Source organism: Grampus griseus (genome assembly GCF_964374135.1).
Source record: "Grampus griseus genome assembly, chromosome: 14".
NCBI classification, from domain to species: domain Eukaryota; kingdom Metazoa; phylum Chordata; class Mammalia; order Artiodactyla; family Delphinidae; genus Grampus; species Grampus griseus.
In genome coordinates, this window is record NC_139008.1 from 35,750,195 (window position 1) to 35,820,241 (window position 70,047).

The 70,047-nt window shown below is 51.0% G+C and overlaps 1 protein-coding gene across 4 annotated transcripts; it reads left to right on the top strand.

Moving 5' to 3' along the window:
* The first annotated feature begins 247 nt into the window (after window positions 1-247).
* On the top strand, window positions 248-35,725 carry SRL (sarcalumenin). Of its 4 annotated transcripts, none has more exons than XM_082670184.1 (7): window positions 248-504; window positions 22,860-23,840; window positions 25,518-25,619; window positions 26,739-26,834; window positions 29,252-29,368; window positions 30,356-30,589; window positions 32,481-35,725. In XM_082670184.1, exons 1-7 carry the CDS (start codon window positions 444-446, stop codon window positions 33,290-33,292), a joined length of 2,403 nt encoding a protein of 800 aa, XP_082526310.1. In that variant the 5' UTR covers window positions 248-443; the 3' UTR covers window positions 33,293-35,725. The 4 variants fall into 4 exon arrangements, with proteins under 4 accessions (XP_082526310.1, XP_082526311.1, XP_082526312.1 ...); XM_082670185.1 differs by having other exon boundaries at window positions 25,521-25,619; XM_082670186.1 differs by lacking the exon at window positions 22,860-23,840 and having other exon boundaries at window positions 251-504.
* Window positions 35,726-70,047: the final 34,322 nt, after the last annotated feature.

Here is a 70,047-nt window from a genome sequence, read left to right on the forward strand (position 1 = left end):
CCCTCCTGACCTTCGGGGAGGGGCTAAAACCTGTGTCAGTGGCTGTCGAATAGGCCCTTCGTTCACAAAACTGAAGCATGTGAAGGTCACTGATTGCCCAGACTTCAGCTCAAGTTACTGCAGATGCTGGGAAGACTCGGTTCCTGAGTCCCAGACCTGACCCAAAGGACGCCCCACGTTTTCTCTGCTACCCCGCCCCGTGACCCCTGTCACGTGACCCCAGGCAGCTAGGGGAGAGAATCCAGATGGGACCTGCCTTCCGGGGTCGGCAGCTGGCGCAGCAGGGTCACAGCAGCCTCCTTGCAGCCTCTGGGGTCTGAGCTGCTTGCCCATCATGTCCGTCCAGTTGCCCTAGTGACTGTGTGACCCTTCTCCCCCGCCCCGCGCTGCCACCCACCCTATAAATAGAGGCGAGGAGCAGCTGGGCTCTCTTGGCAGTCACGATGAAGGCGCTGGTCCTGCTCTGCTGCTTCGTGGCCTCGCTTCTGCTCCCAGGACAAGCAGGTATGACCCCTGCCCTGTCAGCCAGGCCAGACTGCGACCCCCACGAGCCCCCGAGGTTTTATGTTTACCATGGGGTGGGAGGCTCGGGCGGGAGATGGAGGATGAGGCCTCCGTGATTCCTGGAGCTGATGGCAGACCTTTGCTCCCAGCCGGTCTCACCGAGAAGGCACAGGGTGTGGAGACCTGAGAGCACCTGGGGCTTGTGGGGAGGCCAGAGGGAGCGGAAGCCGTGACCCGAGAGGTGCAGGCAGGTGCAAGGCCTGGAGCAGGGGGCCAGGGCCAGAGACAAGGGCTGGCCAGTAGATGTTGTGGAAGAGAACCCCAAAAGTCAAGACTAGAGCCTCCTAGATGGACAGAGACCCCGATCTTGGAGGTGGAGGGGCCCCTGGATGTCGTTGAGTTGACCCTCCCACCTGGTGGAGATCGCAGAGGCCTGGCTTTGCATGAGTGAGGGTGGGGGGGGGGGCACAGCTTGGAAACAATGGGACAGAGTGGGGGTCAGTTTGGGACGGGATTGGAGATAAAAGTTGGGGATCAGGCTGGAAACCAAATTGGACACAGTTCAGAGGAGGAATGGAACCCACTCGAGTGAAGCTGGGCTAGGCTGGGGGCTTCATTGGAAGGGGGCTGGGGCCTGCGTGCCGTGGTTTTCCTTTGACATCTCAGCACTTTGTGTGGCAGAGGCAGTGGCTCTGGTTACGGCATGGGGGTTATTTATGGGCATGGAAGGGGTACTCGAGCATTTTGCCACCTTTGTTCCCAAGACTCCTGGGGCTGAGTTCCTCTCAGGGATGCTCCAGGGGTGCTCTGGGGACCCCCAGGAACCCGGAACTCCTGCTTTGCCTTTTCGCGACGCCTGGCTTCCTCTGCGCTGGGGATCGTGGGGCCTGGGAGCTTCTGTTTCTTGAGGTCCCAGACCCAGGCAGGAGAGCCTGTGGCAGGCAGGAGAAGCAGCCATTCCCTGGGGGGTTAGAGACCAAGGTGGGGGGCTCTGGCCTCGCGTGTGCCGCTGGGCCCTGCCCTTGTCTGTCCTTGAGTTAATTTGGGCTCCGTGGGGCTGCAGTGGCTGGGGTGGCGAGGATTCCAAGCGGCTGTCAGGCGGCTAAGTATGGAAACAGTCGTGTCATTTGATCCTGAGCCCGGGATCCACTGCCACCCTCTCCCCAGCTCCGCCCGGCCCCAGCTGCCACCTCGCTCTGCTTCCATGCCGCTGCCCCAGGAACTTTTAGCCTTTTAGGGACATCCTTTATCTTTCCTTCCACGAAGGGAACTGGACATCTGGAATGTTCCACAGGCCTCATTGGGGGATCTTGCTGTTGGGAAAGGAGGCGGGTGGGTGCTCTGTGCAAAAATCCTCTCTTTGCAGGCCCTTTCCTTCGCAAACTCTGCGGTGTGACCCTGACCTGGCTTCCGGGAAAGGGTTGTCCACCAGTGTGCGAGGTTCCCGCCCTCCTCACCCCAGCTCAGGACTTGGGCTGTGCGTTCTTCCCGGCGGTGGGCTTTCTCACCCCTCCAGATGCATATTGCACACCCCAAAGACTGCTTCCTCCTGCGATACCTGGGGGAGATTTCAGCCATAAGAGTGGCTTCCCCCCACCCGCATAATGACAGTCCTTCCTACTGGTTGACTTTCCCCTAAAATATGCCACCCGGTAAATGCCACCGTGCCCACAGGCAGCAGCTTTGGTCCTGAACTTCCCACCCCACTGCTGAATCCTCATTTCCATTCCCGTGTCACTCGCCTCTCACCTGTGGCAGGCAAACTTCTCTCTAACTCCCCTTCCTGCTTCCTGGGGGGACCGTACAGAGCTGCCCTTCCTTCTCTTGTGCCCATGTTGCTCCCGTGGCCCTCTGATCTGGGGTGATGGGCTCCACAGCCTCCCCCCCGAACCCTGATCCACCCTAGTCCTTGGTCTCGGGGTCCTCCTCTTTGTCTCAGGGACCTGGCCTGGGGACAAGCCTGCTCAAGGACAGAGGAGAACAGCCCCAAGAGGGTTTACTCAGTCTGCTCATTGTCCAGGTAAGGGAGCGAAAGCCAGAGGAAAGAGAGCCATGTTCAAGGTCAGACAGCAATTCAGTGGCAGGCACACCCAGCCAGGGCTAGTCTTAGCCCACCTGGGAGTTTCTGTCCTCCCTCAGCTGCTCTCTCTCTGACAGGCCTCCTTGGACGCCCCAGTCCCTCTGTCTGTGGGCGTGAGGCCACAGGAGGCTAGCTTCCCTCGGGATACAGGTCAAGACTGATGCCTTTGAACTTTGACTCCTCAGAGAGCATGTGGGGTGGGATGGGAGAGGGGCTGAGAAAACATTGCTTTGGGCTTAAGCTGCTGGCATTTGTTAGGCCGAATTTGGGACATCCTTGTTTCCCATTACCTGCTTGAGGCAGAGATGGGGGGATGGCAGGTGTCCTGAGTCTGCTCATCTGTTTCCTCCAGCCCAGCCCTGGTTTGCAGACTTGCCCACCTGTTCTGGCCCCACCCTGACATCCAATGGAGAGAGGTTGGTTCACACTGGGGCTCCCAAAGGCCCTCCATGAGCGATGGGGGTCTCTCAGGAACTCCTTCGTGACCCTTCCTCACCCACCTGGAAGGAGGCGGTTTTCATATACCCTCTGCACGGCAGCCCAGATACCACGATCCACCGTGGGGAGGGCTCTGAGAAAAGGTCATGTGCTCAGGGGTCCTGGGGAGATAGCAGACCCCAGAAGCCTCTCCAGCCCTCCTGCAAGTTGTGTCCCCAGCAAGGTCCCCGACTCCTGGCTCAGTGCAGCTGGATGAGCCATAGGGAGCACGTGGTCCACCGTGTGAGGCACTAGTCTGGATTTGCTCAATGGATGCAGCCCTCAGATGTGGGCACCTTGCCTGGTGGCCTGTGGAACCACAGTTTGGGAAATGCTGGCTTTGTCTCCCATCTGGGTGTGACAGTGAAGCTCAGACAGCTAGTTCAAGGGCCAGAGCTGGAATTCTGGACCAGAAGGAGGCCCTGACGAGGCCAGTTGCATCCACCTGGCCCTTTGGTGCTCGCTTAGGTGTGGTGGGCTGGGAAGGAGCCTAATCCCTTTGGACACAGGAGAAAGATGGCTGGTCCTCCTTCAACGTGGTCTGAGAGGCCAGTACAGGGCATAGATATGATGCCTTCTGGCCTGGAACAAGGGTGGTGACTGGGGCAGGGGGAACGGGTGGGGTCTGCCGCTGTGGGATGCCCCTCCCCTACTCCAAATCCAATCTAAAGCTGGACTCACAACCCCTTACATTTAAATATTGCTCGAGGATAGTGTAGGTCACAGCTGGTATGACCTTGCCAGAAAAAAAAAAAAGACCAGGATCATAAAAGAACCAATTTTAAAAGTTCATCTGGGGTCCTTATGAATTTTGGGTTCTGGGGGACATCTGGATGGAGATAGTTAGCTTAGGAGGAAAGTCAGGTCTGGGGATCCAGAGATGAGATTTGTTTGAGTAAAGATGAGGGTGAGGCTGTGAGATTGCCAAGGAAGCTGTCGCAGAGAAAGAGATTCAAGGACCGGACCCTGGGGAGTGGGAAGAGGAAGAAGATAAATGGATTTCAGGAAGATGGAATGAGATCCAGGCAGAGGTGTGACCTGACAGCGGAGCGGAAGGATGCTTCCTGGAGAGGCAGTGAGTCTCACGGAGAAGCCATGGAAGGTGAGGTGTTAGCTTGGACACCAGGAAGCCGAGAACTGTCAACGAACGGCTCATATTATTCAGTGAGGACAGGGAGGCAACACATTCACCCAGTGAGACTTTTAACATTAAGTCTGTGAAGGATAAATGACCCTAAGAGGAGGTGGCGGTGGGTGGGTTTGCCAGAGGAGGCTGTGTGTTTATGGGCTGGCAGGAGGGCTCAGAGGAGCAGGAAAGGCTGATGAACACAGTGGATGGAGTGGCCTGGACGTCAGAGCTTGAGTGGGATGCACAGGTCCTAGGTGGGTCTGAGGAGACATGTCGTGGAGACCCCAGAGGGACACCATACACTCGAGGTCCTCAGTAGCCCTAGTACCCGTCAGGGAGCTGCACTAGGAAGTGGGGATCCTGGTCTATACTGGGGATTGCTATGGAGTGGGGAGGGCCATGGAGGGGAAGGAACCAGCTGATCTGCCCAAGAACCCTGTGGGGTGGAAAGGGAGGCTGGTTGTCCCAAGATGTGTGGACTTGCACAGCAGGGCCCAGACCAGAGCCTGGTCTCCAGTCCCGTCCGAGATGAGGCCAGGAGATGGCCAGTGAATCAGCATTTTAGTCACAGTGGATGTTGGTCTCTTGCTGTTGGTTTACCAGCCCCAAAATCCGACCCCAGGCTCCACACCCGAGGTGTTCATTCCGCAGATGTGCACTGGGCCTGCACCCGAAAGCGCTGTGTTCAGACTCGGGTTAGATTACCTCAGTGGAAGCCGCTGGGGGGCACACAGCCCAGAGGCAGCTGGGCTCAGGTTTCCTCCAGGGTGTTTTCCCGGTGGCTGCAAGGCCTCCCTCTGTGGCTCCCTGGCCCATCGGCGGGACTCATTTTGGGCTGAGGGGACCCACGATCTGCTCTGGGAGGCCAGGCCCCTCTAAGACCACTCACCTGCCTCACCTGCCTTCTCAGGGGCCATCTGGACTCGGGAGGTAGAAGTCTGGCTTCAGAATCCTACCTCTGCCCTGTCGGGTTCCTTTTGTCCTTCTTGGTGGTTCCCTTCTCTCCCCCAACACCGGCCCTGCTCTGTCCCCCCATAATATATGCCCTGAAACTTGTTCCAACAAGGGTCAATGGCTCAACACTTAAACTGTCACTTTCCCAAACCACTTGTTTCGAAAGAGTCAGAAGATTTTACCTTAAGGAATGCATCTCTAACATGGAATTTCTCATTGCTCTGGTGGGCAAGGTCTTACCCAAAGTCCCTAATCACGGCATTGAGGCAATAGATAGTCCATCGATTCTGAGTGCCGAGGGGTGAGCTGTAGAGCGGGGCTTTCTCTACTGGACCCTGAAAGAGGGAGGCAGGGAGTGGACTGGAGCCACGGTGGCCACAGCTGCAGAACTTGCTCAGTCCTCAGGAGGCCCCATCCTCTCTGCTCACCCCCAGCCTTTGTGACCTCAGCTGGAGGTGAAGCGGGTAGCATAATTCGGCAAATGGGATGGGTCAGTTTTAGCTGAGTTTCTGGAGACATCCATTTCCTGGTCTGTGTCACCTGTGCTGTGTCTTTCTCTGGGTTCAGGGACATCCTGTTCCATTTGGTTTCAGCCGCATCCCTCTCCAGCCCCAAAGGAGGATTTGTTCAGAGTCAAGGTCCCAGGTACCCCTCTGCCCCGGGGACAAGCCTGCACTCTTTGCTTCCTTGTCCTCCCTCTCAGAGAGCTCCAGATTAGCCTGTCCTGAGCTGCCCATCCTCAGCATGAGGGGTTTGGTGGAATCTGCTTTTAAAATGCCTGAGCTGTTAGGTCAGCTGTTCACAGCCCCAGGCAGGGCCTACAGTAGCTACCTCTCTACCCTCCAGCTCTTCCCCGGCTGGGCTGGTGTGGAGGGGAGCCTGGTTGTGGGTGTGCCCAGAGGCCTGCTTCTGAAGACCAGGAGACCATGGGGCTGGCTGGCAGCCGCTGCCTGGCCCCATCCCAGGAGCCTGTCTTTCCTGGGATTGTGTCATCGGGACGACAGGAAGGCACAGTCGCTCTTGCTCTGTCCAGCTCTCAGTCCAGGACCCAGAAGGATTTCGGGTGGGAGGTTGGCCCAGCTGGGGCAGGCTCCCCAGGTTCATTTCAAGGCTGTTAAGTGATCAGAAGAGGCTTTTCTCCTCTGGCCCTTGGGTGGGCCCTTCCCCAGGGGTCCTTGTCTTTCACAACCTGGAGAGCACTTGACCTCTAGCCCTCTGTCAACTCAGAGAGAGTGCTCAAGGGCACAGAATGAGCACAGGCTGTGTGGCCAGTCCTGGGGAGAGGAGAGCTCCTCAGAAGCAGAGGGTCCTGAAGAAATGGGTGATGTGCCCATCCCTGGGGAGCCCACCCTGGGTTGGGAGCCAGGATGGACTTGTGACTTGGGGTGACAGGCAGTACGTGATCAGCAAGAGGCATGAGGGTGCAATGTGGATTTGGACGCAGCAGGAACAGAGGGGAGGAAGGGTGGGGCTGGTTAATCACACAAGGTGGGCACTTGATGGGAGAGGCCGGAAAGATGAGGCGGATGGGGGCCCTTCTCTGAAAGGCCCATCTCTCCAGCCCCAAGGCCAGGCTGTGCCCATTGTGAGGTCCCAGCTGGCCACGCTGTGCAGGCAGGAATGGGCTGTGGCCCTGCCCCCAGGAGCCACGTTCTATTTAAGGAGACGACGCGCACTGAAAAAAAGTGTAACTAACACCCCCGGCAGCTCTGGTTGGAGTTCAGAGGAGGGCTGGAAGGTTGGCCTCATGGAGGGGCAGGGTTTCAGCTACACTGGGAGGAAGGGGACCATTGCTGGACTGCCAGCTGCAAGAGGACAGGGCTGCGCATTTGTTTAATTTGCTCACCACTCCATTACCAACAGTTAGCACTGCACCTGGCTCACTGGAGGCACTCGACAATGTCTGATGAATGAGGATGCAGAGACAGTGGAGTATCTGAAGATGGTGATCAAAGCCAGGAGTGGGGGAGCTCGGAGCATTGCGCTGGCAGGGACGGGCTGACACCGGCTCTGGCTAGATTGTGGGGCTCCTGTTTGGGGAGATCAGACCACCCTGATGGGTTGGAGCCCATTTGGAAGGGCCTTGAATGCCAAGCCAAGTGGCTCTCTCCCTAGCCCTCAGCATACTCTAGCCTCCTCCCCTTCCAGTGAGCCCCTCCCCTTCTCCTCCCTCTCAGATATTTTTGGATACTTCTAGAGTGGGGACTGCATTTTGAGCTCAAACAGGTGCAGGCAAAGTCTGGCCTGGAGTTCTGGGCCTGCAGGAATTGGGTTGCACTGGGAGATCAGCCCACAACCAGGCCAGGGGAGAGCCCTGGGGTTTGGGAGCAAACCCTCCCTCCCGCACCTGGTCGCTGCCAAAACTGCTGCTCCTGGTTCTCCTCCAAGTGGCCATTCATCTGCCTCCCATAGAATTTCCCCTAGATGGCAATAGGTGAGGACAAAGCCATCGCCTTGATCACTAGGTCTCTGAAGTGCATCTGATTCCATAGCTGCCTGCCCTGTACACCTGCACTCACCAGAGAGGCTTTCAGCCACTGCTGGTTACTTGGTCTTTCCTTCTGCCCTTTGTTCCAAGGATCAGGTAATAGAAGATCGCTTATTTCTCTAGCTTATCCCAGGAGGCGAAGACACCAGGAATGCTCCCTGGGACCTGGGAAGGGGTCTGGACAAACTGGTGAGGGGTCACAGCCCTTGCTGTGGCCTGGGGGAGCCCATCCTGGCCTCAGGCTCCCAGCAGAAAGAGCCTGGGTCCCGGCTGTGACAGAAACAGAAGTCCTGTGGCGAATCCACCTCCTTCTCCTGTCTTTTCCTGCCTCAGTTTTGTTTTTGAGTGGATAGTTTAGGCCAGTGGCCTCTCCATCCAGACCCCCCTTCCCCAGGGCTGCCCACACGTGTGCCTGAGGTGGGGGTGGCATGCACTCTGGGACTTGAGGACAGAGCAAGCCCTGGCATTGTCATAATTCGCCACCAAGCCCCTTACCATCTCTGCACCTGTTTGCTTGCCCGTAAAACAGGATAATAATACTTGCCCTATTTACAGCCTGGGGTTGTTATTTGACTAAAATAAGAAAATGGTTATTGGATGCTTAGGATGTTTTTCGATCTTAGACACTTCTTAAGGTTAAAAGGACTGTGACAATGAGTACAGGGTCTCGCTGCGGACAGTATTCCTGTAGCTTGACATCTGCCTCTGGTTTCCTCAAATATCATGAAACTTGGACACCTCGGGGAGTAGTCAGAGCTTGCCGGGAGAGGGGGAGCAGGGGATGGGGCCGGGGCCCTGGGGCTGGTGAGCGTGACCAAGTTAGCAAGAGAGGGACCGGGAAGCTTTTGTAGGGCTGAGTTAGGTGTTGGTTCCTATATTATTTTCCTGGGGCTGCCATAACAAATGACTCCAAACTGGGTGGCTTCAAACAACAGAAATGTATTCTCTCCCAGTCTGGAGGCCAGAAGTCTGAAATCAAGGTGTGGGCAGGGCCGCGCTCCCTCTGGAGGCTCCTGGGGAGGATCCTTCCTGCCAGCTTCTGGTGGGTCCGCAGGCCTAGGCCTTCCTTGGCTGGTGGCTGCATCTCTCCAATCTGTGCCTCTGTCCTCACATGGCCTCTTCTCTGTGTGCCTCCTCCTCTTTTTTTTTTTTTAATATATATATATATTTTAAATTAATTTTATTTATTTATTTATTTTTGGCTGCGTTGGGTCTTCGTTGCTGCACACTGGCTTTCTCTAGTTGCAGCGAGCAGGGGCTACTCTTCGTTGAGGTGCGCGGGCTTCTCATTGCAGTGGCTTCTCTTGTTGCGAAGTACGGGCTCTAGGAGCGCAGGCTCAGTAGTTGTGGCACATGGGCTCAGTTGCTCCTCAGCATGTGAGATCTTCCCAGACCAGGGCTTGAACCCGTGTCCCCTGCATTGGCAGGCGGATTGTTAACCACTGCGCCACCAGGGAAGCCCTCTCCTCCTCTTATAAGAGCACCAGTCATTGGATTCAGGGCCCACCCTAATCCAGTATGACCTCATCTTGACTAATTACCTCCGCACAGACCCTATTTCCAAATCATATCACATCCTGAGGTTCCAGATGGGACGCTCTTCAACCACTATGGTTCCTTAGCTCTGGACCCAGGCTGCTGAGCAGTTGCTGGCTGTGAACAGATTGTTCTCGTCTCTCTCCCAGGTGGTCGCACCTGTTTCCTTGGTCCTCTCTCGGGCCCCACTGCCTACGCGATTGCACTAGCGGCTAACCTGGAGCTCTGCTGACATTCCCTGGACAAGTGTGTTGAATGAATGGATGGACAGCTGGCCAGGGGCAGGGGATTCCAGGAGCAGCACCTAGCCTAGCGGTGGTGCTGGGGAGGACAGTGGGGAGAATTTTCCAGGAATAGACATGTGCTGAGGGCAGGGGGTCTGGTTTCCGGCTGCTCGTGTGATGGGGAGAGTGGTGAGCTGAGAACCCAGAAACTCTCCTGGGGAGTGAGCACCAGCACCCACCCCTGCACTGTCTCCTACGTGCTTGGCAGGGGAGGAGGAGGATGCAGGCCCCTCCTACTACTCTGCAGACGCCACTTGGAGAAAGAACTTCCCGGTGACCCTCTGCCGCCATCCACGAGGGGTCCACCTCTCAGCTTCTGCCTTCCTACGCTCTCCTTGCCGGCAGGAGCCCCTAGCTGGAAGGTGTCTGGGTCTCCTCACAGCGGAGTTAGGGGTCCCCAACCCAGAGACTGGGGTGTCGGCCAGCTCTGGGAGCTGGTGACTGTGGCTCTGTGGCGCTCTCTGTGGTTTGTCCTGGCTCTGGAGGAGCGCAGGGGTGGGGGCAGTTCTCCAGGGGCCCCTCGTCTTTCCAGAAATGCTCACCAGCATTTTGCTGGTCATTTTGCACCCAAAATACCCTATCCCTCCTACCCCAGGAGCTCCTACGATGAGCCCCCGGGGTCCACATCCCTGCCTGGCACTGAAACTCTGCAGCCAGGAAGCAAGTTCTCTCTTCCTGTCTGCCCGCCGCCGCTCCAATTAGCTGCTATTTCTTTAAGGGGAGGATCTTTATATTTAGGAATCCAGATCGTGGTTATCACAGCAACCTCCTGAGCTGGTAAGGCAGATACTCCTAGGACCCTTGATCACAGAATAATAGGACTGCGCAGGTAAAGTGACCTCGCCCGTGGGTACTTCTCTGGCTCTGAATCCTGGTCCTGAATCTCCTGTCTTCTGGAACTTTGAACTTTCTGAGTTAAGGGAAGGCCTCATGTTTTGCCACCATCCATCCATCCATCCAATGGCTGTTCAGGTGCTGGGATACAAAAATCTCTGATAGACAGGAAACCAGATAAGTAAGTTATCTAGTTCATTAGATATTTATAGGTGCAACTGAGAAAGAGACTAGGATGGAAAGAGGGGAAGGTGGGTTGGGAGGTAGCCTCACCAGGGTGGCCGGGAGGCCTGGCAGAGAAGCTGACCAGAAGCCAAGACTCAGGGAAGGAGCGGAGAGAACTAGGCAGTTATGTGGGGAGCATTCCCAGCAGAAAGCACAGCACAGGGAGGAAGGGGGGCCTCACGCTCCCCGGAAGAGCGAAGCAAAGAGACAGAGACGGGTGGGGGTGGGCAGCGTTGGAGGGTGAGTGCAGAGGGGGGCAAGGGGCTCAGGAAGGGGCTGTTCCACAGTCCAGGTGAGAGACAACAGCACCTGGGGCCAGGGCTGGTGGGGGCGGGGGAGAAACAGTTAAATTGAGGATAGATTTTGAAGGTAGACAACAGGTTCAACTAAGGTTTTGGAGAAAGAAAAGAAGTGTAGATGCTTTATGTGCTTTTTTTTTTTTTGGCCAAGCCCTGGGATCTTAGTTTCCCGCAGTGAAAGTGCCACATCTTAACCACTGGACCTCCAGGGATGTCCTAATGCTTTTTTTTTTTTAATTTATTTATTTTTATTAATTTATTATTCTTGGCTTTGTTGGGTCTTCGTTGCTGCGTGCGGGCTTTCTCTAGTTGCAGTGAGCGGGGGCTACTCTTCGTTGTGGTGCACGGGCTTATTGCGGTGGCCTCTCTTGTTGCGGAGCACGGGCTCTAGAGAGTGAGGGCTTCAGTATATGCAGCACATGGGCTCAGTAGTTGTGGCTCGCAGGCTTTAGAGCGCAGGCACAGTAGTTGTGGCGCACAGGTTTAGTTGCTCGCGGCATGTGGGATCTTCCTGGACCAGGGCTCGAACCCGTGTCCCCTGCATTGGCAGGTGGATTCTTAACCACTGCGCCACCAGGGAAGCCCCATTTTTGGAACAGCTTTATTGAGATATAATTAATATACTCTACAATTTGCCCATTTAAAGTGTACAATTCAATAGTTTTTAGTATATTCACAGAAATGTGTAACTATCAGCACAGTCAATTCTAGAATATTTTTCTTCACCTCAAAGAGAAACCCCCGTGTCCATCAGCAGTCACCCCACCCCCTGCCCTGTTCCACCCCTGCCCAGCCTCCCATCCCCTGGCTGCCACTAATCTGCTTTCTGCCTCTCTGGGTTTCCCTGTTCTGGACATTTCATGTAAATGGAATCATGCAATATATGGTGTTTTGTGTCTGGCTTCATTCACCGAGCATCATGTCTTCAAGCTTCATCCACCGTGTAGCCTGTGTCAGTGCTTCATTTCTTTTTATGGCTGATAATATTCCACTGTATGGATGGACCACATTTTGTTTATCCATTCATCCATTGATGAACATTTGGGTTGTTTCCACTTTTTGGTTATTGTGAATAATGCTGCTGTGAACATCGGCGTATATGTTCTTGTGTGGAGATGTGTTTGGGTGAGAGTTTATCCTACCAGTAGAAGTTCCGTATACTTTTCTAGTAGTATCGGCTTTCAGAATTCCATCACATGTCATTTAAGCCTCCCACCCTCTGACACGCAACAGGTGCTCCATCAGTAGCAGTGGAATGAAGGTAGAACGAATCTGGAGGTGGGGAGGGTGCATATTTTTCTCTTCTGTCTTATTACTGATGAAACGGGGACAGAAAACTAAAATACTTGTTCGAGGCCCACCTGCTGATTAGGGGAGCAAATTCGAGTCCTGACTCTGTCCTTCTCTTTTCTTCTTCCTCCCCAGAGTCACAGAGTTTCCAGGGCTTCCCCCCCGAACCTGCAGCTCTGCCTGGCCACTGGGGTTCCATCCCAGGGGTAAGGACTTCCCACCCTTTTGTGCTCTCCTTCCAGAAATATCCCCTGGAAGGGTAGCAAGGCCAGTTAGACCCCAGACCCACGATGTTCTTGGAGCTCATGGGCATCAGCCCTGCTGGCCGCCTGTGGCCTTGGAGATGGGCCGTTGCCTGGGATGGCGAGCCAGGGTCAAGCCTGCTACAGCCTCCTGCAGGGAGGCTCCACTGCGCCACCAGGGAAGTCCTGAACATGATTTCTTAAAGAATGCCGCAGGCGTCTGTTGTGTGAGTCTTGGTGCTCAGAGCTTTCTCAGGCTCTTCTGTGGGGTGTAAAGAGATAATGGGCCTACCTTCTGCGCTGGAGGGGATGACAAACTAGAAGGGAAGGAATGACACCCTCCTCTGCCCCGCCAACACACACAGGTCACAGCCACACAGGGCAGGGGCTGCGTCACCTGGCTCAGTGTGGACAGTCGTGGACACTGAGTCAGCTGAGGTCAGGGGGCCCCGTGTAGCCTGGGGTAGTGAGGCCCGGGAGGTGTCGTGGGGCGGTGGAACATAGCTGGTTTGAGGGACTGGGTGCGGCTGGATCCACAGGAAGAAGAGGGCGACCCAGGCATGTGGTGATGTGGCCGTCAGCAGACCTGTTACAGGTTGGATTGTGTCTCCCGAGAACATATGCTGAAGTCCTAACTTCAGCATCTCAGAATGTGACCTGTTTTGGAAATAGGGTTGTTGCAGATGTAGTTAGTTAGTCTGACTGGTGTCCTTAGAGGAAAAGGATAAGAGACACAGAATAGAGGTACAGGGAGAAGGCCACGTGTGATGGAGGCAGAGACTGGAGACACCCGTTAACAAGCCAAGGGTTGCTGGGAGCCACCAGAGCTGGAGGAGACAGGAAGGCACCTCCCCTAGAGCCTTTGGGGGAAACAGCGCCCTGTGACACATTGATATTGGACTTCTGGCCCCAGAACCAGGAGAAAATACATTTCTATTGCTTTAAGCCACCAGGTTGTGGCACTTTGTTATAGCAGCTTTGGGAAAGGAATACAAGACCAGGCTCAGGCTTCAGTGCAGGGATTTGGGACTCCTATCCGGCAAGGGTGGGAGGCCCTTTGGGCAGGCAGCCTGCTGGATCCTCAGGTGCGACCTGGCAGAGCCTGCATGGGGCCCATGGTAATGACCAGGAAGGGTCACCCTGGGGACAGCATGTGCGGAATGTCCACTCGCTCTTGCCCCGCTCTCCATCCTGCCCTTCGCTTTAACCTTCCTCTCTCCAGAGGAGCCACAAGAACTAAGGCGTAGATGGCCCGTCTGCATGGCCACCAGGTGCCGGAGGAAGAGAAGGCTCATGCGTGGTGAGAGCCTTGTCTGGTTTCAGTATTTGAAGAGACAAGATGGAGAACCCAGGGCCTTGGTGACGCTGAGCCCACCCGAGAAGGAAGCTGCTCTCGGGTTTAACTGCTTTAATGATTCCTCCCCCGATGGGATGTCCCGAGAGGGAGCCCCCCTGGAGGGCTGAGAGTCCTGGCCTGCGGGAGAGATGGAGCCCGGGCTCTCCAGGAAAGTGGGGCCCACATGTCTGGGGTTCAGGTGTATTGGGGATACAAACCGGAAACCAGTCTGCTTCCAGTGGAGATGTGAGCTCTCTAGGACATTCCACCAGAGAGCAGCCTGGGTGTTCTAGCCATCTTTGTCTGTGGTGTCCAAGCTCTGGAGCCATAACTGAGGGTAACGGATGGATTTGCTCCGGAGGCTTTGGAAGTTTGTACTGCTCAAGGAGCAGCATGTGGGAGGTGGTCTTCTGCCCTTTCTCTGTGACCTGGACGCTGGAAGACTCCTCTGGTCCAGTCTTGTGACCTCTGCTGTCCTGAACTCAGAGAACTAAAAGCTGGTCTCACGCAGCTTCGCAACAAGAGAAGTCACTGCAATGAGAAGCTCGCGCACCACAACGAAGAGTAGCCCCTGCTCGCTGCAACTAGAGAAAACCCGCGTGCAGCAATGAAGATCCAATGCTGCCAAAAATAAATAAATTTATATTTAAAAAAAAAGCATAAAAAAAAAGATGAGGATTTCCCTGGTGGCACAGTGGTTAAGAATCCGCCTGCCAATGCAGGGGACACAGGTTTGAGCCCTGCATTGGGAAGATCCCACGTGCCGCGGAGCAACTAAGCCCATGTGCCACAACTACTGAGCCTGCGCGCCTAGACTCTGTGCTCCACAACAAGAGAAGCCACTGCAATGAGAAGCCCGAGCACCACAATGAAGAGTAGCCCCCGCTCGCCACAACTAGAGAAAGCCTGTGCACAGCGATGAAGACCCAACGCAGCCAAATAAATAAATACTTTTTTTTTTTAAAAAAGATGAGGTTTGGGGAGCCTGTCTGTCTCAAATTTGGGGAAGCCCTTTGTGAGAGAAGGTGGAAAGATCTGGCATCTTGGCGTCTCGGTGGCAGTTTTTCTGGAAGGCTCTGTGGGCCAGGCACACAGGGCGGAATATTCATGTGTTATTGCTGCCCTACCCTCTCCCCTTGGCTTGAACTTCCTGCCTAAACTCCTCTGAGCGGACCTGGTGGCGGGGGCTCCTGGGGGTGAGATTTGCTAAGGATGACGCCTCACCCCTGAGCTGGCATGGTGGGGGGAGAGCTGTGGAGGTGGGCAGAGCTGCTGGCGGTGCCAAGGTGAAGGGGCTGCGGTAGTCGGGGCATGCAGGCTGGTGTGTGAGGCCCTTCCAAGCCATGGAAACATTAGCTCTGATTGCTGGACAAGCAAAGTGCCGCTGAGGGGGAGATGGAGCTGCTCTCCCTTGTCTCTGGGATGGCCATAGCAGTGTCCTGGAAGCCTGAGTCGCTCCTGAAGGGCGTACTGTTTTGCTCCTTGCGCTCACTGGTCTTAAGGACGGCGGTGAGGCCACGTGGGCAACTCGAGTGGCCCATCTCCTATCGTGCTGCCAGTTCCCAGAGCGGGGAAGGGCCCTCACCCGTTCTCACACAGATGTGGCCCTGATATGCCTTTGCATTGGGGCAAAGTGCAGGGTCACCTCACTTCAACAGCTGGATGGGAGGGGCCTGGGAGGCAGAAAACAGAGGGGGAGGCAAGTGTGGTCGCGGAAGTTTCTGGGTGAGTCAGGGCTGCCTGGAAGTGGGAGTCAGTGGCCGCAGGAATTAGCCTGGGGCTGAGGAGGCCGAGGACTGGGCCCGGGAGTGTTGGTAGCTCAGGTCTGTTCCCGACCCAGGCCAGCGGGAACCATGGAGAGCTGGGTCACCCCCAGGCGCCCACAGCTCCTTGTCTGAGCTGCTTCCAGTTGGAAGAAGGGGAGAAGGACCCCGGGCAGAAAGACCTCTCCTGGCCCACTGACTGACCCCCAGAAACAGGGGGTTGAGTGGAGTAGGGTGCAGGTGAGCCAGCTTGGTTTCTGTCCAAAGCTCGTTCTGTTTTTGTCCTGGCATCTTTGCTCTTCTAGGAAATTATTATTATCATACCTGACATTCATAGAATGCTTTTTTTTTTTTTTTTTTGGCCATACGACTTGCAGAATCTTAGTTCCCCGACCAGGGATTGAACCCAGATCCCGGCACTGAAAGTGCTGAGTCCTAACCACTGGACCACTGGGAAATTCCCCATAGAATGTTTTTAAACATCATCTGATGTTTAAAATACTCCAAAGGGGTTGGCAAAGCAGGTATCATTCTCTGCGTTTTATGGGTGAATGGAGCTGGGTGTGGGCAGCCCATATACTAACCTGCATGGCAGTGAGGAAGGCTCCAGGGAGCAGAGCCCAGCTCTCCTGGCTTCTAACGGTGTCCAGAGAGACCAGTCTGGCTCTGGGTCTCGTGGCAAAGGAAAGCCCTGAGATGTGGGCCTGGCCCAGGAAGGTGTCAGATCTGGTTCCTGAGCTCGAGAACCAAGCTAGCTTCCTCCCACTTCCCTGGCTCGGGGAGTAGGTGGGTCTGTGTCATTGCTCCCCCACACCCGCCAAGCCCATGACGGCTCCGACCTGAACCCAAGGCGTTTATCTGACGGCGACCTTGGGGAGCCACACTCCTTTAGCCCCCAGTGGGTTGCTCCCTACCTGGTACCCCAAAGTTAGACCATCAGCCCTCCCAGAGGTGGTCTTCGAGCTCTTGGGTGAGGAGGTGGAGGTGGGGGAAACCACCCGCCTGCCTCAGAATCCAACTTGCACCCCTCCCTCCTTCCTTTTCCTTCCCACCCACCTCGGCCCCTCTGAATGGAGGAAGTATTGCCAATGACTCCTGCAAGGATCTGTGCTCACTTCAGGCAGGGAAAGCTGAGCATCCCTTTAATGATCAAGTCACACCCAGGGCTTAGGGCTTAATGTTTTGCTTCTTCCAAAGGTACTTGCCTTTCGAAAGTGAGTACTCACCCATATTCATGAATCCTCCGGGCGTCAGTGCTGAGCACGTGTGTACACCATGGCTGTGGGGTCCCGGGCGATTTCTCTGTGTACCTCCCAAACCAAGAATTCCCAGGAATTAGGGGTGGGGAAGAGGGATGGAGTTATTCTGTCAATCTCTGGACTTTATGGGTTAAAAACAATTGTCTTGAAGTCTTGAACATCCTTTTCAAAGGGAGGAAGAAGAGGGTAGGCAGAGAAGTCGCTGTCCGTCTGAGGCTGACTCACCCCCTCTCATTTCGGGGTGGGCGGGGGAGTGGCCAGATGCTGGGACAACTCAAGAGACCTGGAATTGGTGGAGAGCTGGGTTCCAGAACCAGCCCACTGCTAACTAGCCTAACTAGCCCTGTGGTCTTGGGAAAATCACTTATCAGAGTTTTAGGATCCTGATCAGTGAAATCAAACCAGTTCGTCTGTGAGGAGGTCCCTTTTGACCCCCATCCCATGGTTCCCACTGACTGCTGCCACATCATTGTGTCCTATCCCTTGGGTGAATTATTTTGGGGTTAGAGTCCAGCCCGGGACAAGCTGTCCTGGTGGGATTAGCCTTGACTTTAGGAACTTGGCCAGGAAGTCAAAGAACCTTCCGTGAATGGCTGCCTGGTCTCCTTGTCTGGGGGGAGGAGAGAGGGGCCCACAGGATGGTGAGGGAGAGGGTCTCAGGGTCCCAGGAGGTCCCACTTCCCTCCTAAGTTCCTTTTCAGCATCAGCGTCTGTAAAGCCATCTGAAGACTCATCCAAGAGGTGAAGAAACAAGGGGCCCTGAGCAGTGAACATTCACTCTATAAATAAGGCCAAGAAAGGGCTTCCCTGGTGGTGCAGTGGTTGAGAGTCCGCCTGCCGATGCAGGGGACGCAGGTTCATACCCCGGTCCGGGAGGATCCCACATGCCGCCGAGAGGCTGGGCCCGTGAGCCATGGCCGCTGAGCCTGCGCCTCCGGAGCCTGTGCTCCGCAACGGGAGAGGCCACAACAGTGAGAGGCCCACGTACCGCAAAAAAAAAAAAAAAAAAAAAGGCCAAGAAAAAATGTGATGCCAGAGGGGTCGCTGCCATTGGCTCAGTCCAGGAGTGCTCAGGGACAGGATCTAGAACACGGAAGGATTGGGCTGCCGCTCTGGCCTCGTGAACTTTGATTCTGAAGTGCCCTCCGCTGCCCCTCAGGCACCGCAGATGAGACGTCCAAGTGTCTGGGCAGAGGACAGCCTGGTGAAAGACGGGGGACTCCCTGGACGACCAGACCACTATTCCTGACTCCCAGGGACAGGTGTGTCCAGAGGTAGAAGAGGAAAGTGATTGTACCACCAGGACTCTTTTTTTTTTTTTTTTTTACTGATGACGCATCTGCATAATCATGTATGAGTAATGGTGTATTCTACCTGTGTGTGACTTTGCACTCAATGGTTTCACTTCAAACGGATGAGAAGTCACGTCGACAGATGCTTGGAAACATGTGCTAAGGAGACTTGGAAGGTTGGAACTGAGCCTACATTCTGGTCCGTGAAGAGGTCGGCCAAAGCAGGTCAACCAAACAAAAGATCTTGGGCGTTGACCTCCCTTTTCCCGAGGTCCAGTTCCAAACTCGAGACAGACTCCCTGACACTTGGTACTGAGGGTGACCCAGAGCAGGGATTCTCAAACTTTGGTGTTCATTAAAATCACCTTGTGAAACACCCAGATTCACACTGACCCAACCCTGGAGATGGGGCATCTGTGCCGAGAAAGCCCTTGGAAAGGGCTTGGATGCCACTCGCTGTGGTCCAGAGAGCTCAGCTTTGTTTCTTGGCCCGAGTGCTAGCCCAGCCCTGGATGGCCTGTTGAGCCAACACTTGACTTTGCTGTGTCTGCTTTCTCATTTCAAGAGAAGTTAATAATCCTTGCTTTCCCTGCTTCAGAGGACTGCTGGGGGGGATGAAGAACATGAAGTTACTTGGGGAAGTATGAAGTTCTGTGTGAAGGTCAGATGTCATCTAGCTCTGTGCCGGGTGCATGTTGATCAGCAAAGTGAAAAGATGCTGTGACAGGGGGCTTCTTGGGCTGCTGGAGAAAATGATCAAGAGGAGGAATTTTTAGGGAGAAGGCAGGGGAGGCAGGAGAGTGGTTGTCAACCACCCCACCCCACCTGACTTAGGCAGTGGGACAGACAGACCCAAGGAGAGCTGCTGGGCAGGAAGTACCAAGGCAGTGGCTGAACCCCAGCTCCTTCATCTCCCCTCACCCACTAGGCCCTTCCATGGAACCCAAGCATCTCATGCGACATGGTTTGCAAACCATGTGGGAGCAGAAAGAACTCTAGACTGAGGGCCATGAACTTGGGCTCTGTCCCAACTTTACCCCTGATCTTGGGCAAGTCTCTAAAGCTCTCCAGCCAGAGCTTCCTCCTCTGCAGTGGACTCACCAAGTCCCCTGGCAACTCCACAGTAACCTGAGTCTGCACAAAAGTGTTTGGGAAGAGTTAGGAGCTGGAAAAAAGTCCAGTGTTTGGTGGTGGAGAGAGGAGAGAGGAACTGAGCCTGGGGTTCCCACTAAGGCTGTGGGGGGGGGAGCAGCTGAATGGTTGCCCCCCCCATCCCCCAGAGAACGGCTGACGGCAGAGGGGGCGTCAGGAGAGAAAGCAGAGCCAGTTTATGCTGTGTTTTGCCTGGGGCACCAGCCTGTCAGGCTCAGGGGCCTTCCCATGATCGCCCAGGCTGAGCTGGGGACTTGCTATTCACGTACGCTGTCCAGGGCCCGGGCGGCTGCCTTGACATTAGCACATACAGTGCGGTACCACGTGTCCTGGGGTAGACTGAGACTCATCTTACCAGGCTCTCACACTGGCCAGCATGTCCTGGGTCCTCTGCGTCCCCCACCCCTCCTCCAGGGCCGCTAGGGGGCTTCAGCAAGACCCTAGGGAGGCCAGGGTGGGTGGTAAGACACTGGGTTTGATTTCACAGAATTGAACTGAGTTTAACTGGAGGCTCTTGAAGCCTCTGACTGCCTCCTGGAGGAGAGATTGGGCCCAATGGCACAGCTGCTTCCTGGGGATTGAGCTCTGGGGACCCAATGGCATGGCTTGTTCCATTGAGAGACTTTCTGTCAGAGAAGTTATTTTTAGCCTGGGAAGGAAGGTCACAGGGCATGAAACCATCACCCTGGGTTTTTTTTTCACTCCAAATTGCTTAGCAAAAGGGCAAGGGCAGCTTGGCACTAAGTCATAAAAACCAGGGAAGAGTATGGATGTGAATGTGTATACACACATGTACCCACTTGACTTCCTGTCCAGGGTCCAGTCGTGGAAATACACAACAGTGAGAAGGTCACGTATACCTCCAAAGTCTGGGGTCCTTATCTCCCTACAGAGGATGCAGCTCTCTCACCCCCACCAGGACAGATGGTGTTTTGACAATATTAGAAATGCCACAGGCATTCGGACCCACAGTCTCTTCAGCCCGGTATCATCACCATCAACACCACCATCAAAATCACTATCACCACCATCATCATCACCATCATCATCAACAACATTAATAGTAGAGGGTGACAAGGCCTGTTGGAAAGGGCTGGATTCCCTAGAGGAGAATCCTTGACCACTGCTATTTCAAGGTCAAATGCAAAGGCCTGTTGACCCATCTAATTTGGGAGCCTCCAGTGGGCACGCGAGCAGGGAGGGGCCAAGAGCAGAAGCCTTGAGGTCAGGATGATTTGACTGAGCAGAGGTTTGCAGCTTTGGCTGCATGTTAGAATTGCTCCCCAATTATTTTTTTGGGGGGTGGTAAATTCTGATGCTGGGGCTACACCCTGGACTAATTCAATCAGAGCCTCTGAGGAGGGGGAGAGGAGTGGGATCAATACACAGCCAGTGTCAAGAACCACTGGTTCAGAGGCAGTTTTCTGAGCTCATGTAGACTGTGCTTCTCAAACTGTAATATGCAACAAATGAATTGTTAAAATGCAGATTCTGATTCAGTGGTTCTAGGCTGGGGCCTGAGAGTCTGCGTCTCTACCAGGTTCCCAGGTGATGCTGATGCTGCAGGGGCCTGGACCACACGCTGAGTAGCACGGGGGAGGGGGGGGTAGGATGGGGTAGGGGGCAGGGTAGAACCCTTCTGTAGGGTCAGGCAATCTCCTCGGCAGCTCTGGAGTTAAATGGCCTCAGCCAGTTGCTAGCTGTGTGATGTTGGGCAAGGCATTCAGTGCCTCTAATTCCAGTCCTCTCATCTGTAAAATGGGGATGAGTAAGACTTGTTTTACAGAAGTAAGCAAGTTGAGTAAGATCAAGTAAGTTCATGTTTTATACATAAAGTGCTCAAGCATTGCCTGGCACACTGAATAATTGTACAAATGTATCTCACATATATCTTGCTGCTCAGAGGCCTGTCAATCTCTTGGATTAAACCAAATTCCTGCCATAAGATTTTTTTCCAGAGGTTCTCGGGGGTGGGAGGGTGGGGGTGGGGGGGAGATAGAGATGCAAGCAAAGGAATCAGGACTTAGAGGTATTCAGGTGGTAATGAAAGAAAATTTTAATGAGTAACCTCCAGCTCCCCCCACTAAGAGACCAGGAATTCCTATTGTACCCAAATCTCCCCATGGACCTCTTCATAGCACTTTCTGGGGGTCAGGCAGTGTCCCAGCTCTGGGAACAGAGGGAGGATTAAGCCTTGGTTCCTGCAGTCCAGGGGTCAGAGAGGGCGCATGCAGGGAGGGGCGAGGTACCAGCGGGAAGGGGTTCCTCTATGCTCCCCTCAACACAGTGTAGCATGGAAGGCCTGGACAAGGAGCAGGCAGTTCTGGGTTCCACTTGCCCTCTAGCCACCTGGTGTCTTGGGCAAATCAAAGACTTTCTCTAGACCTTCACTTCTGAAACCTGGCTGACAGTAATAAGGGAGGTGAATGTGGTCACAAATGTGAAGGTTGTTGGGGGAAGTGTTATATCAATATGTAGGCTCCTTTATAATAAAAGGCACCCAAACTTCCCATCCTTCTGAATTTGACAGCAGGTTGTATCTGTGAGGGTTAATGAGAAAATATTTGTTCCTGGCCTCTGGAGGCTTCCCCAGCTTTCAGGGAACAAGGGGGTGGGTACCCCGAGGCAGAAGGGGTAGGTACCTCCAAGAAGTGGCTTTTCTTTGTGGGAGGCAGAGCTGGGCCTGAGAGAGGAGGCGCTGTACCTAGCAGGGAGGAGGGATGCTGCTTCCTCAGAAAGAGTCCTGTGAATCAAGGGAGACCTGGGGATGTCTCAGCTACCCTGAGGCAGGGCACCCACGGTCCCGTCCCCTCATCCCCATGTGTCGGCAGTGTTCCCCCTCTGTGGGTCTCCTCCTTAAACAGGTCCCAACCTGGGTGGGAGGGGGCAGAAGGGTTAGGCCCCACCCTCTCTTTTGACCCCATTGTCCAAATAAATCACACTTGTCCCTTGACAGAGGCATCTGACACAGATTGGGCCCCTTCCTGCCTTCTGCTTTGCTCTCCCAGTGCCCTTGGCTCTCCCCGTAAAGCTCTGGGCCCTTAGAAGGGGATCCCCTCAGGAGGGGTTTGCTAAGGCCACCAGGAAGCCCAGGCCTGCCCGTTTTGTGTATCTCTTCCTCCTCAGGCCATGTCCCCTCTAATCTTAGGTAGAGAGGCCAGCAAATGCCTGCCCTTAAGGGGACAGAATTGGATGTGTGACTTAAGGTTGAGAGCCACAAGTAATCCCCTAAGTGCTCTGCTCCTTAAGCTAAGAGGATCTGGCCAGCACACACCTGTTTTCACTACTTTGCTGGTAGCAATATAAAAAGCACGCTGGTTAATGACTCTAGGAACTGATAAGGGGTGGGGTGGACATGCATCTGTCCTATCCTGGAAAGATCTCCGGGTAAGCCAGGCTGCACGTGTCTGCCCGCAAGGCTGAGGAAGGGCTGGAAGGGCTCGCCCAACTTCCATCCCCACGGGGAGGCTGGAGAGGCAGGGTCAGGGGCGGGGCTCGGGGTGGGTCAGCTGTTCGCTCTGAGCCACGGCTCCCATCAAGAGGGAGGCTCTGCCGGCCACGCAGGGCGGTAATGAAGACCAGGGAGGGAGGAGCCCCACAGTCCCGCTGGTCCGCACCGCTCTCCTGGAGACAGGAGCTAGGCTGAGTTAGACTTTTGAGAAGCAAAGCGTGTGCCAACCCCTTGACATTTACCAATCGTGTTCTAATCATCTAGAACTGCAAGTTTCCGCTTCGGGTGGCACAGAAGATGTTGGCAGTTTGTTGGAGAATCATTTCTCTGCTGGAGACCCAAGTCTAGAGGAGAAGGAAAGGGCGCTTCAGGCAGAAGCGTCCCCTGGAGAGACGAACCCGCTCCTTCACCCCACAGATGGCAGGGAGGCTGGGGGCTCGGAGAAGACAGCCGCCGGGGCCCCCGCCACCAACCGCCTGGGCTCTGATCCTGAAGCCAGCCTCTCCAAAGCCTCAGCCTCCGAGTCAGCTCCCCCCGGGGAACCTGCGGGGTCTGGGGAGGAAGATACGGGCCCACCTGGAGCAAGCGCCCTTCCCCCAGGAGGGGAGGGGGCGCCCGGGGAGGAGGGGGCGCCAGAGCTCAGCTCAGGAGAGGGCCCAGGACTGGAGGCGGAGGGACAAGCTGGGAGTGGCGAGGTCTCCGAGGAAGCCGCGGAGGCGCTAGGGGACGACCCCGCGCAGGAAGCAGCAGCAGGGCCCCCAGAGCCTGAAGACTCAGGGGACTCTCCCAGCAAGGAGGTCGAGACAGGAAGGGAGGGCAGCCCAGGGCCCGGTCAGGAGTCAGAATTGCCAGATGGAGTCGCGGACTTGGACGCAGAAGCCGCGGAGGGGGCGGAGGACCAGGGGGAGCCCAGCCCCAGCCCAGCGTCGGACACGCGCGCAGAGGTGGGGGGTGCGCAGGAGGACCGCCCCGCAGAGGGGATGCCCGAGGACCATGAGGACGCGGCCTCCTACGAAGAAGAGGGGGGCGAAGAATCCGAAGAGGACAGCGGCGACGGGGCTAGTTCGGAAGAAGCAGGGGGCTCCTCGGAAGAGGAAGAAGCCGGGGAGGAAGTCGTGGAAGGAGCCCAGGAAGCGGCGGGAAGCGCGAGCAGCGGGGAGGAGGGGGCCCGACCGAGCGCTGAGGAGTTGCACGCGGGGCCCGAGGGGGCCGAGGCGCAGGAGCCCAAGGAGGAGGGGCCTCAGGGTAGGGGATCCCAGGGCTGCTCCGGGCACCTCCGCGGGGGAGGAGGGCTGGCGGGGGCGTGGCGGCTGCTCTGGGAATTGGGACGGCTGCGGTCTTCCCGGAGGTCTTGTGTTTAGGGGCAGGCAGGGTCCCACAGGGCGGGAGAGCCCCCAGCCAGCCCCGGGTTCGTGGGGTGGAGGCCCCATGGGGGTTGCCCGGCCCTTGGGGTGCCTTCGGGCTGTTCATTAGCCACTTATCCCCACTTCGGAGGGACCCTGGAGAGCCCAGAGGAACCTGATCACGTTATAGGCCATCAGAAACTTACCGGTTAAGGTCCCTCAATGCACTTTAACACAGACCGGTGCCTTAACCCAAAGGACGGGGTGGCGGTGGGGGGCATAGTGGCAGGATTTCAGGCCCAGAGGCAGGCTGGTGGGTGTGAGGGGGCACTGCGGGACCATGTTGGTGGGCTAGCTCCTGGGATCTCCCCTTGAAGACTAGGCCATGTCAGGATGGTGATAAGAAACCTCGGGCTGTCTGTGACACTGATGTCCCACAGATGTCCGTCCACCTGCTTGCTCTCAGTGCTGGGGAACGGGGTGGGGAGGGTGGGGGGGCAGGGCCAAAGCTGCTGGGCAACATTGGAGGCTGTAGCATCCTAGGGAGGTGTGGCCTCATCCACCAAGTACACTGACCGGGACCAAGAACTGGCTTGTAGGATGGAGGCACTGGGGTCAATCTTCACTTTCCAACACAGGTTTTCTTGCAGAGTTTAGTTTCCACACCTGTCAGGTACTCGCGCTGGGGGAGCAAGCCCCTCCCCTTTCCCTGGCCTCCCAGTTCTGGATCTAATCTCAGAAAGAATCACTCTTTTGAGGTGCTGCATGAGGCACATTGATTCTTCTCTTCTCACCTCCCTCCTGGAACTGGTCTCCCTCTGCCCCACAGGCCAAGTCTATCCTCCTTCTATCACCTAAAATCCTTTGTGCAATCAGCCCCCGTAGAAACAGCTGTGATGTTAGAGGCCCAGGAATGTGAGCACCCCTCCCTGGAGCCTCAGGTGGTCAGGGACATCTCTTGCTGGGTCAGAAGCAGCAGTGGTCCCGCCTCTCCCTCCCCCCTCCCCACCCCGCTCCCCAAGACTCCCTGTAGCAGCTCTTCCTGATAAAATGCACACCTGACCAGGCCAATGGTTCTCTTAGAACCCCAAATGCAGACTCCTATAAACCACTCCTCTCAGGAAGTTTTCTAACTCCCCCTGCTAAGACTTCGTAGGCACACTTCTTAGGCCCTCCTAGCTTCTGGAATCTTTCCTTCCGTACGTACACACATCGCTGTCTGTAATTATATTACTTTCCAGGTTATTTCACCCCCTCTCCCCTCCAGACTGTAGAAAACTCCACAAGGGCAGAGCTGGGTTGGTTTTGGGCACCACGGCATTCACAACGCCGTGCTCCGTGCTTGGTGTATGTAGTAGGTGCTCAATCAACAGTTGTTGAATACCTAAAATGGATCGAGGAGCTTAACAAGTTGAGTTTGAATTTTAAAACTCCCTCCTAGAAACAGGGCTCCTTGCAGTTGAAGCTGGCAAGCCTTGGTCAGCACTTGCTCACAGCCCCACCCTTGCCTGACTGGAGGGAACCTAGAGCCACTGGCTCCTAGTTCTGCCCTAACCCTGCTCTCTGCTTCTCTCCCCAGAAGAGGCGGAAGATGTGAGTGAGGAAACCCCGCTGAGGGACCGCTCCCACATTGAGAAAACTCTGATGCTGAATGAGGACAAGCCAACTGATGATTACTCTGGTAACCAGGGGCAGGAGCTGGGAGGTGGGGGGGCTGGGGTGGTAGGGGTGGGGCGGGGGGTGGGCTGTGTGGTGTGTTGGTGAGGACCTGGGCTGGGCTGGGAGAGCCCTGTGGCCAGCGGCCACAGAGCACCTGGCGGGGCATGGCTGCAGCTCTGAGACCAGCAGGCACCCCAGGGAGGAGGAGTGCCCTGGAGATGGGGGGCTTCATGGAGAAGGCTCTGTGCGCAGCATCCAAGGCTGGGGGGCTCTGGGTTGGTGGGGAGGAGGAAAGGCGATCCAAGCAGAGGGACCAGCGAAAGGGTGGGAGGCAAATCCCAGTGCTGCTGCCTGGGGACGGTGCAGCCTCCAAGTCATGGCCAGGGAGGGTTGTTCATCACTTTGGCTTTGATTTTTTCAGTTGATAAAGCCCTTTGGTGTCCAGTATTTCATTTCATTCTTGTAATAACCCAAGGCTTTCAGCAGGGCTTACTGTCTCCTCTTAATCGATGAGCTGGTGAAAGCTCAGAGCAGGGCAGGGCTTTGCTCTGGCACACAGCTGGAGACGGGCAGCTCACGGGCAGGGGCTGGAAAGACTGACCCTCGGTGGCCCCATGTTCTTCCCTCCCTGTGCCTCACGCCACGAGTCCCTTCTCCCTGGGGCCACACTCTTCTCAAGAAGATACTTGGGATGTTTGAATCCTCCCAGGGGCACCGAGGATGCGGTGAAGGGTGCAGGGCTGGGGCGGCCATGCCTCCTTGCCCTCTAAACCTAAGGCAAGCATGAGTACAGTTTGCGGGGGCAGAGAGAAGGAGATGGGGTTCCCATCTGCCATAGAAAGGGCCTTCAGGTAGCTGCAGGCTGAAGTGGTGCTTCTGGACACACTGTTGAGGGGAAGGAGAAGAGGGTTAGGTTAAAAAAAAGCTCTGGAGACTTTCAGGGGTTGGGGGGATGCCTTTCGGTTTAAAGATTTCTGAGGGTTGGAATGTGCACCAGCTCCCCCCAGGAACACTGATGTACTGCACGGCCCCTGCTCCCCACCAGGCGGGGCCAGAGCCGCCCTGGGGAGTGAGACGGATCCACAGCGGTGAAGCCGCCCGGTGAGGCCCCTGCCTGACCCTTGCCCTTCTCTGCCCCCAGTGGTGCTGCAGCGGCTTCGAAAGATCTACCACTCATCCATCAAGCCCCTGGAGCAGTCTTACAAATACAATGAGCTTCGGCAGCACGAGATCACAGGTACCTCTAGTGTCCGGAGGTCGGAGGTCGGGCCTATACCTCTGACTGTCCACACTTCCCTGAGCCCTCAAGGGGAGTTCTCCTGAGTTATCAGGGAGGGGCAGAGACCTCAATGGCACGAACCATCCTTTCCCAGCAGGTGTGCCCCTTAATTTGCACAGGGCTTTATGGGAGAGCAAGTGTTTCATCTGTGAGCATTCATGCAGGCAGTTTTGGTTTCCAAGGATGGAGATGCCAACTTCCATCCCTCCTGTGCTCAAGAGCCACGAAGGGCTCCCCATTCACATACAGGTGGTGTCTTCAGTTCCCTGATTGGCCTAGAATCCTTCCCTCCTCCTAATGGCTTCTCAACTCAACTTCCCTTGGGTCTGGATTCTTTCAGAAATTGATTTTCAAAATCATAAATATAAGATATACTTGTTGCCAAAAAAGTTCTGTGCAAAATAGTATAGATTGAAAAATAAAAATCTCTTTCTTGATTTCCAGCCTCTCTAATTCCACTCCCAGAGACAGCTGCTGCTATGGTTTCTCATGAATACTTCCAGATAGCGCTCTGCTTACATGAGCATATCCAAGGGTGTCTTTTCGTTTGTTTTACAAAGATGGGATGACACCACAGAGCTGCTCTTTCTGGTCCTTGTGAACCCACCACCCTAAATAACATACCCTGCTTATGGAACACGGGGTGTTTGCCATGTTTTGTTTTTAAAGCGTTACAAACACTGCTATAAGTGTTATGTATTTCATGGAAGTATATTTGAGGGATACATTTTTTAAAGAAATGCTGGAATTCAGTATTTTGATAGTTGTTGCTCAGTTGCCTTAGGTTGTCCTCTGTGTACCCACAACAACAGGATAGTGTTCTTGTTGCCCCACAGCAAGGCCATTTTTAAGTGTCGCTTGTATTGGAAACCTGTTAACAATGGCATCTAATTGCCATTTAATGGCTAGTGGTTTGCACGTCTCTTCCTGGGTTAGTTGGCTGTTTCTGTATCATCTCCGTGATGTTCCCAATGGCTCTACAGCGGATGCGGTGTTGTAGGGCCTACATTATTCCTGCTTTACAGAAGGTGGACCGGAGGCCCTGAGAGATGCTGGGCTACTCAGACCACACAGCTGGAATTAGGAGTGGTAACTTTCTCCTTCTTCCTTTTTCACAATTCCCTTGCAATCTTCTTCGACAGGCGACCCAGGGGGATGGTTTCTCTGTAGGGAGAGCATCCCAGTGTCCTGATCTCACTTTCCAGGCTCCCTCCTCTCCCTTCGTCTCTCGCCAGTGCCAGGGCTCCTCTGTGCCCCTGGGCAGCCTCCTGTGTGACCTCCCTGCTGGGTCCCTCACTTGCAGCCTCCTGCGTGTGCCAGTGCCGCCCCCTGCTGCAGAGAGCGGGAACAGCAGCCAGCAAAGCCTGCTGGAGTGGTCTCGGGGGAGAGCTGGAAGGCCCAGTTCCCCTTGGCGTGGCCTGGGCCTGGGGAAAAAGGCTTCTTGTAGGAACTCTGTGGCTGTAACTGGGGACTCCTGCCACCCCCAACCCCCAGCCCGCCAGTCCCTTCCTGTCCCCGAGCCAGGGGTTGACACCCAGCAGTGCGAAGGACTCACTGAGTGTCTTTACCAGCAGGGAGGAAGGGGCATGGCCTGGTACCAATTTCAGGTAATAAATATGTGCTCTCCCCTCACAAGACACCATCTTGGTCTCAGGGCTCAAGGAGGGGCTGTAAGTCAGCAGGAAGAAGCCTCTCACTGCCCCTTCCCTGAGCCCTGGAGAATTCTGCTTTTCCTGCTCAGGGACCCCAACTGGGGAAGCCCAGGCAGGGTGTTCTCCCCAACATGGGACAAGAACCCGAGAATTGCCGAGTCAGCGCTTGGTCTCGGAGACGGGCAAATGTGCTGTGGACTTTGGAGACTAATATTTGAGACCGGCCCTGGAGCCTGGCTTGGGCTGAGCCTGAGGAGGGGTGTCGAGAGGTGCAGTTAAGGGGAGGCAGGCAGGGGACAGGCAGCGCCCGAGTCCAGACCATCCAAGGGTGTATAAGCCTCTTCTGTGTCCTTTGTTTGGTTACCAATCCAGATAGCGGCATTTCAGCCTCTCCCTGCATGGCTGCTCTCTCCTGCCCCTTTTATGAACCGTTCGCCCCCAGATCTGAACCAGGAGGAGTTGACTTCAATTGATCCCTTCCACTCTGGGGCCGGTGTGCTGCGGATCTGTGCATGGCCCAAATGCTGTCTTCCCATGTCCTCTAACTGGGTCATTGCACTAACATAGCATGAGATGTGCCCCTGATGGTGACACGCTCTCTGGTCCAGGGTAGAATCCCACAACTCAAGATGGACTGTCTGGGACGCAGAGTGAAGAACCCTGTCCCTCCTCAGTAAGGAGCTTTGTGAGTTCACCTCCATGTCTCATCCCTGCTGCCCACAGATGGGGAAATCACATCCAAGCCAATGGTGCTGTTCCTGGGACCGTGGAGTGTTGGCAAATCCACCATGATAAACTATCTCCTTGGGCTGGAAAACACTCGCTACCAGCTCTATACAGGTAACAGTGAGACTTTCTTGTGTGATTGTTGGTATTTTAGTGTCATATGTAAAAAGCATTTTGAAGAATGAAAACATTCAGGGGACGTAATGTACAGCACAGGGAATATAGGCAACAACAGTGTAATAACTTTGTGTGGTGACTGATGGTAACTAGACTTATTGTGGAGATAATTTCGTAATGTATGAAACTATTGAATCACTCTGTCATATACCTGAATCTAACATAATATTGTAAGTCAATTATACTTCAATTAAAAAAATAAAATATGACATTAAAAAAAGAAAAAAGAAAAATTAAAATATTCATACGTGTCTTCAATATAATAATGAAGATTACATGCAAGACACCAGCAGTTACGCCCATGTTCACAGAGCATTATTCACAAGGCCAAGAGCTATAAACAACCCAAACATCCATCAATGGATGGTGGATAAAAAAACGTGTTCCATCCATGCAGTGGAATATTATTCAGCCTTGAAAAGGAATGAATTTCTAATACATGCCACAGCATGGATAAACCTTGAAGACATTATGCTAAGTGAAATAAGCTAGACACAAAAGGACAAATATTGTATGAGTTCACTTATATGAGGTCCCAGAGTAGTCAAATTCATAGAGACAGAAAGTGCAGGAGAGATTCTAGGGGCAGGGGGTGGGGGAATGGGAGTTAGTGTTTGATGGGGACAGAGTTTCAGTTTGTCAAGATGAAAATATTCTGGAGATGGATGGTGGTGATGGTTGCACAACAATGTGAATGTTCTTAATCCCACTGAACTGTATACTTAAAAATGGTTAAAATGGTACATTTTATGTTATGTATATTTTATCACAATTAAAATAAAAGAAGCCACTAGGTTAGCAAACATAGTATCCAACGCCTGTGGCAAGCCCTCCGTGAAACATCTTGCTTGTCCATGTCCTTGGTGGTGGATTGCTTCCCCAGAGATGACTGTGTTCCCTTTAACCCCATGCCTGTGTGTGCAGGCGCCGAGCCCACCACCTCCGAGTTCACGGTCCTCATGCACGGGCCCAAGTTGAAGACCATCGAGGGTATCGTCATGGCTGCTGACAGTGCCCGGTCATTCTCGCCCCTTGAGAAGTTTGGCCAGAATTTCCTGGAGAAGCTGATCGGCATTGAGGTTCCCCACAAACTTCTGGAGCGGGTCACATTTGTGGATACGCCAGGCATCATCGAGAACCGCAAGCAACAAGAAAGAGGTAATTTAACAATCATTTCTGAACAGCATGAGCGCTGTCTTAGAAAACTGTTAATATTTTAGACAGTGGATGGTAGGCAGACATGGGAGAGGCTAGTGTTGTCCAAGACCAGGGGATGCATTCTTTGCTTCCAGCCCCTTGTTGTCACTGTGGTGCCTCTTAGGTGTGGGGTACCTCATCCTTTTCCCTTCCCAAGGACTGATCAGGTTTGGAGGCCATCAGCATTTTCCCAAGGGGAAGCCTGGTCTTCTCTGTCAGGAGCTCCTTGAGGTCTGTGCTGGGGCTGAGCTGTCTTTGGGAGGCCCATGGTGTCCGGGTGATCGAGAGCCTGGACTCGTTGGATCCCAGTCCACATGTACTTGACCTCTGGCTAACTTGGATCTGAGTTAAACCTGACTTTCAACTCTCCCTAGTCCCAGTACCTGCTTTACCAGGCCTGCTTCAATAGAAGCCTGTCTCAGACTTTCCAAAGCTCTGCTTGCCTTCAGGTGGCAGGGGAGTGCCACTTAGTGTCACTATGATGCAGGGCCGTCTGCAGAGATGAGTCATAACGGGGCATTTGTAGGAATATATGACCAGATGGTGGATCTCAGTTTATGGTTATAACTCTCATTTTGGTTATAACCAGAACCCTGTTTTATGGCTAGTAATAATATTATCACTAATAATTATAATAATAAATTAATCTTTATTGCACTCCTATAATGCATAGGATAATTTTATGCATTACTGATTGATCATTGTAGAAACATTTCAAGACAGGTATTCCTAGTCCTCTCATTGTGGAAGTAAATTAAAGGATGTATTGAGCTGGCTGTGTGACAGGCTGGCAGTTTTAGTTTGGTGCTTTGCTAAATTTATAGCAACATCGTAATCTTTATATCATCTTAGGTGTTATTGTTCTTCTTGTCATTTTGCAGCTAAAATGCTAAGGCTTAGAAGCATTTAATATTCAGCTGGCCAGTGGCAGGGCCCAAGTTCTAGTCCAGGTCTTGATGGCAGGTCCATGTTTCTTTCCCCTAAGTAAGGCACCTTCTCTTTTATTCCTTCTAATTCCCTGACATTTTTCCTTCAGCATCTTTGCCACTGCCCAGATCTTTGCAGACAGTGGGAAAATCTCCATTTGGAAAAAGTGTTTTGCTTTCCTGGAGTCTTGGATTCCATTGTGGATTAAAACAAGGATCAGGCCGTTCTTTTTTTTTTCCCCTGCCTTGCCATGCGGCTTGTGGGATCTTATTTCCCCATCCAGGGATTGAACCCTCAGCCTCAGCAGTGAAAGCACGGAGTACTAACCACTGGACTGCCAGGGAATTCCCCAGGCCATCCTTTTTTTTAATAAAAATAAATTTATTTATTTATTTATTTATTTTTGGCTGCGTTGGGTCTTCATTGCTGCCAGCAGGCTTTCTCCAATTGCAGTGAGCGGGGGCTACTCTTCCTTGTGGTGCACTGGCTTCTCATTGAGGTGGCTCCTTTTTGTTGCGGAGCACAGGCTCTAGGCGCATGGGCTTCAGTAGTTGTGGCACGTGGGCTCAGTAGTTGTGGCTCACGGGCTCTAGAGCGCAGGATCAGTAGTTGTGGTGCACAGGCATTGTTGCTCTGTGGCATGTGGGATCTTCTTAGACCAGGGCTCAAACCTGTGTCCTCTGCATTGGCAGGCAGATTCTTAACCACTGCGTCACCAGGAAAGTCCCCCCACCAGGCCATTCTTGATTGAGGGTTGACAAGGGACAGGAGATATGTAATTAATTCTTTAAAAGTCTTTAGAAACCCAGAAACTCCCTGATGCCGTTACTCCCTTTGAGCCATGGAGTGGTCTGGTTCTGGAAAGAGGGGCGAGGGGCTTGAGGTGGTGCCTGCCCAGCCTGACTTCTCGCTTCCTCTCCCCAAGGTTACCCGTTCAACGACGTGTGCCAGTGGTTCATCGACAGAGCGGACCTCATCTTTGTTGTCTTTGACCCAACCAAGCTGGACGTGGGTCTGGAGCTGGAGATGCTCTTCCGCCAGCTGAAGGGGCGCGAGTCCCAAATAAGGATCATCCTGAACAAAGCTGACAACCTGGCCATGCAGATGCTCATGAGGGTCTATGGGGCCCTCTTCTGGAGCCTGGCCCCGCTCATCAACGTCACGGAGCCCCCAAGGGTGTACGTCAGCTCCTTCTGGCCATATGACTACAAGCCTGACACCCACTGGGACCTGTTTCTCAGGGAAGAGATCTCCCTCCTGGAAGACCTGAATCAGGTGATTGAGAACAGGCTGGAGAACAAGATTGCCTTCATCCGCCAGCATGCCATCCGGGTCCGCATTCACGCCCTCCTGGTCGACCGCTACCTGCAGACATACAAGGACAAAATGACCTTCTTCAGTGATGGGGAACTGGTCTTTAAGGACATCGTGGAAGACCCTGATAAATTCTACATCTTCAAGACCATCCTGGCAAAGACCAACGTCAGCAAATTTGACCTTCCCAACCGCGAGGCCTATAAGGACTTCTTTGGCATCAACCCTATCTCCAGTTTCAAGCTCCTGTCCCAGCAGTGTTCCTACATGGGAGGTTGCTTTCTGGATAAGATTGAGCGGGCCATCACCCAGGAGCTCCCCAGCCTCCTGGGAAGCCTTGGGCTGGGGAAGAATCCAGGTGCTCTCAACTGTGACAAAACAGGGTGTGGTGAAACCCCAAAGAATCGCTATAGGAAACCCTAGGTTGCTGTGTCACCATTCTCGGGCTCCTGTTGGTGAATGAGCTTGTGTCCTAACTGTCTGAGAAGTCCTGGTTTATTAACCCTTTGAGCCACACTGGCAGGAACCGTTACGCGTTGGAGATTTGGGAGTTAATTGAGGCCAGTTGGTGGGGTAAGGGGTGGGTCGAGGTGGGAGAGTGGAAACTGTGAATTGTGGCATGCTTGTCTTGTTGCTTCAATTAGGGGCCTGACTGAGGCACGTCAGGCCACACCTGCTTTTCCTGGATCCCCTCTTGGAGGGACAGAGAGCAGCTAAATTCTAGTGTAAACTGGATTAACAAGCATCACATGAGCTAAAAGCAGCTGAAATTCCTTTTTCCCCCTGGTAAGCTGGGAAACTAGAGGAGATTTGAGTTCCGTAGGGCTGTCTGCTCTGTCCACGTGGCTGCCTTCCACCCAGTCTTCTGTTTGTCCCCAGCCCTCGGCTGCCTCTTGAGCTTGGGTTGGCTTCAACAGGAGACAGTCTCTCAGGGTCTGAATCAACCTGGGTGTTGAGCCTACCCCCAGGCCTCTCCCCTCTCCCCAAGGGGTGTGGAACGATTCAGGATACCAGAATGCTAAGAGAGAACAAGAGTTCCCGGCTAGAAGGATCTGCCTCCCCCAGGCCATTTCTCTGGCATTGTTTTCTAAGCCAGCCAGGAAGCTCAGTCCCTTCCTTGGCCCCAAGAGGAGGGTGACTGTTCCATGCATTCAGGTAATTTACTTGTTGGAAGTGACTTCAGTGAAAGTCCCGGCAGGGCTCAGAGGGTTAATTGGTTTGCAGTGTGTCTGTGTCTATTGCATGTCTTGGAAAACTCAGACCCCAGAGGCTTTGGGTTTCAGAGGGGACAGTGGAGAGCTTCTTGCTGTTGCCACAGCTTCTCCGTGGAGACACTTGGCAGAAGATTCGTTCCTTCCTGGTTTTCATCACATGGCTTTTCCTTTCCCTTCTTCTCCATTCCCTGATGCGCTGACACTCAAAACTCGGAGCAATTTCCCAGGAGTCAGAACCAGCACCAGCCGCTTGGTGCTGGTGGCAACCTAGGCCTGACCTTCAGTTTCCCACCTGAACTTGATGCCGATACCCACCGAGCGCACATGGTAGGGGAGCCTGGCCTTCAAATACCAATGAGTGTGAATGTGTGTGTATTATGTTGTCCAAGAGAGATTAGGGAGATAACAGATGCCTGAGGGCACAGAGGAGGAGCTAGCTATGAGAGTCATGCCTGCCTGACGGAGGGCAATGGGGATGGGGGACGGAAGGAAGAGCCTGGAGGGGACAAGCCTCTTGATGGGAAGTGGGTGGGTGAAGAGTCTAAGTCCAGGAGACCCGGCCCGGCCCGGCTGCCCCGAGGGCCTCCTCCTGCCGAGTGACAACTGAGCCGGCCCCTCCTGGGAGTGACCTGTCTTCACCAGGAGGACCCACCAGCACCAGGGGGTCACCAGGACCAGAAGGACAGTGAAGACGAAGCAGAGGGAGAGGCGCCCTGAGGATTAGGCAGTGGAGGCAAATTGGCAAATTGGTGATCAGATTAGGCCCACATGGAGAACTGCAATCCCGGAATTCCTGTTTCTCAGAATGATTAGCACTCCAGCGAGTGCTGCATCAGAGGCTGCCTCTTTTGGCTTTTTGGAGGACCCGGGACCTCCCACAAGAAGACCAGAGGCCCCACCGCCATCAGGATGTTGTCTCTAAGGACAGAGGCAACCAGAGAAGCAAAGTCTGCCAGGGGCATCCAAGGAGCCTGGTGACCAGCACCTGGGGAGCTGCTTCCTTCTCATTAACAAACAGCCCTGGCTTCATCTCCCATCCTTTGCACTCTCAAGGGGCTGCCCTCCCACTTTGCTCCTTAATGCCCCTTCCTGCCCTCGGCTACTCTTGGCATATCTGTTTTTCCCAGTGAAGAAGGGGAAGAAAAAGTGGAGAACTGGGCATTGTCATAGCTGCTGCGGTCACCACTGCTTTGGGGGAAGCAGCTGAAATGAGACGAACACATTCATACAATATTTATATTTTCTGGGGGGGAGGGCGACATCATCAGCGATCTTTCCCCCCTTTTCTTTTCTCCATCCAGCTAACTTTTCTTACTCCTTCTGTTCCTCTGTTCACCCCTTGACTTCCCTTCTTTCTGACTTCCCGCAGGCTTGTCAACCAGCTGGGGCTTTAAGTGCTGTTTTGTGCCCTGCTCTGTGGAGGTGGATGTCGAGCAGAATTCTGACTCTTTGGGTGAGGGTGGGGGGTAGTGGGGAACTGGGGGGGATTCGGAATCCAGAGATTCCCCCAGGAGGAGTATCTATGAACGTTTGTGCCTGAACAGTTGCTGTTTCTCTCCGAAGCAGAACCTTTCCAGTGCTCTTTCCGTTCTGAGTTCATCAGGGAGAAAGTTTCAATAATAAAGTTCCAATCTCTCTTTAATGCCTCGTGCTTTCTCGTTGCCTCCAACCAGTGTAATCTCTTTTTATTCCTTTTATCTAGTGGAGTGTACTGATTTTTATTGACTTTAAGTTTTTTAAAGAGCAGTTTTAGATTCACGGCAAAATTGAGAGGAAGGCAGAGATTTCCTACATACCCCCTCCCCACACAGCCTCCCCCAATATCAACGCCCCACCAGAGGGTACATTTGTTACAACTGATGAACCTACATTGACACGTCATAGTGACCCCGAGTCCAGAGTTGACATTAGGGTCCCTCTTGGTGTTGTACCTTCTATGGGTTTGGACAAATGTACAATATGTGTCCATCTCTGTAGCATCCTACGGAGTAGTTTCACTGCCCTAGAAATCCTCTGTGCTCCACCTATTCGTTCCTCCCGTCGCCTCTCACCCCTTGTACTAATTTCGTTTTTTTAAAAAATTTAATTTAATTTTTGGCTACATTGGGTCTTCATTACTGCACGTGCGCTTTCTCTAGTTGTGGCGAGTGGGGGCTACTCTTCGTTGCGGTGCGCGGGCTTCTTATTGCGGTGGCTTCTCTTGTAGCGGAGCGTGGGCTCTAGCACACAGGCTTCAGTAGTTGCGGCACGTGGGCCCTAGAGCATGCCAGGTTCAGTAGTTGCGTTGCGTGGGCTTAGTTGCTCCGCGGCATGTGGGATCTTCCCAGACCAGGGCTCAAACCCATGTCACCTGCGTTGGCAGGCGGATTCTTAACCACTGAGCCACCAGGGAAGTCCCCTGTATACTAATTTCTAAGTTTCTTGGGGATAGACTGAAAATGTATAAGTTGCCCACCCTTGATTGGGACGCCCTCCCAGCATTTTCTGGAACCTCCCTCCTGCTTCTAGCCTCCTGGTGTCAAAGGTGACTCGTTCCTTCAGCCGGCTCTGAAACTAAGGCTGTTGTACAATTGGAAACTTGAAGTAATACTCTCTCCTCATCACCTTGAATTTGTCATTTTCCCTGGCCTCTGTAGCAGTAGCCCATTAATAGGAGTTATTGAAGCTTCTGTCCCACAGAGCTGGCCCAGGTGGTCACAGCATTTGGTCCATGCCCTCAACCACGTGGCTGCCCACCTGGCACCTGAGGCTCAGGTGGAGATGCTAGAGGTCAGGCCTGAACGTAAGGATGGTGCCTCCCCCACAGCGTGTCACACTCCTGCTGGTACCTGCCTTTACGGAAACCCAAGCCGGTCCTTGCCTCCCCGGGCTGTGCCCTTCCCGCCACACCTTACTGTCCTGGCGTGAGCATGTTCCCAAAAGGAAAAGAACCGGGCCCTGGGGTGTTGGTGGGAGGTTGGGGATAAGCAAAAGGGGAGTGTGAGAGCTAACCCACGCCAGCACTGATGGGCTCACACCGGAGAGGATGCTGGACTCAGCGAATTCAGCGCGAGGCCGTCTGCTCTGGCTTCTCCTGAGGTGGGGGCTGATCTTAAGGCAATGCCCTCCTCCCCTTGGCCTCCTTCCGATTAGGGGGCCCACATTCCACAGACTGATCAGCTGAGCAAGCTGCTCTAACTAAGGCTGCTGCTGCCACCCACCCCACAAAGTCACTGGCCCTGCCCGTAACTGCAACCATCGTTTTCCCACGAATGGAAGAACATGGAGCTTTTCCCAGGAAAAGGCAAGGTAGGTGAGGTCTGTTCTGAAGATAAATAAAACACAACAGACCCTGCTGACATGTTCAAAATTGTGCCTCATCCTACTACATTTATGTTAAGTCTGTCATTAGGATGATAGAGAAACAGAAGGGCAAAATGCAGAAAGCAAAATCAAAGACCATTCTAAACATAGCCTGATGATATGAGGGATGTCGTGGATGGAGAGTCTACAGCTATGTGTATGTGTCCCCTGAAGATCTGGGGGTTACAGGGGGATCTGTAAGGAGCATGCAAACGCATGCGTGTAAAGTCTGTGTGTGGGTGTGTGTCGGGCAGCAGATGCAGATGTCGAGAGCGTGTGCATTGTGTGTTGTGTAGAGAAGGTCCATGGGCAATGGGGACGTCTGAGGTGGGGAGGTGGGCATGGCTGTGAAGTAACTGTATGAACAGTGTGTGGATTTCAGATCATGGGAGCATGTGTGCAGGCAGATGTGTGTAGGGGGTGCCCAGCCCAGGGTGGAGACCCAGGAAGATTTCACCCGAGGAGGACATCCCAATGGTCCCTGGGCTTTTCATGTGTCCCCCAAAGTCTGAGCCTTCAGACAACATTACAAGCCAATTCCACTTTCTGTGACATTCGGCTCAATCTTTTCCCAATCCAGGGAAACTTGAATTTTTCCTTAGAAGACCATAAAGGCAATAAAAAAGAACCATAAGAAAGACAAAAAAATGAGAGTAGAGCAATGCAGCGAAGGTGGATTCAACAGGTTCTGAGGTATCCCCGGCGCCAACCTCTTATCCAAAGCATACAAAAATGACATGCATAAATGAGCATATTCTGTGTGTGCTTGCACTTTGGAAACTGTTCTCTGTTTTCCCATAAAGTCAGTGGGGAAGGGAAACAACTTCTAGAGCACTCCTTTGCGCCAGGAACTGGTCTATAGACCTATAGACATTACCACTCTTATACCTTAAGATAATGCAGTAATTCTAACAGCTGTGTGCCAGGCCACACTGAGTGCTGTATGTACTTCATTTGTTTCCTTTTTTTTTTTTTTTGGCCAGCTCTTCGGCTTGCGGGATCTTAGTTCCCCAACCCAGGCCACGGCAGTGACAGTGCCAAGTTCTAACCACTGGACTGCCAGGGAACTCCCTGCCTTATTTCATTTAATCCTCAAAATAACCCCACAGGGAAGGAGCCGTCCAGCACAGACACGAGCACAGGCTCTGGAGTCAGAGTGCTTGGGATTCGTCTTGGGCTCCACCACTTAGTAGCTGGGCAGCCCTAGGCAAATGACTTAACTTCTCTGTGCTTCAGTTTCCTCACCCACAAAATGGAGATATTAATAGTCCCTCTCTCATGGGGCTGTTGAGGGGATTAAATGACTTAATAATGCAACATGTTTGAAATAGTACAGAGCCCACAGAAAGCATTCAGTAAATGTTATTACTATTATTAATCATACTTTACTAATGAGGAGACTGATGGTCAGAGCGGTTGGGATGATGGCCCTGTGTATTTGGGAGGGCCAGAATTCTATCTGAAGTCTGACTTACCCTACAGGTCATGTTAGGTTACTTGCCCAGGGTCACATTTGGTGACACTGTTCTTTCTGATCCCTTTCCCTCCTCTTTACAAACTGGCAAAAACTGAGCATTGTCTGATTTTTTTAATGTTCGGTCAGTACCTTGAAGCTTGTTAATAACAACAACAAAAAAATTATCATTTAAAAGTAATTTTCATTAAAAAGATTATTGAGGATTATTTCCTGAGCAACAACAAAAAAATATTAAAAGAAAAAAACCAAACCCTTAATTCCATTTCAATTTGATCTCTACCATGATCATCTTGTAAAGTAGATGGGGCAGGTATATTTTTTATCCTTAAATCCAAATCCAGCATGGGGAAACTGCATATCCAGAGAAGTTAAGTCCAAGTTCACCCTGTTAAAACATGACAAACCAAACTAAAAGGCCAGTTTTCTGTCCGTCCCATTATTCTTTCTACTATATTCTATCACACTGACTTGTGCTAATCTGGAGCATAGGCCAAGTTATGATAGTACATTTTTTTGACACGTTAAAAAGAGTGATTTTGTCTTTGTGAAGAGTGCAAAAAATTTTATTTGTTCTACTTCCATTTTCTCCAGACTTCTGGATTTTTTTCCACCGCAACTTCAAAAGCCTAGGAATTCTTACATATTTATTCAGGCATAGTCTCTGCCCTGGGGAGCTAACAATCCAATTAGGGATACAGTCATGGAACCCAAGTGACCAGGGAAGACCTCTGGGATGAAGTGACCACAATTTCTAAATCATACATGGGGATACATGGTCTGGCAGAGGATTTTTTTTTTTCATTTGCAAATGTAATTATTTGAAAAGTCTGACCAATACATATAGACTGTGTAATTTACTTAAGCATTTAATAGATTTCCTTTGTTGAGAATTCATCTCCTGAGAATACTGAGACAGCCAGTGGGTTACGGAGCTTGGGAAGGGAGTAGAACGCTAGTTACACTTTTTTTTTTTTTCCTGGTACGCTGGCCTCTCACTGTTGTGGCCTCTCCCATTGCGGAACACAGGCTCCGGACGCGCAGGCTCAGCGGCCATGGCTCACGGGCCCAGCCGCTCCGCGGCATGTGGGATCTTCCCGGACCGGGGCACGAACCCGTGTCCCCTGCATCGGCAGGCGGACTCTCAACCACTGCGCCACCAGGGAAGCCCCTAGCTACACTTTGAGGGATGGGTGGGTTTGGAAGGTCAGAGGCCAGCGGGGTGGATTCTGGGGGAACATCAAGGGCCCAAACCCACAAAAAGGAAGACATCTGTGTGGCCAGTGAGGAATCAAGGTGAAATGAGGTGAATTAGGGAAAACTAGCACTTAAATGGAAGCCCAAGGAACCTGGGTTCGAGGCCACTCCATTTCTGAACAGAGAAGGCCAAAAGAAGCAGGGAAGTCTCTGCAGGCAGCAGCACTGGGGCTGACTGGAGAGGTGAGAGAGCTTAGCACCAAGGAGCCTGTTTCAGCTACTCAGATAGTGTCCCACGGGCAATGCTCCTCTGACAGTGATCCATGGCCTGATGGGTGGGGGGTACCAGGTTTCTGTCCTCCCTCGACGCTGACCCACTCCTAGGATCTGGGAACTAGGAGCTGGAGCCTGGTAAGGAGGCGGCGGGAAGGAGCCCACCCCAACATTCTGGCCCTACTTAGGAGCCCCTGTTGGGCCCTGGGCCCCTACCAGCCCCGGGGCAGAAGCAAATCTGTGTTCCTTCTCTGGACCTCGTGACGTTTCGGTCACTCCAGCCCAGGTGACCAGGGCCAGCAGACAAGAGGACACGCAGGTCTGTGTGACCCGGGCCAGACGAGGACATGGGTGCTCCTGGCCCGCGGCCTCTGGTCTCAGATCATCCAGCGAGACGGGCTCCTGAGGGGGTCGGGGGCGGCTTCCTGCGCGGGGACGGGTCTCCCCGACCAGCGACCAACGCGTTTGGGGGCCTCGGGCGCTGTGGTCCGAATCCTCACCGCGGCCCGGTCCAGTCCGAGGTGAACGCCGCGGCCGCAGGGCCTCAACCTTCGTCGGTGCACGACCCCCACCCCCGCCTTCCAGGGGAAACCGAGGCCCAGAGCAGGGCATTTCTGGACCAGGGTCGTGAGGGTGGGGGAATCCGTTTCCCGGAGCCGGAACTTGGCCTCGCCCCTCAAGCCCGGCTCTTGACTCGCAAATTGTTATCCCCGAAAGGCTCCTCACCGCGACCCTACGGAAGTACTACCCCCGGCCACGAAGCCCGGCTCCGGCTGAACCTCGCTCCGGCTGAGCCTCGCTCACGGGAGCGCGCCCTGCGCACGCGCCTCCGCTCGTGCCCGCGGTCGGGCCCCGCCTCCTCCAGGGCTGCGAGCTCCCGATAACGCTCCCGGGATCACGCATGCGCAGGCGCTCGGCGGCGCTTCCTGGGGACGCGGGCTCGGCTGAGTCGGGGCGGGCGGTGACTCAGCGCCGGTGGCGGAGCGGGGTGGGCAGCGGGGTCTCCTCCCCGCGGGGCGCAGGAGCTTCGCTCTGTCGGCCTTTACTGTCTTTTGAGCGGAGGCCGACCTTGGGCCTGGCTGCGGTGTAGGCTCGTCCACCCAGCCGTCTCTGCGCGGTCCGACCGCTGGAAGCCCAGAGGGGCTCAGAAGTTTTCATTTGGGGTCGGGAAAGGCCTTGAACTTGCTCAGAGTTATGGGGTGAAGCCACAGATTTCTGGAGGCATTTGGGGGACGTGAAGAACGTCAAAGGCAAATTGGTGCTGGCAGTTACTATGTTGTGGTTTTCACCTGCGGTCAAACCTCAGGTAAAACAGGAACTGATAATTTTAGGAGGTTATTCCACTTCCCTCCCCCCGCCAGAAATTCAGAGAAGCTTGTAAAGCTAGAATCCACATTGCCCTCTCTTCCTGTCCTTTAGGACAGAAACCCAGCCTTACCTTGCTCACTTTCTTCTATTTCTGGGTGACCGCAGGTGGGAAAGCACTTAGGGCAAATGAAACTTCAGTTTAGGGGGCCATGGAGGGTGATATTATTAGAATGTCTTTCTTGTGGCTCCTGGGTTTTCCTGAGTCACTAATTTCAGGAGCTAAAAAGGACTTCAGAGATTCTGTAATACCTCATCAAGTGGTCATTAGCCTTTACTTGATGCATGCCCAGCGACAGGGATCTCTATCTAGGGTCTTCAGACAGGATGCTGGTTTAGGTCCCTCTGCCCCAGATGCCCCTTCTTTTGCAGCCCTGTAGGCATCAAGTGTTTACTGGCTTCTGTGCTTGGACCCCTGTGCACACTAGAAATTGGGAAGGGACCTCTGTGGCTAAACCAGGGTTGGCCAGCTGCTTACTGAAAGTAAAGGGAATTTCTTTTAATTCCCTGAGTTTTCTTTGCTGTTGCTTTGGAGCGGAGATCATCTGGGTATCTGGTACCCTGGTGGCCTGAGAGGAAAAGGAAAGTCCTTGGAAAGGGGTTAGGTGATTCCTGGGGAAGAATGCGTTGGTGTGTGGCTTAGCTGCCTCACCTGCCCTCTGCCCAAGGCAGCTCTACTTCCTTATATGCATCCCTTTCCTGGGTTTAACTTCACAGAATGCCCAGTGGTGGTGGGGAACTGTAGGACAAAAGAGCTATTCTTTTTACAAATAAGGAAGCTGAGGCCTAGGGAAGGAGAAACTGGCTTAGGGTCACAGAGCCAGTGAGGAGGAGAGATGGGACTCAAATCCAGGTCTCCTGATCCCCAGGCCTTTTCCCACACTCCTTCACCCTGTATGTCAGGGGCCAGTAGGAAACAGACGGCATATTTCAATTGCATAATTTGAGGCAGAGTGTAGGGAAACAACTATGGAGAGTGAAATATTCTGGGGCTAGTCACAGTGGGATCTTACCACCTGTATGCCTGGAGGCAGGGAGGCTGTGTGGAAGGTCATTTTCCTAGAGCTGGGACTTTGGGTCAAGGGGCTCAGGAAGGGAGTTGGGGGAATAAAAGCCTTGTCTTCAATTTCTCCCTCCCTCTAATCTCGCTCCCCATGCACCAAACCCAATGGGAAGTCAGGGGCAAGGGAGTCTTGATTAGTCCATACAGAGCAATTCTAGGGCACTGCACAGGGTGGAAAAAGATGTAGAATGTACAGGGCTGAGGTGGGGGGAAACAAATGAAAGATAACCAGCATAACATGCAATCTTGCTTCTACCAGTATAACAATAGTTTACATTTCTTGAGCACTTACTCTATGCCAGGTATGTTCATTATCTCATTGCATCTTGCCATAAATCCATTTTCTCCATTTGACAGATAAAGAAACTGACTAGAGAAACAACTCGAGGGATGGAGATGTGGACAACTAAGCTGACATCTGCCTCTCCAGGATCTTATCTTGTGTATAGTAGTCCCTCTGTGGATGTTGGTGGGATGAATAGATGAAAGAGGAGCACATAGAGACTGGATTCTATGGAGAATCACCCTGAAGATCCTTAGCTGTGCCTCTCCTCTCTGGGGCTGGGGTGCAGCTGGAGGGACTGGAGGCTGTCTGCAGAGGTGAGTCCCGAGCCTGTTGGTGTCTCTCCTGCCGCTTTGTGATAAGCCAGGTTATTCAAGTTAAAAGAGTAGGTATATAGATCTGAAAAAAAAACCACCCCAAAACCTTGGACATTTTGCCTTTCCTAGTAGAGGATATCTTTGGAGTTAAAAACATTTCTCTTTCTGCAGCCAGCCTTCCCCACCTCCTGATTTCTGGTCCCCCCACCATCTGGGCAGGGGCCCAGGTGCTGCCTCTCTTCCCTGCTCAACTCCTGCGCTCCACCCACAAGCTCCGTTCTGCTCACTGCATCGCTGTGCTGTTCCTGGAACACAGGGTTCTTTGGGGATGAACCAAAGACCAGTGTGGCCGGGAGCATTTTACCGCACCCCTAAAATGGCCTGCTATGGAGCAGAAACCTCAGCTCAGAGGCACTGGGCTCTTTCCTCCCTGCTTCCTCTTCCTTCAGCACCCCCTTCCTTCAGAATCCTCTTTTATTGGCCTCTTCCTTCCTCAAGGGTCCCCCAGAGTCTTTCATTTGCTGTTCATCTTCCCAACACCTCAAGCATGGAGACGGAACCTGACCTATATTGAGCACCTGCTGTGTGCCTGACGCTGCCAGGTGCTTCCTAGCCATGATCTCATTTCATTTCACCGTGATCTACTCGGTAGGAAGTATTAGGGAGGGACCTTGCACAAAAGCAAGACTTTGGTTAGGTAACGTGTCCAAGAACACACAGCTCTTAAGGGTAGAGCTGGCATTTGAACTGTGGTCTAATTCCCAGGCTCATCCTGGCCCACTCCTCAGCCAGGATAAACCCTGCTGCTGCAGTATTTGCGTTCCTCTTGCACTTTGGCTGTCCAGAGCCTTCTCTGGGTGCCATAGCCTGCGACCCTGGGGCTTGGGCATGTTGAATGCACTGTTTCAGCCCACCCTTGTGGGTTTCCGCGTGGATCTGCCTCACATTTGATTCCATCCATAGTCCGTGGATCCCCCTCCAGTCCTTTGCTGATGATACCTCCTCCGTCTGGAGGGCCGTTCTACCTATTTCTGAATGGCACATCCAACCTGTTCTCTAAAGCCCAGCTCATATGCCACTCCTTCAAACTCATTCACCTCCAGATTCCCAAACTCACCTTGGTGAGCCTCCCCTAGAGGATTTATCGCATTGTTTCCTGTATGTGCCCTAATTTGGATATGCAATTTATTTTCTTTGCTGGGGGCAGAGATTATCCTTATATGCAGTAAGCCACCAGTGAACGAATGCATCTGAGGAGCTTTTTGTGGTGAAAAGAGTTAAGTGAAGGTTTATCTCACTACTTTACATGCTAAGTTTGCTTGACGCAAGATTCAGCTATAAAATAAATGAGTCTGGGGGATGGGTGGTGGAGGATGCCTTGTGTTTTCCTCGGGGAGCCTTGAATTTGGGGAAATGAAGACACACCAATGAGGGCAGGCAGTGGAGGACAAGCTGCTTAGGTGGAAAGCCCTACACATCTGTCTCTCCAGATGGGGCCCAAAGAGTGGTGAACTGAGTCCCTTGACCTTTATCACGGGTTGCAGCTTTTCTGAGGCCATTCCCTGTGCTCCCTGAGTCCCTTTATGTTTGCTCCGATAGGTAGAGGCCATCACTCCCGCTTTCACCACCAGGGGTGGGGGAGACCTTGGCCACAGTGACAGCCCTCCCTCCCTGGGACCAGAGTTGGCTCAGAGCACCATTTCCCATATCACCCAAGACAGACAAGTGACAGGTGCTGGGGCCCTTGAGCAGAGAACGGGCATGGGCTGGGATGACTAACCTGCTCTGTCACCACCTACAGCTTGGTTCAAAGCCCCTCGGCATCAAAACAGTTCCCTAGGAGGAGCACAGAAGGCTCTCCTTAAGATGACAGCTTGGGTCCCTGCTTCTGCCAATGTCTGTCACTGTCCCAGTGCTTCAAAGTCCAGGTCAGTGAGGAGCATCCAATGAGATAGGCATGGAAAACAGGTAGAAGAGGCAACCTAGGAAGGAGAGGCCTGATCTAGGCATCAACAACCTAGATTTTAATTGGGCTCTGCCAGGAGCTCACTGTGTGTTTATAAAGGAAAGGGGTTCATTCTTTATAAGTCAACATTTTTTTGACCACCTGCTCCTATCATGCTAACTAAGGGCAAGGAGGGCTGTGAGAAGTCAAAACCCATCCCTACCCGGATGGTCTCTGTCTCTGTAAATCAGTACAAATCACGGTAATAAATGCTATACAGAGGTGTTTTTGGAGCACAGAAGAGAAACTTACTCATCCTTCCTAGGGGACGTGAGGGGAGATTTAACTGAAGAGGTGACACTTGAAATTGGAATTCTCCTGGCAGATGGGAGTAAGTCTACTGCATCTTTGGGGAATGTCGTGCAGTATTTTGTCTGTGGAATGAGGTCAGTGGAAGGTGGAGAGGAGTAGGGTAAAGACAGGAGATTATACGTGAAGGTCTGTGTTTAGCAGAGAAGGGCCTTCTTAGGCTGTATGGACTTTGGACCTTATCCTGAAGATAGAGGGACAACTTGAACCGACTGTGTTGCAGAAAGACCACTCTGGCAGCAATGTGGAGGATGGATTGGAAGCATCAAAGATGAAGAGAGACACTGGGTGGAAATGGGTTAGACTGTCACAGGAGGGAATGTTTGAGGACCTCAACTGTGGGATTAGAGAAGAAGGTTGGACTAGATAATCCCTAAACTCACCCCCTGGGCCTTTGGTCCTTTTTGCACCTGCCCCTCCCACCCTGTTCCTACTTGGTTACCTTGATTGACCATCTCCTAGGGAGTTGGAGCATGAGCTGCCCCATTCCCCCATGGGGACCTGTTTGGATTTTGACCCTATCCAGTGTGCCTGCTTGTCAGTTTTGTCCACCCAGTAGAAAGCTGTACTCTGTCTTGGGGTCCTTTCCACTCCCACCTCCATCCGGCCCTGACTGTGCTCTCTCCTCTGGCTTTGGACCATGGGTCTCCAGACTGGCAGTGACAACTCTGCTGTCCTTCCCATTATTCTTTCCAAGAGGAAGGATGAGACACAATGTCTCATTGGAAGATGTTGACAAGCAGGAACTAGAAAAACGGATTAAAGGAACCTTGGGACTTGGTCAGAGAGCAGAAGTGAAATACAGGAAATGCAGGGCAGTCCCACAGAATGACCCAGCAAGTCTGAACCCCTTGATTTAAATTCAGCTCAGTTCTATAAAAGGTAACCCTAAAACCAGAGGTACATGTCTTCTCCTAATCGCTTCACTGTTATCCCAGGGGAGGGTTACACATTGCTACCCTTTCTTGTTCGCCTTATCTGTGAAACTGTCATCTCATGATTCTTGGGCCTACAGCAACCAGTCAACAAAGAGGTTTCTGGTACTTACTGTGTGCCCAGCCTCACGCTGGCTGGGATAGGATACAGACGCCCCCTGACTGTGTTCCCAAGGAATCTGGTGTTTTAGTCGAGTTGGGAAAGCAAAACAGACAAAACAGACAGAAAAGATGAGTGGTTAAGAGGGCGGTTAAGATTGGGTGGGACGTGCCACAGATACCATAGAACCTGAGAAAGTAAGAAGCGGATGGTCTGGGTCTCTTGGGTTCTCTCAAATTGGGGGCAAGATCCAGCCTAGATCTAGCTGAAGGCCTAAGCTGGATCGCAACCAGCCTCAGGGTAAGATTGGGGGCCGAGCAGACTTCAAGGTGCTCTTACACGGGCTTCGTCCCTGTTTTCCAAATGTTTACAATGTTTCTGTAGTCTGCACCTGTCTGCTTCTCCACATTCTCCATTGACCCTTCAAGGCCCAGCCCAAATGCTGTTTTTTTTTTTTTTCTTTTTCAGGAAGACACTTTCCTTTTTTTTTAAAAAAAAATTTATTTATTTGGTTGCACCGGGTCTTAGTTGCGGCAGGCGGGCTCCTTAGTTGCAGCACCTGGGCTCCTTAGTGGTGGCATGCGAACTCTTCGTTGTGGCGTGCATGTAGGATGTAGTTCTCTGCCCAGGGATTGAACCCGGGCCCCCTGCGTTGGGAGCATGGAGTCTTATCCACTGTGGCACCAGGGAAGTCCCAAGACACTTTCCTTCTTAACAGTCGGAATTGTCGCTGATCCTCCACAGCCCTTTGCTGATAATTCTGTTGTGACATTTACTCCGTCTTTTTATATGTTTGTGAATGTCACGTATCTGGTCACATATTTGTGTTTTCTTCACTTCCACTAGGTTGTGAGCTTCTCATTAGCAGGGTACATGTCTGGTTCATTTCTCTTAACTGCCAGGGACTAGCCCAGAATGGTGCCCTGCTCAAAAACATCTGTTCAATGAATGGACAGCAGTTTGATAGGTAACGTTCTTCCTGGTGTATCAGTTATATAAAATCAGTTGTGTAAAAGTCATCCTAAAACCAGTATGGGGAGGTGCCTGCTTTCCGAGGACAACTTCTGGCAGAGGAACAGCGAGATGGAAGGTCATTATAGGGAATTCCCAGTGGTTAGGACTCCATGCTTCCACTGCAGGGGGCCTGGGTTTGATCCCTGGTCAGGGAACTAAGATCCCGCAAAATGTGTGGGCATGGCCAAAAAAAAAAAAAAAAAGAGAAAGAAAGAAAGGTCATTATAGGTTGGACTTGTGTGGATATACAAGAGAAGGGTGTCCAATTGTCTCTCAGTCTTGACCCTCAGGACCAAAGGGACAAAAGCAGGGTATGAGTGTCAAGAATGCCCTCCCTTAGGTTATGGAAAGAGTCTTGGAATCAGAAGTGTTAGGGATTAGTTCTGAGCCAACCTCTGGTGACAATATACTTGTTTTATTAACCTTTATGGGATTTTTCTTTGATCCAAGTGAGGTAAGAAATATGTGAGTTCTTTGAAAAATATAAAGTGCTACTGGAATATCAGGCATCCTTGTATTCTCCTCTTACTCCTGACCCTAACTTCTCTTTCATTCTTTCGGTAACAAAATTCTCAAATCAGCAGCCACTAAGGCCAGCTGGGAAGAGCTTAGGCAGTCTCCCTTTGAGTTCCCATTTAGGCCCAAAGACTAGATCCAAGGTGGGAGAGAGGGAAGAACATGTTTTTTTGTCTTCTAAACCAGGTGACCTTGGGTAAATTACTTCAACTCTCTGAGCCTCGGTTTCCTCATCTATAAAGTGGAGATAATAATCTTTACCCCACCCACTTTCTAGGGCTCCTGGGAGGGTCAAATGAGACAATGAACATGACAGTGCCTTGTAAACTGTAAAGGTCTGTTCAAATGCTATGGATTTACTTTTTAATCTGTGCTTGAGGGCCCTAGATAAAATTTGCCAAGACGGTTGTAAGTTTAGACAGTGACATCATACTGGCCTGTGATTGGAGTCCAGGGTGGGGCAGAGAAGGCGGGCCCAGAGTCACAGGGGCGGGTAGATTGCAGCAGGGACCCCACCCACTGCCTGCCTGGAGAAGACCTGAGTCGAGTCTGCTGTCACTCGTTTTAATGACGTGAAGAAATTCAGTCTCCTGGTTTCCAAACTGTCAAAGACTCTGCCGTGACCACTGTGTTCAGGGGAGACTTGGATTCAAGTTCAAGGGTTGGGGCCACTCTGATTTGGTTCTCTGTCTCCAGGGTCTTTCTTAGCTTGGTACCAGTGATAAGGATAGAATAGGAGAGTTTACAGGTAGTTGTAGAAGTCCCAGTAGGGGACTATAGATAGAGAGGGGAACCTAGGAAACTTTGGAAGACCACTGTAAGTTAATGATCACTCAAGAAAGCTATTGGAACATCGTGGAACAGGCAGGCTTGCTTAACTATAAAGCCATAAATAAAAGCACGAGATTGTCCTAGGCCATTAAGTGGAAGAAAAATGTCACCATCCTTATACTGATTTGAATAAGTGCTATAATAATAATAATCCTAGTTTGACCTTATAGGGTCAGACACCCTCCTGCCTGATACAGAGGAGGAACTAGTGATGTAAGCCTCATGTCTACCCAAAGGAAGGTGGTCTTTTCTCCACCCTCTTTCCCTTGACTATAAAATTGTAGCCCACTGAATCCTCAGGGCAGAGCTCCCTCACCTCCCCACTTGCATCTCTTACAAGCGTCCTATATTAATAGATCTACTTCTTGCTTATCACTTTGCCTCTTGCTGAATTCCCTCTGCGCTGAGACACAAAGAACCTGAGCCTCAGTAAGTCCAGATACCAGATGAGTGATTCTGATTAAAAGACCGTGGGTTCAAGTCCCGATCTGAGGTGCACCGTTTTGCCCAGACATGGTGGGCATCTAGAATAAACCTGTTGTTGAACAAGATACAGGCAGTGCATTTTGTGAGATCTCTCACCCTCTTTATTCTCACTTCCTTTGTGTTTGCAAATTCCAGGTGTAGGTAAACATGAAAACACACACACACACACACACACACACACACACACAAACACACACACACACACACACACACACACACACACACAAACACACACACCAGACTATGATTCAGAGAAATGGTAGCCTGACTCATGCCTGAAAATGTGACTGGCCAGTGATACTGAAAGGTCAAGGTGCAGAAACGGGTATCCCCATCTTGGCGCTTTGTTAATCCCAGGAGGCTGTGAGACCAGAGTCTCCTGGGAGGGACTCTCTGGGTACCTGTGGCTGGCTAGGTTTTGGATCCCTTCGTCGGCCCTGCTGGTCACTGGAGCTGAAAGAAATCGGCTTAATCCAAACATATTTGTGAGTATTTATTGTATGCTTGGCCCTGTACTGGGTGCTTCGGGGAATGTGAAAAAGGTCTGGTTGTGGCTTCTGTGTTGGAAGCACTCAGCCTACAGTTGAGAAGATGAGATAGCCTGAGAGGAGCAGAGGCTCCCCACTGGCAGGCAGTGTGTGCCCGGGGCCAGGGTGTGGTGGACAGTCTCTGACATGGGAGGGCAGAGTGGGGGGTCCTCAAAGACGACAAAGTCGATCACTGAGATTCATTTCTCCCCTCAAAATGTCTTCTCTCCTTTTCTGGCTCCAATTAGGTGATTGTATAAGTTTTCTGTTTCTGCCTAACAAAAAAACCACAAACGTCGCAACTTAAAACAGTGCCTACAAGTCCAGGCAGGACTTGCTGGCTGTCAGCTGGGGGTCACTCTCAGCTCCTAGAGGCCACCCTCTTACCTTTTCCATGTGACCCTCTCCCTCCCGTCTTCAGTCTAGCAGCAGTGCCTCAAATCCCCCTGGTGTTAGGAATCTGTGACTTCCTCTTCTGCTACCAGCTGGAGAAAACCCTGTGCTTTTAAAGGACTCATGTGATTGGGTCAGGCCCACTTGGATAGTTTCCTTTGGATTAGTTCAAAGTCAACTGATTAGTAACCGTAATTACATCTGCAGAATGCCCCTTGTCATGTGCTAACATAATCACCATCCTGAGGATTAATGTGGGAAATAATGTGGGAGCAGGGGATTTTAAGATTCTGCCAACCACAGATATGTTAGTAGAAAGGAAGTACTGAGGGGCTGACCTCAGGCCTTGGTGGTAGTGATGGAAGAGATGAAGGAAGCTAAGGTGTGGGAAGAACTTGTTCTTTGGCAAATGGTGAACCAGGCATTGTCACAAGTGTCATCCCCCTCCTCATATCACAGCTGTATAGTAGGCATTGTTACCATTATCCTCATTTTATTAGTGGGAACGCTGAAGCTTAAAAAAAAAAAAAAAAGGCACAGCTACTCAATGGCAGCTCCGTCTAATTCCAAAGCCGCCTCTTCCCACTCTACCATCTTGAGAAAGAGGAGGAGGGTAATGCAACAGATTTTGGGGAGATAAAGTGCAAAGCTCTTGGCATCTGATTTGCTGTGGGGCAAAAGAAAGAGAAGAATCTGAGTTTAGGGGAGTGGGGAGGATGGTGGCATCATTAATAGAAGTATACCTAAGGGCTAATTCAGTGGTGTGGAGGAACGACACTGATTTCTGTGTGGATTTCAAATATTCAGGATCCCCAGGCTCTGTAAATCCATACCACTTGCCTTCAGAGAAGCTGGTTCTTTCAATAAGGAGGGTGCAGGGCCACCAGTCTTGATGCGTGGTAACTGTTTTAAGGCCTATAAATAGCTGAGAACCCTGCAGGTGTGAGGTTCAAGCAGGGGAGGGAGGGGGGTAGGAATCACCACCAGCCAATGGTAACATCAGTGCTGATTACAGGAACCCTTCTTTGCCAAGTGTCTGGGCAGCCTTGGTGTTCAGGCTGGCCTGACTCTTTTGGGCTCTGACGCAGAGATCACACAGATGGGTCCTGCTGTGAAATTGGTACACTGACTGGGGGAAATCACAGTGCCTGCCCCTGGTACTCCTCTGGACCATTTCTGATAAATTAGATCATGGTAACTCATATTTTTGCTTCCCTGTCTTTCTTTCCCCATTCTGTTTCCAATGGATGATGATTACAAAGGCACTTTGATGGAAAATACGGGATCTGTGTAAGACCCCTCTCTGTGAACGTGGCCTGGAGTATTAGGTCGTGCATATGTCAGTGCTGCTGAGTTGCCTCTTCACCCGGCTTTCTCCACACTGCTGGGACTCTACCACTCACAGCAGGATGAGACTTCTCTGTGGTTTTGTCCTTGCCCTGTTTTGGGAGACTTACAATCTCAACAGTACTAACACACTCAAAGAAATGCTTGTAATTAAGAACTTTAATGGAAGGTGTGACTAAGTCGGATGTTTTCTCTGAGGGCTGTGCCAGCCATGGTTCTGTGCCCTGGGAGTTTGGTCAAGGGGGACATCTGGAAGGGCTGGCGGTGACACGGCAGGTGACGGGGAGGAGGGGCCTCTACTTCAGGGCATTCGAGGATGACCAGGGTTGGGTTAAGTAGACAGGAGAAGGGAAGGCCTCCTGGGCAGGGAGAGAGCTAAGCACAGATGTGGAGGTCTGAACGAGCCTGGTTTGTTCATGGACGTGAGCCCTCTGGTCTGAACCGAGGGAGGGAGTGCTACCTTCATCTGAGAGCATGACTCTCTGTCCTCTTCCCTCTCTAATTAAGACTATGAGGTGATCATCCTATGTGAAGTAAGTCAGACAGAGAAAGACAAATATCACAGGTTATCACTTATATGTGGAACCTAAAATAGTGATACAAATGAACTTATTTACAAAATAGAAACAGACTCACAGACAGAGAAAACGAACTTACAGTTACCAAAGTATAAAGGGGGTGGGGGAGGGATAAATTAGGACTTTGGGATTAACAGGTACTACTATATATAAAATAGATAAACAACAAGGACCTACTGTATAGCACAGGGAACTATATTCAATATCTTGTAATAACCAATAATGGAAAAGAATATGAAAAAAGTTACATAGTATAACTGAGTCACTTTGCTGTACACCTGAAACTAACACAACACTGTAAATCAACTATACTTCAATTAAAAAAAAGACTAAGGATTAAAAAAAAATTTATTTTTGGCTGCGTTGGGTCTTCATTGCTGCGCACAGGCTTTCTCTAGTTGATAGTCTTCATTGCTGTGTACGGGCTTTCTCTAGTTGATAGTGAGCGGGGGCTATTCTTCATTGTGATGTGCAGGCTTCTCATTGAGGTGGCTTCTCTTTGTTGTGGAGCACAGGCTCTAGGCACGCGGGCTCAGTAGTTGTGGCGCACCAGCTTAGTTGCTCTGTGGCATGTGGGATCTTTCCAGACCAGGGATCAAACCCGTGTCCCCTGCATTGGCAGGTGGAATTTTTTTTTTTTTTTTTGCGGTACACGGGCCTCTCACTGTTGTGGCCTCTCCCGTTGCGGAGCACAGGCTGCGGACGCGCAGGCTCAGCGGCCATGGCTCACGGGCCCAGCTGCTCCGCGGCATGTGGGATCTTCCCGGACCAGGGCACGAACCCATGTCCCCTGCATCGGCAGGCGGACTCTCAACCACTGCGCCACCAGGGAAGCCCTGGCAGGCGGATTCTTAACCACTGCGCCACCAGGGAAGTCCCAAGACTAAGGATTTTTTAGCTTTCCTTCCCTGCCCTAGGCGTATGGATGGATGGATAGGGGCCGTCCCTTCCTGCCCAGTCTCAGGGGCATGTGTGCAGGATAGTTTTCCCCTTAGGTTTCTTCTGCCTCCCAGTTGGTGTCCTTTCCTTGGCCCCACCCTAACTTTTCTTTAAAAAGTTCTGTTTTTGTTTTTTTACCAAGGAACTTGACTTGTTTTGTTTTCGTTTTTGCAGATAACCGCAGTATTAAAGTTGAATGCATTTAAATGTCATTGTGTAGTTTATCTAACATTATTTTACCTCTTTCTGGCAACCACGACTCTGTTTCATGTTCAGTTATTGCATGTTTTCTAGCGGCGCCTAGGAAGATGGGGGCCTGTTTTTGGTCCTCATGGTGTGCAGAGCTTTCCTCTTCAGGCAGGTAAGTAACTCTGGGCTGGAGATGCCTTTCTCTTCTTTGAATCTGACAATGTAGGAAAAACTAAGCCCAGTGATGATACAAATTGTGAGGAAATGAGTCTACTATCATATTAGGTTTCTGTTATCACATGCACGGAAATCAGCTGGAGTTAGTTTACAGCAAAGAGTAGAATTTCTTTGAAAGATTCAGAGATATCACATGAGATTGAAGGACAGGAGCAGACTGGGTCTCAGGAAGGGACTTGACCCAGGGGCTGGCTGGCCATCAAGAAGCGAGGCAGCATCTCGGTGTGCAAGGTGGCAGGTTGGCTGTCCCTGCCTCCAACCCATGCGTGAGGCAGAAAAGGGCAATCCCGATCTGTTCAAATATAGTTCCCTCCACTCAAGAGGCCAGCCAAGACTCAATGAGGATCTGTTACTCCTAATTCCAAATACGTTCTGGAGAACCGCCCTTAGTCCAAACAACAGAGACCAGTTGGGTTCACAGTACACAAACCCCGGATGTTGGAAGCCTGGCCTATGGAAGGGGCCAGCTTCATCAAAAGGGGCTTCCTCCGAATGTCTCTCCTGCCAAACCAGACAGATGGTCAACATTTCGTTTTTACCGGAATGGTTTTCATGTTTCACAATGAACTAGAGACATTGTGTAGAGACGGTGGAGGTGATGGAGATTGAGTGACGGAAGGAACTGCATAAAAGACCTGAATCTGGCTTGTTTTCAGTCCTCAGCTCTTCATGGGCTGCCAACTTCCTAGTAGAGGACTTGAAAGATGTGGGACTTAGCAAAGACATCATCATACGCATTTGCTCCCAAACCTCATTCCATTTAAAAAAAAAAGAATGCTTGACTGAATGTTTTTAAGGTTTTTCTTGTAAGGGAGGCAGGCTTTTAAAAAAATATTCTTGGAAGGTAATTGGTAAGCTATTGGTAGACAATTGCTAAGAAAAAGGTTTTTGGGGTGGATTTGTTTAAACAGGCTCCTAACTGATGAGAGAGTAGATGTTTTCATGCTTCTTGTGAACGATTGTCCTTTAATAGAAATAACACTTAGTACTCGTCTTGGGTACAGAAGACTCGATTGGGTCTCTGGGCAAGTTCTTTAGTATCTCTGAGCCTCAGTTTTGCTACTGTGAAATGGGATCAGTAGTCAGATCTGCTTCTTAGTATCAGAAAGAAGCGTACATGAATTAACGCGTGGTGTGTGCTTGTCATCCTGCTTTGTATACAAGGATTCAGTCAATGCAATCTTACAAAATTATTAAGCCTGTGCTAATAGTTTAGGATTAATGAGAAAGGAACAAATTGTGCTTGAGTGTTTTTTAAAAAGCACACTCTGTGAATAACATTTTAAAAATGTTTGCTAACGTTGCCTATGTTTAGCTGTGTAATAAAACGTTATATTTTATTTTTAAAAGGAAGAAAAGTAGGCTTTTGTGTGTCACAAGAAAGGCATCCCTGGCCTAAGGCTTTTGGTATCAGTCATGCGAGTTTTTATTTATTTATTTATTTATTGCTGTATGCGGGCCTCTCACTGTTGTGGCCTCTCCCGATGCGGAGCACAGGCTCCGGACGCGCAGGCTCAGCGGCCATGGCTCACGGGCCCAGCCGCTCCACGGCATGTGGGATCTTCCCGGACCGGGGCACGAACCTGTGTCCCCTGCATTGGCAGGCGGACTCTCAACCACTGCGCCACCAGGCAAGCCCCATATATATATTTTTTCAGATTCTTTTCCATTATAGGTTATTACAGGATATTGAATATAGTTCCCTGTGATATACAGTAGGTCCTTGTTGTTTATCTATTTCATACATAGTAGTGTGTCTGTTAATGCCAAATTCCCAATTTATCCCTCCCCCAACCTTTCCCCTTTGGTAACCATAAGTTTGTTTTCTATGTCTGTGAGTCTATTTTTTTTTTGTATTGTTTTTTTTTTTGTTGTTGTTGTTGTTTTATTTATTTTTGGCTGCATTTTGGGTCTTCTTGCTGCATGTGGGCTCTCTTTAGTTGCAGTGTGCGGGCTTCTCATTGCAGTGGCCTCTCTTGTTGCGGAGCACGGGCTCTAGGCGCACGGGCTTCAGTAGTTGTGGCCTGTGGGCTCAGTAGTTGTGCCTCACAGGCTCTAGAGCACAGGCTCAGTAGTTGGGGCACATGGGCTTAGTTGCTCCGTGGCATGTGGGATCTTCCCAGACCAGGGCTAGAACCCGTGTCCCCTGCATTGGCAGGCAGATTCTTAACCACTGCGCCACCAGGGAAGCCCTGTGAGTCTGTTTCTGTTTTGTAAATAAGTTCATTTGTATCATATTTTAGATTCCACATATAAGTGATATATGGTATTTGTCTTTTTCTGTCTGACTTACTTAGTATGTTCATCTCTAGGTGCAGCCATGTTGCTGCAAATGGCATTATTTCATTCTTTTTTATGGCTGAGTAATATAGTCATAAGATCTTTTTGTTTTTAATTGTAAAATATATATGACATAAAATTTACCATCTTAACCATTTTTAAGTGTATAGTTCAGTGTTAACAAGTACATTCATACTGTTGTGCAACCACCACCACTATCCATCCCCAGAACGATTTCATCCTCCCAAACTGAAACTCTGTCCCCATTAAATACTAACTCCCATTCCCCCTCTCCCAGCCCCTGGCAACCACCCTTCTTCTTTCTGTCTCTATGAATTTGACTCCTTTAGGTACGTCATATAAGTGGAATCATACAATATATTTGTCTTTTTGTGAGTGGCTTATTTCACTGAGCATTATGTCCTCAAGGTTTATCCATGTTGTAGTGTATGCCAAAATTTCCTTCCTTTTTAAGGCTGACTAGTATTCCATTGTATGTATATACCACACTTGCTTATCCATTCATCTGTCAATGGACGCTTGGTTGGCCTCCACCTCTTGGCTGTTGTGAATAATGCTGCTAGGAACATGGGTGTGCAATTATTTCTCCAAGACCCTACTTTTAGTTTTTTGAGTATATATCCAGAAGTGAAATTTCTGGATAGTATGGTAATTCTATTTTTAAGTTTTTGAGGAACTGCCTTACTGTTTTTCATAGTGGCTGCCCCATTTTACATTCCCACCAGCAATGCACAAGAGTTCCAATTTTTCCACATTCTCATTTGTTATTTTCTGTTTTTTTGGTAGTAGCCATCCTAATGGGTGTGAGGTAATATCTCATCGTGGTTTTGATTTGCATTTCCCTAACGATCAGTGATTTTAAGCATCTTTTCTTTGTTGGCCATTTTTATGAGTCATGAGATCTTGATTAAGACAACACTGCCATCTGTTGTATGCCATATCCTGACTGTAGGAAAAGTACCTAAGGGGGCAAAATGCAAGCTTTTAAATCTACAGAGACAGAAAGTAGATTAGTGGTTGCCTGAACCTAGGAAGTGGGGAGGGGCAGAATGGGGAGTGACTGGTGATGGGTATGGGGTTTCTTTTTTGGGGTGATGAAATATTCTAAAATTAGATAGTGGTAATGGTTTCACAACTCTGTGACCCTACTAAAAACCATGGAATTGTGCAATTTAAATGGGTGAATCTTGTGCATACTAGTATATCTCAATAAAGCTGTTTTTAAAAAGTTGCCTTTTGAAAGTAGAACTAAAGCAGTAACAGTGAGGGGAGTGTGTGGGGGAGGGATGGAGTGGGAGTTTGGGGTTAGCAGATGCAAACTATTATATATAGGTTGGGTAAACAACAAGCTCCTACTCTATAGCGCAGGGAACTATATTCAATATCCTGTGATAAACCATAATAGAAAAAAATATAAAAAAGAATAGATGTATAACTGAATCACTTTGCTGTACAGCAGAAATTAACACAATGTTGTAAATCAACTGTACTTCAATTAAAAAAAGGAAAAAAACCAGTAATAGTGATAATAACAAATGTCACTACTTCATCACTCTACTGAGTGAGAGTGAATGTTACAAATTTTGGGTGAATTTACATTCCTACCCAGAATTTCAGTCACCCTCTCCCTCCCTCCACTTTCCCAAATCAGTTCCTTTCCTTCCTTCCTTCTGATTCTGTCTTATGAGTCTTCCTTAGGTTTTTCTAACCCAGGAAACTTCCTTTTTATTTTTTTGGCAGCACCGCGTGGTGCAGGATCTTAGTTCCCTAACCAGGGATTGAACTTGTGCCCCCTGCAGTACACGCACAGAGTCTTAACGACTGGACCGCCAAGGAAGACCCAACAACCTGGGAAACGTCTTCATTTCATCTGCAGGGGCAAACAGGCCTGCACGTCTGGCAGAAATAGAAAGTTAGGGAGAAGTCAGCCAGCCTGGGATATCTCTGGGTCTCACACCCCAGCCCGGGAGAATGTCCTGGTTTGAGGGGGAGAGTCTCTTTAAGAATGGGGTAGGCAGAGGCCTCAGCTGTGTTACACAGGGCCTGGAAAAGTGCCCTCCTGATTCCCACATGTCTTCAGAGGCCTGAAGTCATGCCATTGGTTCGTCCTATTTGTCCTGCAAGTCTAACTGGAGCAAGGCTTTGAGGGTAAGAGTCAAGGTTTAGGTGCCTTGGAGGAGAAGACACCCGAAGTGGTGGGCAGCCCTGGGCATGTCACCGTGGCATGAGGCCAGCCCCCAGGCAGCCAGCAAAGCCCACCAAGACCCTGGCTTTCTCAGGCTGAGTGCCTTTGGGCATGAGTCACAGACCTGCATGTGTACGAGGAGCTTTCTAGGCATGGCTCTGCATGTATCCAACTCCACAGGTCTTCCCTGGTAAATGTGGAGGGTGCCCCCTTGCAAGCTTACTTTCTTGCCCAGGAAGAAAGATAAGGGACTAAGAAAGCTGGAGGAGAATGGCAAATAGTTGAAGGAGGAAAGTGCTAGAGACATATTTTGGTAGAGTTTGGGGTAGAGGGCTGTCGAGCCTCTCTCTTCCTACAGTGATGCTTCTGTAGGTCTTAGACATCAGCAGAAAAGCCTGTTACCCCTCCACCTGCCATTCTGTTCAGAATGAGGAAACGGGTCCTGAGAGAGGAAATGCCTGGCCTAGGGTTGCCTGGCCAGTTCATAGCAGAGCCAGAGGCCCCAGCTCCCCAGCCTGTGCAGTCCACTCACACGCCACATGGCTGATCTAGCCTAGCCAAGAGCCGGGGTGTTCATTGCTAAGGAGGAGCCTCTCCCAAGGGCTTCTGTCCACCTGGGCTGCATATGTGTGCCCCTTCCCATGTGTGGCCCCGGTGGCTTTCTTTGGAGCGGGACCCTCTCCTGGTTTGCCTTCTGCCTTCTCTGCTGCAGCCCCCCTCAGTCCCCACACCTGGACCATCTGGAATTGCAGCTCTGCTGAGGATCCCCGCACCTTTGCCCACCCCCTCTGCCATGTTCTGCTGCCTGTGGGCCCACACCCACGTGGATTTACCAAGTACAGAGAGTTCTCCTCTTATTTGTTTCTGATTGCTTAGGGAGAATAAAATGTTGCTTCTCAGACTTCAGAGTCTTAGGCCTTAAGTAGTGACAATTGAAAACAATTATTTGCAAAATCTTCCCTTTGGTGTTTATTATAGTTCCTCATGCTCTCCTGCTCTGATATGTATCCAGGATAAGGTCTGTGGCTTAGAGGGGTTAGATACCCAGGCCAGGAAGGGCTATTCCATCCCCTAGGCCTCACAGCCTGTTCCACTGCCGTGGCCCAGATCATGTTCTCTGGGGTCAGGAGTCCTAGGAAGCTCTCCGTGTCTTGGAAAGTCTGGCCTGCACTCCTTGGGCAAAGCGGGGATGCCCATTCCTCCTCTGCTCCAGCTCTGTCTCCTTTTCCCCTCTCTTTCTTCCTTCATCCCTCTCTCCTTCCCTTTCTCTCTTCTTTGTCTTCATTTCATCTCCAGACTTTCTCACCCTTGGGACCAAACGTCATCCAGTTACTACTGGTGTGTAGTGCTGTCTCAGTGATGTGGCTGTTTTTGCATATGGATATGATAGTGTGGTTGGCTCATTCATTGTCATTTGTGATATCAACCATCGGGGAATGGCTCAGGCCAGAAACCAGTTTGAGAAGCCAGGCTGTTTTCAGGGCGGGAATCTCTTCCTTTCTGTTTCACTCCTGGAGGTAAGCCCTGGGGAGATTTTGTGGCCTCTTGATGCAGGGTGTAACCGGGAAGCAATGCATCCTGCAGTCTCTGTGTGTTTCCATCTCTGCGCCTTTACTCCAAGAGCCTTGCTTCTCTGGAACGTCCTCCGTGGACCCAGCCTGTCTTCCATTAATGTCCCCCCCACTCTCAGGCAGAAGCCCTAGATGAACTCCATTGTATAACTCTGTTGTAATGACTCCCACAGAGCATCCCAACTCTTTGTTTGCCAGGCAGTCTATGCCCCTAGACAACACGGGAGGGAGTATCTTGGAGGTGGGGCTACACTGATTAGCCATCGCATCCCAAGCCTGGGTGCATGGCATGTGCCGACAGAACAGTGTGAAGTGGCCTCTCTGCTACTTGAACTTCACGGCACTGCACTGGTACAGCACTTGGCATCATCTTACTAGTTGTTTTTTCCTGCATATACACTGCTGCCCACCCCTGCACCCCCAAACACAATTAGGACAGAGGTGTCCAGCCCTGCAGGCAGAGTCTTGCTATTACTGACCAGGGTTCTTGGCTCCTTAATCAACAGAAGTTGATCAGAGGCCAGACAAGAAATTCAGGCAAGGCTTTATTGGGGCCCCTGCTGCAGGGGGCTGGGGGGGCACGTGCGGGGGAGCAAGAACAAAAACAAGTTTCCTTGCTCCCTCCCTCCCTGAGGTGGCGTGAGCTGGTTCCTTATATGGAGTGAAGGTGGGGTGTGTCCAGGGGTCCCGCTGGAGGGGAGGCTTAGGTGATTTGCCCACCCCTTTGGTGATGTGTGCAGGGGGCGTGTGCAGGACCCTGCTTTCTCTCCCAACTCCCTGCTTTTGCTCCTGGCTCTTCAGAAGTGGCAGTTGGGCTTTTTCTCTGTGTATCTTTTGTCCATAATTTGCCCTAACTGCCAAGCACGCAGTTATTTTTAGTCTTATGGTTTCTTTGTATTTTGTTGCTCCAGGAGACATTTGTCCAGGTGCAAGCACTGCAGCAAAAGGTCCCAGGTCCCAGCCTGTCTCATTGCAACCGCTAGATGCTCTACAGGTTGAGCTAAAGAAAATCCCACTGCTTGACTGTTTTTTTAACCTGCGGAATCCTAAGTGTCCTTTGACGAGGAGACAAAATATTCATTGCCCCGGGTGTCCTGATGCAATTTGTGACTAAGTCCTTGGCACCTTCCCTGCCTGCCAGGCTTTCTTTCAGGTGTAAAAAAAATATTTAAAAAATGTCAAATTCATGTCAGTTTATTGACTTAAATTAGAGCTAGAACTGCCGGGCTAACCAGTTACATCTCCCCGTTGCAGCAGGAAAATCTCCCTGGGAGGACGACTTGGCTTCACAAAGTTGCCTGGTGAGCAGAGAACTCAGATGATCTCAATAGGGATTGAGGGGGTGCGGGGGCCTGTGCGGGGGTGGGCCAGCCCAAAGCAGACTCTGCAAATTGGGTGCAGTAAAGGCGGGTTTTCTCTGCAGTAGAATGTGCCCCGTGAAGGCAACAAGAGTTGATTGGTGAGCACGCTCAGATAATCACAGGGTCGTTGGGGGGATCCCAAGCACAGCTTGATTCCCACTGAACACAGTTTGCTACAGCCCACTGGGGAAGCTGGCAGGGAGTGGGGGTTGACATCAGTGATTTCCCACCCTTCAAATAACCCATGAGGGTCGTGGCTAAAACAAGGGAGGAATTACCTCCCAGAATATATTTTCTTTTTCCTTTCTTCCTCCCTCTCTTCCTGCCTCCTTCCTTCCCAGTTTTCTTTCTTTCTGTCTTTCTTTATTCTTTTCTCTCTGGGGCCTTCTTCTTTGAATTATAGTTTATTTACAATAAAATGCACATATTTTAAGTGCGCAGTTCAATAAGTTTTGACAAATATATATACTCAGGTAAGTACTATGTCACCCTGGAAAGTTCCCTTGTGCCTTTTCCAGTCAAGCTCTTCCCCAAATGTCCATCACCTGAAACGATAAAGGAGTGGATAAGCACAATGTTGCCCATCCACACAACAGAATATTACTCAGCCATGAAAAGGAAGGACGTTCTGATTCATGCTGCAATGTGGATGAACTTTAAAAATGTGATGCTGAGTGAAGGAAGGAAGGTCAAAAGGCCACGTATTGTAAGATTCCATTTATACAAAATGTCTAGAATAGGCAAATCATGGAGAGAGAAAGTAGATGCATTGTTTAGGGGTGGGCTAAGGGTGGAGGGGTGCTAATGGATATCAGGTTTCTTCTGGAGTTAGTAGTGACAGTTGCATAACTCTGTGAATACGCTGAAAACTACTGCATTGTACACTTTAAAAAGGTAAGCTATATAGCATATGAAATATATGTCAATAAAGCTGTTATTAAAAAAAAAGATATGGAACATTCCCATCACCTCAGAAAGTATCTTCATGCCACTTCCTGGTTAATTCCTACATTAGCCCCCCAGAAGCAACCACAGTTGTGTTTTTCTCTAACATAGATTAATTGTGTCTGTTCTAGAACTTCATATAATTGGAATCATATATTAGATACCCATTTCTTTCACTCAGCATAATGTTTCTGAGATTTGCCCATATTGTTGTGGCTGTGCATTATGCCTTTTTTTTTTCCTGAGTAGTGCAACTTTACCATAGTTTCTTTTTTCTTTTCTTTTTTAAAATATATTTATTTATTTATTTTTGGCTGTGTTGGGTCTTCGTTGCTGCGTGTGGGCTTTCTCTAGTTGCAGCGAGCGGGGGTTACTCTTTATTGTGGTGTGCAGGCTTCTCATTGCGGTGGCTTCTCTTGTGGAGCACAGGCTCTAGGTGCGTGGCCTTTAGTAGTTGTGGCACGCAGGCTCAGTAGTTGTGGCGCACGGGCTCTAGAGCACAGGCTCAGTAGTTGTGGCATATGGGCTTAGTTGCTCCGTGGCATGTGAGATCTTCCTGGACCAGGGCTTGAACCCGTGTCCCCTGCATTGGCAGGCAGATTCTTAATCACTGCACCACCAGGGAAGTCCCCATAGTTTCTTATAGATGGACATCTGGGACATTTCCAAGTTTGGGCATTATGGATAAAACTGCTATGGATATTCTTGTAAAAGTCTTCTCATGGACACATGTTTACCTCTTTCTTAGGTAAATACCTAGAAATGGAGTTGCTGAGTCTATGGTTTTCTTTTTCTTTTTTTTTTTTTTTTGCTGTACGTGGGCCTCTCACTGTTGTGGCCTCTCCCGTTGCGGAGCACAGGCTCCGGACGCGCAGGCCCAGCAGCCATGGCTCACGGGCCCAGCCGCTCCGCGGCATGCAGGATCCTCCCGGACCGGGGCATGAACCCGCGTCCCCTGCATCAGCAGGCGGACCCCCAAACACTGCGCCACCAGGGAAGCCCTATTTTTCGTTTTATAAGAAACTGGAAGACTTTTTTCCAAAGTGGTTTTACCGTTTTACACTCCTATCAACAACATTTTAGAGTTTTGGTTGCTCCATATCCTCACTAATATTTGGTGCTGTCAGTCTGTTTAATTGTAGCAATTTGGGTTGGTGTGTTGGAAATTAAACATTTTTATGAATTCCAGTTTACTCATTTTTTTGTGGCTAGTGCTTTTTGTGTTTTGCCCAAGAAATATTTGCCTACTTCAAGGTCATGAAGATATTCTTATGTTTTCTCTTAGATGCTGTATGGTTTTAGTTTTTCATTTAGGTCTAGGATTTATTTCAACATAATTTTTTGGTGTAATGTAATAAGTTGTGGTTCATTTCTTTTTTCCCAACAGTTATTCTAGCCCACTTGTTTTTTTTTCTTTAAATATATTTTATTTATTTATTTATATTTATTTATTGGCTGTGTTGGGTCTTCCGTTGCTGTGTGTGAGCTTTCTCTAGTTGTGGCGAGCAGGGGCTACTCTTCCTTGTGGTGCAAGGGCTTCTCACTGCAGTGGCTTCTCTTGTTGTGGAGCACAGGCTCTAGGCGCGCAGGCTTCAGTAGTTGTGGCACACGGGCTTCAGTAGTTGTGGCTTGCGGGCTCTAGAGCGTAGGCTCAGTAGTTGTGGCTCACGGGCTTAGTTGCTCCACGGCGTGTGAGCTCTTCCCAGACCGGGGCTGAAACCCGTGTCCCCTGCATTGGCATGCGGATTCTTAACTACTGCGCCACTAGGGAAGCCCTCTAGCCCACTTGTTGAAAATATTTTTCTTTCCCCATTGAATTATCTTGGTACTTTTGCTGAAAATCAATTGGCCATATATATGTAGGTCTATTTCTGGACTCTGTTTTCTGTTCCATTGATCTATTTGTGTATCCTCTAATACCAAGCGTCTTAATTACTGTCGTTTATAGTAAGTCTTAAAATCAGCTACTGTAAGTCCACCAACTTCATTCTTTATTAAAATTATTTTGACTATTCTAGGTCCTCATTTCCACTTAAATTTTAGAATCTGCTTGTCAATTTCTAAAAAAAAAGCCTTCTGGAATTTTGATTGGGTTTATATTGAATCTGTAGATAAATTTGGGGAGAATTGACATCTTAGCAATATTGAGTTTTCTAACCTAGGGGTCCCCAACCCCCGGGCCATGGACCAGTACCAGTCTACAGACTGTAAGGAACTGGGCCGCACAGCAGGAGGTGAGTGGCAGGCAAGAGAGTGAAGCTTCATCTGCTGGTCCACATTGCTCCCCATTGTTTGTATTACCGCCTGAATGATCCCCCTACCCCCCGCCCCCCACCGTCTGTGGAAAAATTGTCTTCCATGAAACCAGTCCCTGGTGCCAAAAAGGTTGGGGACCACTGTTCTAATCCATGAACATGGTACATGTCTTTCTTCATTTAGGTCTTTCATTTCTCTCAACAGTGTTTGGTAGTCTTCAATATAAAAACCTTGCACATCTTTCATTAAATTTATTCCTAAGCAGCATTTTTATTTTATTTTTTAATAGTTTAAAAAATAAATTTATTTATTTATTTATATTTATTTATTTTTGGCTGCGTTGGGTCTTCATTGCTGCGCGTGGGCTTTCTCTAGTTGGCGGTGAGCGGGGGCTACTCTTCCTTGTGGTGCGCGGGCTTCTCATTGTGGTGGCTTCTCTTGTTGTGGAGCACTGGGTCTAGACGCGCGGCCTTCAGTAGGTGTGGCACATGGGCTCAGTGGTTGTGGCTTATAGGCTCTAGAGCACAGGCTCAGTAGTTGTGGTGTACAGGCTTAGTTGCTCCGTGGCATGTGGGATCTTCCCAGACCAGGGTTTGAACCCGTGTCCCCTGCATTGGCAGGTGGATTCTTAACCACTGTGCCACCAAGGAAGTCCTGCATTTTTATTTTAATAGAGGAACGTGGAAGCCACAGAGGGTTGAAAGTGAAGTGGTACATGGACAGATGATGGGCCTGATGTTTGGGCTTGGGAACTATTCAGAGCCCCAAATGATCATCAACAAGAAGCAGCTGGTCACGTGGGGTGATTCTCCTGAGTTCCTTCCATCTGTATGTCAGAATCAAGTCGATTCTCTCTCTGGGGACCTGATAACCAAGAAGTCTGTGTTTGCTTATTTCCTGTGTGCCCTGAAATGAACACCTTCTTAGTCTTCCCTTCTGGGCACCGGATGTACTACAAAGGTCAGTCACAGGCTGGTCCTGCTCACCGTCCTCCTCTTGAGAGAAGCTGGGATGCCTCCAGCTCTTGATGAGCCTCCTCTGCTCGTTCCTGAGCAGCAGTGGCCAGTGATCTCTGCGGGGGCCCGGAGAGCTGTGCCTTAGTGAACTGGGAAATGGGGCAGGATCAACCACACACTTGGTAGAGGAGAAGAAAAAAGAGATGGATGAGAGGAAGCAGAGTGAGAGGGGAGCTGAATGACTAGTGGCAGAGCACTGGAATGAGCCTCAGAATGCCTACTGCTTGCGGGTCTACGAGATGGCCTGCTTTCCCAAGCTGCCTTGGATTTCCAATGGCCTTCCAGTTCCAATGCCTGGCCGGCCTTGCTCTCCTGGAGATTCCTGCTCTTCCCACAAGGCTCAGGTGTTTGATTTCTCCAAGGGTCTGTTGCTAAGGTTTCTCTATTCCTTATTTCTACAAGTGTCCTAACAGTATTGCATGAACTAACTTGAGAGAGTTGCTGCTTCTTGCATCCAGGAGTAACTAACACATCTGATGCTTCCCAGGGGTCTATTGGGTTACCTCCATTTGGAGCCTTTTGCTTTTCCCTTGGTTGTGTAAGTGTGTGTATGTGTACGTGTGTGTGTATACAAATAACTGGGATTCTACACTTTGTCTCTGCAGTTCTACACACACAGGCGGGGGTCTTATTGCTAATTTGGAGTGGGCCCATTGGAGGCGTCCTGGAAAGGGGGTACCCTGAAAGTTACGCCACAAGGAAGAGCTGGGAGAACTGGGGTTCTCAGGAGAGGTACTTGGGGGCTTGCAAGACTGCCTTGAAGAAGCACATTTGTTCCCAATGCCATATGAGGAGGAGAAGAAGCTATAGGAAAATATTTCGGCTTAAGGTAAAGAACTTTATGGGAGCTGTACAACCATGATTGTGGTTTCCATATCCCTGGAATATACAGGCAGATGCTGTCAGAAATTCCTGCACTGGGCAAGATCATGTGACCTTCAAGATCCATTTGATTCTGTACCTAACACTTCACTGGGAGTTGATGCATGTTCTCCTCCCAAGAAAACTTCTCCTCGGGAAAGGAACCTGAAGAAAGTCATTTTTGAAGGTGAGATCTCAGGAGCTGTGACATCAGTGTAGAGAGGTGGACTTGCCATTGCCCTTCAGATTATGCTGTAGCTGATGTACAAGACCAGCTGTGGCCCATTCAGCCACGTGGAAGGGCCTTCCCCATCAGCAACCTTGCCAATCGTTTGTTTGGCCAAGGTGAGCTCTCCCAACCCCTTTGGGCTAGGCCTCCTGCTTCTTTGCAGCCTCTGTTCATGAGAAGGTGCCGGAAGGTGTGGCATCAGGGCTGGAGGAGTGAGTGGGGGACGCGGCTGCAGGAGACATCTACTCAGGTACTTTGCAGAGGGCACCCTTCTTTTAGCATCAGCTTGGAACCAACTTCTTTTTCTTCTTATGACTCAACCATCATTGATTAGAAAAGCTGCTCGAGCATCCTTCATTTAAGCCAGCAGCCCTGCCCATGCTTAAGCTGTCGGTGCTGTAGGCATTTTCCCTTTTCTCATTTAAGGTCTCATAGTAGACCTGTCCTTTCCAGAGGTCCTCTTTCGAGGGACCCCCAGCCCCCTTCATGGTCTCTGTGGGAGGAGGATAACACCCTTGTGCTTTCTGTGGCTCCCACCATTAAGGTGTCTTCTGTGATGCATGTCTGGGGTCTTAAGTGGGGGAGAGTGTGGAGGCGAGAGGTAGGGGACATATCACTCCCCATCGTGGGATGAGAGGCATCATGGGCTAAAGAAAAGAGCTCTGAGTTTGAACAAGGCTGAATTTGCTTGCCCGTTCCAACGCTAATTAGCTGTGTGACCTTGGGTAGTTTATCCACTCATCTGAGCCTCAGTTTCTGCATCTATAAACATGAAGTGATGGCATCTCATGTACTTGGCTGTTGGGATTGTTCAGTGGGATGCTGTGTGTAGGTGCACCTAGTGTGGCACTTGCTTTGAATAGAAGCTCAGTGAATGCTGCCTGCCTCCCTCTACTTCCTATCACTGCCTGGAACTCTGATTTTCATTCCATCCATGGCCTTCTTGCAGCCTCCCTGCAGGCATACTGGTGGTCGTGGGCGCCGAAGCAGTGGTCTTGCTGGATGGGAAGTCTTGGTGCCCTTCAGAACTTGCAGAAAGCTCCACAAACAAAGTGGCCACTTTATGCTGTTCCAGAGCATGACCTGAGGATTTGGCGCTGGACCATCTGATACTTGTTACTCACCACCCTGATGTGGCCTGAAATTCCTCCCATTAGTCATTTCCATTTTTACATTGTCTTCTGGAATCAATAGATTCACCTGGAGAAATGGTCCATAGTTTATAGGCTGGAGTGTAGAAAGCCATTTTCTTTCTTTCTTTTTTAAAGATTTAATTTAATTTTTATTTTTTTGGCTGCTTTGTTGCTGCGTGTGGGCTTTCTCTAGTTGTGGTGAGTGGGGGCTACTCTTCGTTGTGGTGTGCGGGCTTCTCTTTGTGGTGGCTTCTCTTGTTGTGGAGCACAGGCTCTCGGTGCGCGGGCTTCAGTAGTTGCGGCACATGGGCTCAGTAGTTGTGGCACATGGGCTCTAGAGCGCAGGCTCAGTAGTTGTGGTGCATGGGCTTAGTTGCTCCGTGGCATGTGGGATCTTCCCGGACCAGGGATTGAACCCATGTGCCCTGTATTGGCAGGCGTATTCTTATTCACTGTGCCACCAGGGAAGTCCCAGAAAGCCATTTTCAAAGGTGGAGAGGAAGGCCGGGTATGTTGGCTGTCTCTCCTCCAGTAGCACATTGGACCCTTTAAACATGAGTTTCATTGGCTGACATCTTGGAGGAGAGACTCTGTCATTTACCTTTTTTGATCTGGAGCATTGAGAATGGGCCCTGACTGCAACAAGAGGTCGTCAACATGTTTTGATGATCCAGTGAGTGTCTTTTAAACATTATATGATTCTGACATGTGCTACAACATGGATGAACCTTGAGGTGATGCTAAGTAAAATAAGCCAGGCACAAAAAGACAAATATTGTATGATTCTGCTTATATGAGGTACCTAGAATAGTCAAATTTATAGAGACAGAAGGTAGAATGGTGGTTGCCAGGGTCTGGGGAGAGGGGATATAGGGAGTTGTTTAATGAATACAGTTTCAGTTGGGGAAGATGAAAATGTTGAGATGGATGGTGGTTACGGTTGCACAACAGTGTGAATGTTCTTAATGCCACTGAGCTGTACACTTAAAAATAATTAAAATGGTACATCGCGTTATGTTTATTTTAGCACAATAAAAATTTTATCTGTGTGCATAATCTACTTAGTGTTCTAAATTTTTAAAATTGTGGTGTAATCATTAATACTGTGAATTAACATTTGGGAGATGAAAATATTCCTGGAATTTGCTCGCTTATTCAACCACTACTCAGTATCCTCAGCTGTCGGCTCTACCTGAGGCCCCCAACCTAAGCTTGAGGAGTCAAAAGTTCAGTCCCAGGCGTACTCTTCCAGACCCAGATTCTGAGGGTGAAAATCCAGCCCATGAACCCCTGATTCCATGAGTGAAGCTTGTGCTCTGGCAGAGGAGACCAAGGAAGAACTGATCTGTTCCCCCCAGCGTTTGAGGCAGTGGTCTGGCTGGAGCCTGTTGTGTAAGGAGGCTCTCAGGAGGGCAGGGGTGCTGTGCCGGTGGGGGCCAGCCCTGGACACAGATGCAGGGTCCTCACGTTGTCTGGTGAATCTGGGAGATGCCGGGAAGCTCAGGTGGGGCTGTCAGTTCCCGGTAAGTCCTCAAATCTGGTGCCAGCCTCTCCTCAATCTCCTGTCAGCTGGTGACCTCAGCTAAGTTGAAAAAGCCTCTGTTAAGCTCAGTTTTCTCATCAATAAAATACTTCTGCCCAGGTCGACACGATCACATGAGAGAGTGTGTGTCGAATGTGTAACTGAGCTCTCCCTGTGTCATCGGTGTCTCTATCATCTACAGGTCTCTGTCATCTCTGTCTACACACATACACGATGGATGGGTCAGAGTGGGAGTACTTGGAGGCCTGGAAACAAGCCCTGATTCTTTATAGGTTTCGCTTCTCTGTTTTTCAGCCAGGACGTTTTGGGTCTGGGGAGTGGTGAGCACATCCTGGGTGTGTGTCTGGCGCCCTAGGTCTCCCCAGCCCAGCCTCTTTGTCAGAGTACGGCTGGGAGTGTGGGACCCAGGTTGGAGGATCTGGGTGGAGCCTGGGGTGTCGGCGAGAGTGGGTGCTGAGGCTGTGAGAGCCTAAGGCTGACTCTTTCGTTGCTTCCTGTGTCAGAAGTCCAGTCCCTTGGGATGAGCCAGTTTGCTTTGTTGCCATGGAGACCACACTGCGTTAGCCTAGACCCATCCCTCCTACTTCCTGGAGAAATAGTTTGGGAGGCAATAGGGTCATTTTTGTCAATGAAAGATGTATTGCACACCCACATGGGTGGCAAGTATGGATGACTTAGATGTGATAGAGCCTGAGAACAGACAGTGGAGGGAAGGGAAGGGAAAGGAAGGGACATGGGGGGGCTCCATCATTCATTTATAACTCAGCTTGAGTCCACTTCTCAGATCTTGCATAGTCGTCCGTCAGGACTGTGGCAAGGCTGAGTAGGGGTAGCCAAATGTTG

Coding starts and splice junctions, on each gene's coding strand:
- SRL (XM_082670184.1), top strand. CDS start 444: ATGAAGGCGCTGGTCCTGCTCTGCTGCTTCGTGGCCTCGCTTCTGCTC. Junction 505..22,859: donor TCTGCTCCCAGGACAAGCAG/GTATGACCCCTG, acceptor CTAATCATCTAG/AACTGCAAGTTTCCGCTTCG. Junction 29,369..30,355: donor TCGCTACCAGCTCTATACAG/GTAACAGTGAGA, acceptor CTGTGTGTGCAG/GCGCCGAGCCCACCACCTCC.